Source organism: Xenopus laevis, chromosome 6L (assembly GCF_017654675.1).
Source record: "Xenopus laevis strain J_2021 chromosome 6L, Xenopus_laevis_v10.1, whole genome shotgun sequence".
NCBI lineage: Eukaryota > Metazoa > Chordata > Amphibia > Anura > Pipidae > Xenopus > Xenopus laevis.
In genome coordinates this window covers 76,504,280-76,576,368 of record NC_054381.1, presented here as the reverse complement: position 1 = coordinate 76,576,368, position 72,089 = coordinate 76,504,280, and the positions used below count along the sequence as shown (strand labels likewise).

At 40.6% G+C, this 72,089-nt stretch overlaps 1 protein-coding gene across 10 annotated transcripts; it reads right to left on the bottom strand.

The window, feature by feature from the left end:
• Positions 1 to 11,737: 11,737 nt before the first annotated feature.
• On the bottom strand, positions 11,738 to 59,859 carry LOC108719050. 10 transcript variants are annotated; one of them, XM_018267647.2, is made up of 8 exons: positions 59,697 to 59,856; positions 50,357 to 50,398; positions 43,226 to 43,255; positions 37,395 to 37,454; positions 24,498 to 24,605; positions 15,750 to 15,804; positions 14,142 to 14,330; positions 11,738 to 12,468 (listed from the first exon to the last, which is right to left on the bottom strand). In XM_018267647.2, exons 1-8 carry the CDS (start codon positions 59,829 to 59,831, stop codon positions 12,407 to 12,409), a joined length of 681 nt encoding a protein of 226 aa, XP_018123136.1. In that variant the 5' UTR covers positions 59,832 to 59,856; the 3' UTR covers positions 11,738 to 12,406. The 10 variants fall into 10 exon arrangements, with proteins under 10 accessions (XP_018123136.1, XP_018123137.1, XP_018123142.1 ...); XM_018267648.2 differs by having other exon boundaries at positions 14,142 to 14,327; positions 59,697 to 59,855; XM_018267653.2 differs by having other exon boundaries at positions 59,689 to 59,827.
• Positions 59,860 to 72,089: the final 12,230 nt, after the last annotated feature.

Below are 72,089 nucleotides of genomic sequence, written 5' to 3'. Positions count from 1 at the left end.
TGCGGCAGGTTTTAGGCCAGGGGTGGCCACGGCTTGCGTCATTCGTTCTATTAGGCTATGGCTCACTCAGCTGGAGCAGGATATGGAAGATGGAGTCTCTAGGGAAGATATGAAATCCTCTATGGAAATCATCAAGTTAGCAGCAGACTATTTGTGTGATGCTTCAGTGGAGAGCATTAGAATAGCTGCCAGATCTTCCGCTCTTGCAGTAGCAGGCAGACGTGCGGTGTGGCTCAAACATTGGGCTGCAGACTTGGCTTCGAAGAACAGGCTTTGTGCCATGCCCTTTGAGGGTCCTTTTCTCTTTGGTAAGGAATTGGAAGCTTTAGTCTCTAAATTAGGTGAAACAAAGAAGTTTTTACCTCAGGACAAACGTTTTTTTCCCCAGAGAAGATTTTTCCGTCCTCCAAATCAATCCAAGGGATCTAGAGAAACGAAGAAGCCTTTTTTTCGTTCTATCCGAGGTAAACCAGGTAGACCCCAGAAGGGAACAAATAAGTCAGACGATGCTCGCAAGACAGAACAGTTCTGACGCCAACTTGTTCAGACCGGTAGGGGGAAGACTTCGTTATTATTTTCACGAGTGGACAAGGATCACCAGCGATCCTTGGGTTCTAAGTATTATCAAGGAGGGGTACAGGCTCGAGTTGGTCTCTCACCCAAGGCCTCGTTTTCTTTGCACAAGAGTTTCCAGAGAGTTTGTGAAGAGAACATATCTTCTCAGGGGAATTCAAGAGTTTGTGCAGTCCCGTGTGCTGGTTCCAGTTCCTCGAGGCGAGGAAGGAAAGGGACTTTACTCTTCAGTTTTTTTAGTCCCCAAACGGTCAGGCAAGTTTCGTATGGTTATCAATCTGGTTTATCTAAATACTTTCATGAAGAAAATTCATTTCAGGATGGAGGGAGTGAGAACAGCAATTTCGATCTTACAGGAGGGAGATTTCATGGCAACTATCGATCTCCAGGACGCTTACCTTCATATCCCGATTTGGGAGGGACATCAACAGTTCCTCAGAATTGCTGTCAGAGATCGGCACAAGACAAGTCATTACCAGTTTGCAGCTCTGCCATTCGGGCTGTCATCATCCCCTCGCATCTTCACCAAGGTTTTGGTGGTAGTGGTGGCTTTTCTGAGAACCCAGAATGTTCCAATTGTTCCTTACCTGGACGACTGGCTACTGAAAGCGTCCTCCCACAGTCTGTTGCTCAGCCATCTTCAGAGAACAATTTCCTGTCTAGAGACTTTAGGTTGGAAGATCAACTATCAGAAGTCGGATCTCGTTCCATCACAGAGGAAGCAATTTCTGGGGGTCCTGCTGGACTCAGAACAAAGCCGTACTTACCTTCCTCAGCTGAGGAAGATGAACCTGTGCAGTTCCTTGACGAGTCTCTCTCAGCAGAGAGTAGTCTCGATCAGGCAGGCCATGTCAGCTCTGGGAGCAATGACAGCTACAATAGAGGCGGTTCCTTGGGCCAGACTGCACATGAGATTTCTACAGAGAGCAATTCTGAGAGTTTGGGATGGCACAGAGAGTTCTCTGGACAATCCCATGACGCTTCCTCCTCATGTGAGACACTCGTTAACTTGGTGGAAGGACCCGAACTTGTCCAAAGGAGTTCCTTGGGTCGTGAAATGGTGGAGCATTTTAACAACCGATGCCAGCAAAAAAGGATGGGGTGCAACTCTAGAACAAAAGGTCTGGCAGGGCATATGGTCTCCTCAGGAAGCGTCTCTCTCCTCCAACCACCGGGAGCTCCTGGCTGTTTGGAGGGCTCTCAAAGCAACGGCACATTTGACCAGAGGTCATGCGATAAAGATCAGAACAGACAACACAACAGTTGTGGCTTATCTGAACAGACAGGGAGGTACGCACAGTCAGATCCTGCTGGAGCTCTCAATCAAGATTCTGAGTTGGGCAGAGATACATCTACAGTCGCTGCAGGCTATATATATATAAAGGGTGTAGACAACACCAGGGCGGATTTTCTGAGTCGCAGACAAGTAGTTCCAGGGGAATGGTCTCTCAGTCTGTCGGTCTTTCGGATGCTAAGTTGTCGGTGGGGTTGTCCGACTATAGATCTCATGGCTACAAGGGAAAATGCCAAGTTGAACAGATTCTATTCCCTGTTCCCGCAGGACAGACCAGCAGCAATAGATGCCATGCTTCAGTGTTGGAGAGGCAGTCTGGGTTACATATTTCCTCTGCTTCCGATGATAACCAGAGTCTTGAAGAAGATCAGGCTCGACGGAGCCAGGGTTGTCATGATAGCTCCGTATTGGCCCAGGAGGGCTTGGTTTTCTCTTCTGCTGGAAATGGCGGAGGAGGATCCGCTTTTATTGGGTTCCAGCAGAACTCTGCTTCACCAGGGTCCAGTGTTCCATCCGGATCCCAGCACACTAGCTCTGTCAGCATGGATTCTGAATGGCAGTCGCTAACGCAGCATGGTTTGTCGTCTGAAGTCATTTCCGTTATGATTCACAGTAGGAAAGCAGGAACTAATAAAATCTATTCTAGGATTTGGAAGAGATTTTCCTTCTGGTGTGGGGATCACTCGATCGATCCACATATGGCTTCTGTCCCTCAGATTTTGCAATTTCTTCTGGATGGGTTTCACATGGGCTTGAAACCAGCTACTCTTCGAGTTCAAGTGGCGGCCTTAGGGGCAATGAAGTGCATTTCTTTAGGGGAGAACCTTCTTGTCAAGCAATTCATCAAAGCAACAAGTAGATTGAAGCCTACTGTTAGAGATATTTGTCCCCCGTGGGACTTGAATTTATTATTGTCGGCTCTTTCCGAAGATCCTTTTGAGCCAGTCTCTTCGATCGACATTAAGTTTCTTACGTTAAAGACTGTAATATTGGTAGCCCTCACTTCGGCTAGAAGAGTGGGTGAGATTCAAAGTCTTTCTATTGAGGATCCTTATCTTCAGTTTTTTCCAGATAGAGTGGTGATGAGACTTCCACCCACGTTTATTCCTAAGGTGGCTTCGACCTTCCATTCTTCTCAGGAGATTGTACTTCCTTCCTTTTACCCACACCCAGTGGGGGATAAGGAGCGCAAATTGCACAAGTTGGACGTCAGGCGTTGTTTGGTTTTCTACTTATCTAAGTCAGCACACTTTAGGAAGTCGAATAAGCTTTTCCTTAATTTTGCAGGCCCGTCTAAAGGGTTGGCCGCGTCAAAGCCTACAATTTCAAGATGGCTCAAACAAGTTATTGGGTTGGCTTATGAATCTAGGAATCTGTCTCCTCCAGCCAGGATTAAACCACATTCGACTAGAGCAGTGGCTACATCTTGGGCGCAGAGAGCAGAGGCATCGGCAGAACAAATTTGTAAAGCTGCGACATGGACTTCGATGCATACGTTTTCCAAGCACTACAAGCTGGACGTATATTCTTCAAGGGAGGCTGCTTTTGGTCAGAAAGTTTTGCAAGCGGCTTGTGCTCCCTCCCCTTGATCTTTTCAAAATCTCTTGTGTGTGCTGCCTGGGGACCTGAAGAAAGATAAGATTTCTTACCTGTAAATTGTCTTTTCTTCAGGTCCCCTCAGGCAGCACCATTTAACCCTCCCCTTGAATAAATTCTGTCTAAAGCAGCCTGTGTATGTCGGTTCTTGTTAACTAACACGGGGAAGCTAAGAGGGGGAGGGGGTTTTATTCTTGTTTCCTGTACCTAGGAGGAGGGGCCCTATCTCTCTTGTGTGTGCTGCCTGAGGGGACCTGAAGAAAAGACAATTTACAGGTAAGAAATCTTATCTTCTCCAGTGTGAGCATCCCCAATTTGGCCAGTCTTTCCTCATAGCTAAGATTTCCCATACCTTTCACCATTTGAAGCCCCTCCAATTTGCCTCAGAGGGGAACAAAAATTCCTTCCTGACTCCAAGATGGCAACCGGACCAGTCCCTGGATCGGTTTGTACTATAAGCTATCTTCCATAACCTTGTATTCCCCCACTTGCTAAAAAGTCATCAAACTCCTTTTTTTTTTTAATATTTGAAATTTTTATTGAATTATTTCAATACAGTGTAGAATGCGGAACAAAGTCCAACAAGAAAATATCAGCTTATGGTAAGACATGAAAAGTAGCAACGTAGCAGATCAAAAAAATATGGTGTCCACATATGAACTATCGTTATGAAAGCTTTAAAGTGACTGTATCAATAATTAAAATGGGAGGGAAGAAGAAAAGAAGGAAGAAGGGGGTAAGAAAAGAGAAGGATAGAAGAAAAGAGTCAGGAAAAGCAATGTGTTCAACCATTCACGTACATCAAAGTGATAGGATCGCGTTCCACACCACCTGTGTGTAGTACCTCACAATGCGATATTTGGCCCCATCTGAAGCAATTCCAAGTGTCGGGTCCAGGGATGCCACTCCAGCTCCTCCTCATAACTCCTGTCCAAAAGTTTGGCACGGATGGATTCCATCGCTCTAATCCAATTCACCTTAGTGATAAGTGTTTGCAGTCCCGGGATTTGTACCTTTTTCCAGTTAGCTGCTAGTAATGATCTTGCTGCTGTTAGAATATGCGTGGCTAGTTTGTGCGAGCTTTTTGAGTGTATTGTTGGGATTCTCATGCCTAGAAGAAAGGTGTGTGGGGAGGCTTGTATAGGGAGATGGAGGACCTCGAAGAGCAGAGTGGCTACTTTCTTCCAAAATTCTTGGGCTATTGTGCACGTCCACCAAGTGTGGAAAAATGATCCCCGTTCATCACAACCCCTGAAACATTTAGCATGGTCGGGATTGCCACTAAGTTTACTGATGCGTGACGGGGTGTAGTACCATCGAAATATAATCTTATATGCCCTCTCAGCAGAGACTGCACAGATGGATGTCTTTTGGCCGTATCCCATATGCACGACCAGGTTTTGTCCGAAATCTGAAAACCTAGGTCTTCTTCCCATTTCGCCATGTAGGGTTGGCGGGAAGTCGTTTGTGTCTGATGCGATATTGCTATATAGGCTAGTGATAAGGTGTGTCGGATACGATCGGTTGTGACAGATGGTCTCAAAATACGTTAGCGTACGGTTCGTAGTGGTCTTGAGTGTAGTTTCCACATAGTGTCTAATTTGTAAATATCTGAAAAATTGCGAATGAGGGATATCATATTTCTCTTTACAATGTTGAAACGAGAGCACCGTCTGATCTACAAGGAAGGCATTAAGGGAAGTCAAGTCTGCCGCTATCCAGGGAGTGAAGTCATGCGGGGTGCAGCCTGGTATGAAATCGGAGTTGTAAAAGATAGTCCTAAATCTGGAGTCAGGATAGCTCAGACCCGTTTTAATGTGAAGTGCATCCCATAAATCTAAAGCTTGTTGTGACGTTGGTAGAATAGCCAGGGGGGCACTTCTGGAAGCTTTAGGTATCCAGAAAACGTGAGCTAACTGAAGAGGAGAGATATAATGATTTTCAATTTCTTTCCAAGGTTCGTTGGTTGGGGCGTGTATGTGTATCATGGCCTCCAATCTGCTAGCTACATAATATCGGTATATGTTAGGGACCCCCAAACCTCCCATAGATTTAGGCTTGGTCATGATCTCTGCTTTGATTCTGGGTTTTTTACCCCCCCAGATAAAGTCCGACATTGCCTTTTGTAGGATACGAGCTGTCCGTTCTGGGAAGTGTATTGGCAGTGTTCTGAATAGATATAACAATCTCAGCAGTAATGTCATTATCAAACTCCTTTTTAAAGCTATCTAATTTATCAGCCTGTACGACTGATTCACGGAGAGAATTCCACATCTTCACAGCTCTCACTGTAAACCCCCCCCAGAACCTCCTTGCTATGGGTAATGGATGCCCTCTTGTCAGCTGGAAGGATCTACTGGTAGATAAAAACCATTAGAGAGATTATTATATAATCCCTTTATATATTTATACATACTTATATCACCCCTTAAACGCCTTTTCTCCAGTGTGAGCATCCCCAATTTGGCCAGTCTTTCCTCATAGCTAAGATTTCCCATACCTTTCACCATCTTAATTGTCCTTCTCTGGACCCTCTCTAATTCAATAAAGTTCTGTTTGAGCAAAGGAGAATAAAACTTTATGGCATATTCTAGATGGAGCCCTCCTCCTGTGAATCTATGATGTGCAGTATGTAATCCAGATTAATATTCAAGTCTAGTGTTAGAAGATATGACCTGGCATTGCAATAACTCCACCCTGGGGCGGCATTAGATAAACATGTACACACTCCTTCCCAGTACTTTTGGAGTTTTACACAGCTCCCCATGGTGTGTTCCAGGGTAGCCACCTCTGCATTACTTCTTGGGCATATTGGGAATCTCTGAACTGTGTAGTATGCCTGTGTATAAAGTACAACTGTAGCAGACTGTGCCTTAAGGACATAGAGACTATTAGTGGAGTGGCCAACACCCATTCCCACTGATCATCCATGATAACCCCTAGATCCCCTTCCCAAGCTTCCCTCGAGGGAACACCAGAGTCCCTGTACAGTGGTTTGTTTATACATATTGGACATCTTACTTTTTTGGGTAGGTTCCAGCAAGATGTCTACAATTGGTCAGTTGGATGTTTTACAATTTTTACTCTGCTGGATTGTCTTGTTAGGGCAGATCCCAACCTGTGGTGCATTAGCCATTGGGATTGTGGGAGGTGCCTTGTATTGTGGAGCGCCTGCAGGGGTCTTACCCGGTCATGCTCCCACACATCTATTAAGGTAGTGAGGTTCAACCTGTGCCAAATTCCTGGAGGGTTTAGGGAGACCAGGTGCGGGAATTCACCATTAACCCATATGGGTGTCTGCGGCAAAAAGTGACTGAAATGCACTGCTTTGTGTGCCAGTTGTAGGATTTTTGCCTGCAGTGTGATTAATGGCAAGGTTTTACTGCTGGGCTTTTTGACAAGGAGGGCTTGCCACAGGGATTCTGTATATCCCGATACTGATGACCATAGGCTGTAGAGGGGTGGGGAAATGTCTTGGTGTATCATAGGGGAGATATGGGTAAGCTGGGCTGCCATGTAATATAGGTACATGTCTGGAAAAGCCATTCCTCCCCCGTCTCTTGGTTGAATTAGGGTTGTAAGGCGCAGCCTGGCTCTTGATTTCCCCCATATAAATTTGTTAAATTGCTTATTGATGCTCGAGAGTACTGCTTTAGGTATGTATATTGGGGAGTGCCAAAGGGTATATAGCAATTTGGGTAAGTATAAACATTTTGATCAAATGGCCCGTGGGACCCACTGGCAGTTGGTGCGAAGCTTTGCATTTGTCTTGTACCCATTGCAGCAGTGGGTAAACATTCAGTGCCTTGTACTGCGAGAGGGGGAGAGATACTTTTTTACCCAAGTAAATTTGTTGGAGATTTGAAGGGGACATGCAGTTAGGGTTTGGTTCTGACCTTGCTCATCTACTAAAAAGAGCGTTGATTTGACAGTGCTGGTTATGAGCCCTGACCTTGCTCCAAAGCTGTGGGGCCTCTAAGTTAAGGTATAGGCGCCTGGTGTTCAGGGCGGGGTTTTTTTCTGGAATGAACCACACCTGGTCTGGGTTAACTATTTGGGATATGACTTTACCCAGCCTCACGGCTAAAATCTTGGCGTAAACCTTTACATCTGCAGTCAGCAGCAAGATGGTCCTAAAAGATTCACATAATTGGGGGTCTTTGCCAGGCTTTGGCAGAAGGACAATGGCTGCCTCATACAGAGACTGTGGAAAGTGCCCTATTTTGTAGTGCTTCCTGGAATAGCTGTAGTAGCAATTGGGATACCATCCGAACCAGCGGCTTGCCTTGGGGAAGGAATCAATCACCTCCTGTATTTCTATATCTGTGATATCTGCTTCCATGTAATCTCTAAATTCTTGTGTTAGCTTTGTAAGCACCAGTGGGGTTAGAAATGCATTTAGTTCGCTCTGTGTTGCCTGTAGTTTAGATGCAACACATGGGCTAGTAAGCGACCTGGCTTTTCGACATGTTCATAAATATTGAAGAAGTAATGCTTGCTCATCGCTTTTTGGGTCAGGTGCTGCGTGTAGGCTTCTTGTGCCTCTCGCAGCCGCTTAATGGCTACTGGTGTTGGATTAGTGGCCATGTGAGAGTCTAGCTGGGAAATCTGCTCTTCTAGTGCCTGCTCCCCTAAGTTGATCTGCTTCTTATGTGCTTTTTATTTAGCCATGATGGAGTTTTCTGGGTAAGTTTTTAGGGAGTACCACAATAGGAGAATAGATTCAGAGTTCTGATTTAGGGCCTTAAAGTCTTTGATATAGCCTTCTACCTTCTCATGGTTGTCCAGTATGTTTAATCAGACTGGATTTATAGAGGATCTAGGGCGTGCAGTTTTGAAGGGGAACTTCAACTGCAATTGCAGGGGGGAGTGATCTGATATACCACCGGGGAGATCCGTGGCTTTGCTTGTAAAGGGTACCATGCCCACGTTGATGAACGCCATGTCTATTCTAGATAGAGCTAAATCAGATGCCGTGAAGCAGGAATATTGTCTAGTATTAGGGTTGGCTTGTCTCCACAGGTCTGTAAGGGCTAAAGAGGTCTAAGCCTGTTCAGCTGGGTGGTACTTGGTAGGGGCTTGCCTGGGCACCTCTCGACCCTATCTATGAGTGGGGACAACACTTCATTAAAGTCTCCTGCAATTATAACCAGTGCGTGCGGATATTGTGTTAGATGATCCGCTAGTATGTACAGTACCTCTGTCTCGAATGATGGGGGTATGTATATGTTGACCAGCAGTACCTAGTAACAGTGCAGGTACACAAATCTTCTCTTAGGGTCAGTTGAGGTTACTAAACTGAAAGGGGACAGATTTACCTAGTAAAATAGAGACTCCTGAGGACTGCGTGGAATATGTAGCATGGTATGCACAGTCTCCTCAGTGTCAATGTTTTGGACCCTGTGAGATGGGTCTCTTGCAAAAACGCTATGGCTGTAGAATGGTTCTTTAAAAAGTCAAAAAAATAAAAAGCCTGCATTTTATCGGGCAATTAAAACCCCTCACATTCGAGCTGGTTAAATACAATGCCATTGCCCCATTGAGTTATTAGCATACCGTATAAACACCAATATCATGCATTCAACATCATCGGTAGAGGGTCATGCCACTATAGTGAGCCCTTGTGTTTGGGGACTACTTGTGGGCTAAACCTGTGTTTGCGAACATTGGGCCCACCAGTGTCCCCTGTGGCTTACATGAACTTGCAGCATTGGGTGCCAAGGGTGTCATCCCTTGCCGGGCTTTTGTAGAGTAAGCTAAGCATTCTGTGGTGGCCGGAGCTTGTTTAAGTAGTCAGATGCGTTGGGCAGCCCTTGCTCAGCAAAATGGTGCTGGGAATTTGCTGCTAGTTTAGTAATGGGTTAGCTGGAGGTAGAATGTGGGTAGTACCTCGCAGCAAGCTACTTGCAGCCAGGGTTTAGGTATAGCTGGTAACATCGTTGGTCTAGACCGAATGTACCTCAGCATGGCCTGAAGTGCAAGGGACTGGGAGGTAGTTATGACCAGGGAGGCCCATACTCAGAGAGACTTAGTAGTGGCTATTAGGCTCATCAGGCGGGAACTTCTCTTGTATCAAGCCAGGCGTTCAGCTCCTGGGGTGATGTGAAAAAGTGAGAACTTCCTCCCGCCTGCACTTGGAGGCGTGCAGGGTAAAGCATGTCATATGTTAGCCCAGCTGCACGCAGCCTATTTTTGCCGCTTTGGAAGACTGCTCTTTGCTGTTGCACTTCCATCGAGTAGTCTGCAAATATGAAGATGTTAGCAGCATGGTGACGTAGAGGGCCTTGTGTTCTTGCTAACGATAGCACTTTGTCCTTAGCATTCAGCAGGCGGGCGATCAGCGGCCTAAGTGGGGTCCCTGGGGGAGACTGCCTCGTGGGGACTCTATGCGCTCTTTCAATGATGAACGTGTTTGAGAGGCGGGCGCACCAAAGGTATCTCTAAGCCAGGTTTCTAGGAAGGCATCCGGTGCATTGCCCTCTGCCAGCTCCCACAAACCTTAAATTGTTTAGTCTTAGATGGTTTTGTTGACAGTCCGTGACCAGTTTGCGCACCATGCGGTACTGTTCTCGGACGTCTCTGCAATTGTCTTCTAGGATGCTCATCCATGCTTCAACCTCCATTGTCCTCTCCCGCAGTTTTTGTAGGCCCCCTTTGATGATCGAGAGGTCAATCTTTCTTCAGTTTTGGAGTGTATCACGCGGTATTAGCAGCCCTTATCTCTGCCATTACATCACTTAGCTTTGGTTTCTCTTGGTCAGGAGGGACTTCGGAATCAAGGGCTGCACTTGTAGCAGGGGTTTCTCCCGGCAGTTCTGAGGGGGAGCAGGGGCGGCTTGCAGTCTTTTCTGCCTCGTCGCCATCTTGGGAGGCCTCCTGGGAAAACTTCTCTAACCGAGAAGTGGCCTCCGACGCCCGTTTCTGCGCTCTGCTGTATCTCATTATTTGCCTCTGAGGTAAGGGTCGTCTGGTAGGGTCTGTCGGCTCCGTAGTGTAGGTTTTAATGCTGCTTTAACAGGATATTTGCGGGGTCTCTGGCAGAGCTGCTGTAAAAACGTGCGCTCACATCAGCGGTCAGACCACGCACCCATCCATGCCCCTTTTAATATTGCTACAGCCAAGTTTATCTTCTTCGATGACTCCAAGGTCCTTTACCATTATGGAATTGCCTAGTGCAGTCCCATTTAGAGTATAAGTGGCTTGCATATTTTTACATCCCAGGAGCATGACTTTACATTTATCAACATTGAATCTCATCTCCCACTTAGCTGCCAGATTGCCAGTTTGTCAAGACCCCGCTGCAAGGATGCCACATCCTGGATGGAATTAATTGGGCTGGATAGTTTTGTGTCATCTGCAAACACTGATACATTACTTACAATACCCTCCCCTAAGTCATTAATGAACAAGTTAAATAAAAGTGGACCCAATACAGAGCCCTGAGGGACCCCACTAAGAAATAGAGAATTTGGACCCCTCTACTTGGACCCCACACCAAATAGAGAATGTACCATTAACAACCACCCTCATTAAGCCTAAAAGCCCTTAATTTAGAAAGTAATTTGTGGGGCACTGTATCAAGCGCTTTGGCAAAATACAAATAAATCACGGATTAAAAACATACCATATCAAAATTAAGTAAAATATTTGTTTGGGTGAAAACTGTTGATTGTCTTTACAGTTTGTCAGTTTATATGCAAGTTGATATTGGTTGCTGTGTTTATGAGTACCTTTTTCAGTTGAAAAAACATGTAAATAACAAATAATTCCACCTTATTCTAACACAGTCAGTTTCTAACCAGGAGTAGGCCCACCGCCTGTCTCCCCAAAAACAGAGAACATTTAGAAAACAAACAAAATCCCAAACCTTGTGGTGATTTCAATCCTCAGGCAGCTTTCGTGTGACATTCCCTAGACTGGAGCTCCCCATTCTGGCTTGAGCTGCCTTTTAATTATCCCGTAGCTCTCTGAGCTAGAAAAGCCGAATTTCTGAGTTTAAAAACGCTTAAAGTTACCAGGAGCAGCTTTTTTGCTGCCCTGGTAACTTCTGGGAAACTGCTACCTGAGGCAAGGTGCTCACCTTGCCTCATAGCAGAAATGCCCCTGGGGCTGCATAGAGTTGCCCAAACAGTAGACGCATGGTTGTCAAATCTGCAGTTTAGGGGGCTGTCCTGTGACAATAGCTAGACAATAGCTACAATATCAACATCACTTTTGAGTCTAAATAATTTATGCAATGATGAAAACAATAGGTTTGAGAAAATTACACAGTAATCAGGTTTAACACATTTATTAGTTAATTGAGAACATTTGTAACAATCAGGAAAGTTTTTATTAACAGGTGAAAAACTGTACTGTTGTGAATCCTGTTGCAATCAACCCCACAATGTTTTGTAGAAAATTGTAACAGAAGGCTAATTTATCAAGTGAAATGCACAAATTACAAAAATTTATACAAATGACCATGTTTTACACCTACAAAACAAGATTTGTTTTGTGATTTTTTTGTAACTATGAATTGTGCAACTTATGAATGTAAACTCTAATTACCTTCTCCTTTGGTTTTAAACATGCTTTGCATGCAGTTTACCAGTTTGTTTTAGTGTGTATGCCAACATGTTTGCCATTAATGTGTGATTTATTTTATGCAAGTCAGTGTTGTGTTGGTGTGGGTAAGGGTGCAAGGAAGCAAGATGTTGCACCTATTATAGAGTTCTGCATTAACATTCGCCAAATCTTCATATGTAACACAATATAGTAAGAATATCAGCTATTGACTTCTGAGATGCACTTGTATTGCTGTTGTGTTTAACATGGATCTATTACCATTAATTAAAAAAAAAAACCAGAGATAAATGCAAATGTAGATTACTCCTTAGTGGACATCAATCCAATTTAATAACTAAACAAGTATAACATTTTCAACATCATTCCCCAAGGCTATCATGAGTTTTTCAGTTTTCCGGTTTCTTGTAAGTATTTCATCAAGCTAGGTATATCAATACCTATGGAAAGAAAAGACAATAAGATTCACTATTTATGCATGACAATCTACTACTTTGCAATACTTCTTAATCAGATGTGAAACTACCATACAGCAGACCCTTTGGTTAAACAGGCTTTAACTTGGCCACATGCTGAAAACAAGCAGGCAGGTAACAGTGACTGTAAGAAGTTTTTTTTAGCACTGCTTCAACTGGAATAGCTACTCTTGTGGATACACAGCAAGCTATTAAAACAAACTATAGCTGTGTTTTCTGAGGTAAACACAACACCTTTATCAGGACAGGGCAACTATTATATTTTAATTAATTTTAAAAATGCTAGTTTTTTAGTGTTACTTTTCTTTAAACATTGTGGCAGAAAATGTAAAGTTTGTTGATACCTTTTATTGGCTAACTGAATAAGTAACAATTGCAAGCTTTCGGAGCACCCAGGCCCCTTCTTCAGGCAAACTACAAATGAAAGGCACATCATGTGTGCTCCGAAAACTTGCAATTGTTACTTATTCAGTTAGCCAATAAAAGGTATCACCAAACTTTACATGTAAACTACTTAAACAATGTGGCAACAGCCTAGAAAGTTCATTTTTCAAATTCCACTCACTACCAGACTAGAATATGAATAGTAGAGTTCTGCATAGAAAGAGGAGTATTGAAAAGTTGCAATAATAATACATTTGTAGCCTTACAGAGCATTTCTATTTTTGATGTGGTCAGTGACCTCCATTTGAAAGCTGTAACGAGTCAGAAGAAGGCAAAATAATTACATAACTATAAGAAATAAACAATGAAGACCAACTGAAAGTTGCTTAGAATTGGCCATTCTATTCTTACTAAAAGTTAACTTAAAGATGAACCTCCCCTTTAATGCAACAATTAACATTCTGATTTAAATTGTAGCATTAAAAACAATAATGAAGTTTGTGTCCAGAAATAATAGTGACATCTACATAGATAGTGCATTATTAAATATCTTGCATAATTATTTTTAAATGTCATATCTTCATTCCATTTTAAACTCTTGTACTGAACAAACTTTCGTATAAGCGAATAGATAATTGTACATAAAGTTCCTCTGTAGATGTGTACATTTTGTTTATACATCATAGGTCACCCATGTTTTTCATCAGATAGTCAATACAATGCAAATGCAAAAATATGATAGAAGTTATCTAACCTGTCTGATCGACTTAATAAGCAATCGCCAATTGTATGAAAATTGTGGGGACCATTATTCAGAGCCCACACACACAGTCCAAAAATTGTACCAAACTTTGTTTTGTATAATTATATTGGCTCTTGTATGGTCATATTAAGGATTAAATAAATGATTTCTGAACTGTATAGTGTCCAACCTCTGATCTACATTTTAGAATCCAGTCTGGTTCCTGAAAGTCTGGTTTGTGCACTGCCCCCAAAGCTGCCCATACTCACACGCACTTTCGTATGATAATATGTGCATTTATGACCGCAGATGCTGACCAATACATATTGGGGACTTCATGATAAAGTCACTGGTGGGTTGTTTCCCAGTTTCCCCAGTTTTCTCTGGGGACCAAGGTCCTCAAATGGGATCTGCCCCCTTAAACAGGGACCAATGGGAACCATAGCTCAATGGCAGCATGTTGCAACTGGCAATAGCAAATAGCGCTTCTTGCTCCTATAAATATTATTACCTTTGAAAGCAGGATTTGTAGCAGCAATTTTCTGGAACACACCAACCACCTCAGATGCTTCCATATTCTTGATACTGTTAAAAAATACCTCAGTGGCATCATTTGTAGGGGGAACTGATTGTGGATTTGAAGATGTTTCTCTAAATACACTGGAAGACGAGGTTAAGGGGGAAGATACGGTCTTGTCTGCTTTTAGGTGAAAAGAAATAAGCGATTAAGCTCAGTATTAGAAACTAGAGCAAAGACTAAGGTGCTTGCAAGGGACATGATTATTCCATACAACTACATTATAGACAGCAACATTATAGCAGGGAACTTTTTTACCAGATCAAAAAAAACAGAGCTCACATCTTTTGGTTGAGAACCTGAACTTTCATTTGAAGTGGTGAGGGCAGTGAGGTTGTAAAACCTTCATTTGATGTGATGGCAGTATGCCTAGGTGTAGGGTGTATATTTTGTTTGGGTAAGATAACAGTAGCCATACAGAGGCTGATTTAAAAGCTACACCTAATAGACTAGTAGGCTGAAGTGGTAACTACTGCATAGTTTTTGCCATTCACATGAATGATTTAAACCCTTGTGTATTCTGACGTGTGTATGTTTGCTTCAATTGGTATAATAATTAATACTCAAAAATCCCTTTAGGGCGATGGTACACAAGGAGATTAGTCGCCCGCAATAAATGTCCTATTCTGGGGGCGAATAATCTCCTCCACATGCTTCCCCACTGGAAGGGGGGTAGGAAGGAAGGTGAAAAAGGAAGGTGGAAAATACACCACATTTTAACATTGGAAGGCATATTTATCGAAATTTGAATATCTGAATTTCGAGTTTTTTTTTAAATTTGAATAAACACATTTTACCAAACTGGCATGCTTGATTACTTATTAAAAAAAATTGAATTTTAAAAACTTGATCGAATAAGACATGAAAAAAAGCTCAAATTCATTCATTTTCAATGGATCTACCAACTCTAAAAAAAATTTAATAAATTTTGCCTAGGACTTCTAAATTAACTTTAAATGTCAAAGCTTTACATTTTGAGTTCTTTAGGTTTTTTTTTTTTATAAAAATTTTTTTTATTATTGACTGGTGAAGTTATTTTGTGAAAAAAAAAGTCAAAAACAAAAAAAAAATTATATTGTTCCATATATAGTCAATGCGACTGAAAATCATGTTTTAATAAACGGGGGGGGGCTTGGCTAAGACAGTTCTATGAAAACTTGGCAGCTTTTACTACTTTGCATCAATACACGGTTTATTTGTATTTTGTTTGATAAATCAGAATTTCAGAGTTTTTTCTCTAATCAGGTTAAAATATCCTCAAATCTGCCCCTAAGTGTAACAGATTTTAATCAACTACAATGCAGAATGTGAAGCCTACTATTTCACTGATATGTGGAAGATCCTTGTTAAACCACATCAGTTTGTTTAGCTTAGCTCCCTGAATATTTTTCTAAACCATGTTACCTTCAGTTTTCTTGTTTTTATGATGCTATTCACCTCGCTTTGTTCTTTTTATATAGCAGATGAATTGCTTCATATTGATAAGTAAATGCTTTAAAATTTGTATGAGAACCTACAAAAACTCAATTATTTGTATTTTACCTGAGGGTTTCTTGGAGTGTTCTTGATTACTTTTGTCTGAAGATGGTTGGGAAGCCTATATTAAAACAAAATATAACTTTATTAAATGAAGCTACACTGTAAGGACAAATACAAGACACTAAGAGGCATGTTCAGTAACGTTTTAGATAAATATAACGTGATATTTTTCATACCAACCAATATCACGAGTGATACATATCGCTAGTATTAGTAAACACACCCCTAATTTGCATAACTAAAGCATTCCAAGTACATGTTATACTCTAATTTATACTATAATATAATTTATACTATAATAATTTAGTTCTAAATGACAAGCATATTTTAACTAGCAGGGTTTATGTAGACCAAAACGTTGATCTCGATTGGTGTCTTTTTTTCAACCTAAATTATTATATTACTATTCCTTAAGTAATCTCAGTTATATATTATTTTTAAATAAGATAACTCACAAATCATTAATTATTTTTAAATTTCATGTATGCTTAAGAAAAAAATAGAGAATTTTACTTACCTACTTGACGTAAATTCCTTTTCTTCTAGTCCCGACATGTCAGTACACATGGGCATTGCCCCTCCCAGACCTGGAGGTAGGACCTATAACATAGCCAATCAAAATGAATCATGACCTATAAGACCACATGACTTCCTCCTCACCACAGTTATACTTTTGCCATAGCAGTACAGTAACCAAAATAAATAATTGGGATGGGAAACCCTGTACTGACATGTCAGGACTAGAAGAAAAGGAATTTACGTCAAGTAGGTAAGTAAAATTCTCTATTTCTTCTACGTCCCTCCATGTCAGTACACATGGGATCTACCAAGCCATGCCCGAAAACAAGCGGTGGGAATAACCAACATAAGGCAAAAACCAAACTGATGCTAAGGAGGCCCTGAGAAAAGGCCAGCATCACATCCATCCAACAGTGGAGCTGATAAAATGTATATCTCCTGAAAAAGGTAGATAAAAGGCACAAGAACATGAACAACATGTCCTAGGACATGGTAAACGATTGACAACAAGAGCTACAAAACCAACCACTAAATTACAGAGACTGGCACTTGAGGATCAAGCATTGCAGATTAAGAATAACCATATTCTGCTTAAAAAGGTTCCCTCAGTGACTAGAGGGATACCTGCAATATGGTTATCTGACAAAACCCCACCTAGGGAAGAACAAAAATCCAGCAACTGTTAAAAGAAAAGGTGTCGTAGGACACAACCAGAATGATGGCAATAGCCATCTCAGAACTAAAACACCCTAGAAACCACCAGGAAATCAATCAAATCAGTAACTAAACACAACTTGGATGCATCTATCACCAGTGCTAGAGAAAAACACGATCCTCAGCAATAGCAAGTGGCCCTAAAAAGACTTGGACCACATTAGCCTAGTCCTGCATTTTAATGGAAGCAGCTCAAACCAGTGCTGACCAGAGTCAACTCCACACCAGAGATCAGCCCAAGATCCACCAACTCCATGCTAATAATACCTAATGAAGACTGAACTAAATGAACACCAACTCTGGGTTATCCTAAATCAGCATATCATTGTAACCATTGTAGAGCCATGCTGGTACAGCCCAGTAGCTCCACCAACAACCAAATCTAAACTGGGCATACAACAGCACAAGGATAAAGCTGCTGAACCAACCAATGTGACTTAAGGCCATCTACCAGTAAGATTTGCTGTTGCCCCAACCAACTGCTACACAAGCAAGCAATGGGACCCAAGCCAATAACAGTTCTAGAAAAACACCCACAAAAGCTGAGGCCACTACATCTCAAGCTGCACAATGCTACAGTTTATGCAAAAACTGAACCAAACCTGTGACCAAACACAGAAGCTACTGAATCCAATAGGCTACTGAACCAGCCAACAGCTGGGGTCACAAACCAAAATCTGGCATGCCAGAAGTTTATAGCCTACAAACACTGGTACCAACGAGCAATGATGCACAATCCACTGGCAGAGAGCCAGCCACCATACATGCAAACCAGTGGTGGACCAGCCAGCTATTATGTATTCCAACATAGATGTGCAAGGCCATAGTCACACTAGCAGGCCAAGATGCCCGTCAGCTAAGTGTATGCAAAACACCAGAGTGGAATTCTAACACACAAGCAATAGTACATAAGCCAGCTATTGTGAATGCCACCCTTGGGGACAAGGTCACCAACTGCACTGGCACCTAACACAAAAGTCAATTTCCATACATGCAACAACGGAGCACAAGCCAGTTGTTGAACTTGCAAAACCCTGGTCCACAAGCCAGCCCTGGTCCACAAGCCAGCCAATTGATAATAAGCAGTGGCATACAAGACCAAAAACAATGCATGAAAGGCAGAAGCAAAGGTTAGCTGTAAGCAAACAACATATGACCAACCTCAGCTGCTGAATACCAATCAGCAACAAAATTAGCTATGGGCTGTGAAACTCAGAGCAAACACCAGCTGATGGGACAACGCATGTTAGATCCAACCAAATAGTCAATTATGCCTACTGCTGGTGTAACCAGAACCATGCCTGCAAGGATTGTAGACAAGACAAAACCAATGGCTGTTGTCCTGCCAAGGATTGCCGCAAGGCAAACAGACATGCCCACCAAGGGCTACAGCAAGAATAGTAACCATGCCTATCAGTGGCCACAGCCTGGCTGGTGGCCTATGCACCATAGGTCACAGCAAAGACTGGTAGCCACAAGCCCCCAAGGACTATAATAAAAACTAGCGGGCACCTTAGCCAAGGGCCACAGAAAAGGCCAACAGCCCAAGAACCCTGGTAAAAGGCAAGCAAGTACCTAAATTAAGGGCCATGAAAACAGGTCCGCAGCCATAATAACCCTGGTAAAAGGACAACCAAACAATGTGCCAAGGGTAAAAGACCACATGAGCCAAATGCTCATTCAACAGGCCAGCAGAACAAGGGCCCTTGTAAAAGGCCAGCAGACCCAGGAGCCGAGGGCCAAGGTAAAAAGCCATGGACCAAAACAAGGGCTCTAACCCAAGCTAAGGGCCACAATGAAAGCCAGAGGCCACACAAACACAGGCGAGATGCCCGAGGCCACACAAAGGGCCATAGACTACAAGCTGGCTTCAAGCATGTTAAGGTGCCAATAGACATAACAGTAAGTGCCCTTCAATCTACCAACAATTAAAGAAGGGAAACCTACAGTCACAAAGAAGGGAAACCTACAGTCACAAGAAGGGAAACCTACAGTCACAAAAACTCAGTAGATGTAGTATAACTACAACTGAGCACCCAACAAAACCACCAGACGGGAATCCTATATACTAACCGAAGGCCTATCTATGTCCCGAGTGGAGGGGAGGCAGATGCGCACGCAACTTCGGTTAGGATCTATGAGATGCGCGCGCAACTTCAGCCGAAAGACATAGATGCGGCCTTCGATTAGCAGATGTGCTGGAAGGTTAGGATCAGAACAGGTTAGGATCGGGGAGGCAGATGCGCTGGAAGGTTAGGATCTAGGGAGGCAGATGCGCTCACCGTCTCCTTCTGCCTCCCGCCGCCTCTTCTTTCCTGCTCACTCAGGCGGCGACCGCTGGAAGGTTAGGATCTAGGGAGGCAGATGCGCTCACCGTCACACTAGGGGAACCGGTTGCGTACCTGCACGAAAGTCTGTATAAGCGTCGGCCATCTTGCTACTCCTCTGCGACTTTGTCATCCGCCCACTGCCAAATCCGCCCACTAAAGTCTGTATAAGCGTCGGCCATCTTGCTACTCCTCTCCGCGTTTGTCATCCGCCCACTAAAGTCTGTATAAGCATCGGCCATCTTGCTACTCCTTTGCAAGTTTGTCTAATGGCGGCGCTAGCGTCACTCTAGGAGGGGAACCGGTTGCGTACCTGCACGAAAGTCTGTATAAGCGTCGGCCATCTTGCTACTCCTCTGCGACTTTGTCATCCGCCCACTGCCAAATCCGCCCACTAAAGTCTGTATAAGCGTCGGCCATCTTGCTACTCCTCTGCGAGTTTGTCATCCGCCCACTAAAGTCTGTATAAGCGTCGGCCATCTTGCTACTCCTTTGCAAGTTTGTCTAATGGCGGCGCTAGCGTCACTCTAGGAGGGGAACCGGTTGCGTACCTGCGTGGGTGGCCATTTTTAGCAAAACGGGCTATATTATCTCCAAAAAATATTGATGTTGACATGATAAACAACCAAGTGATTGCATTACTTCCTGGACAAAGCTGTGTCTTTCTGAGTACTGACTGTATTGATTCTGAAGACGAAAGTGAGAAACTTAACTTCCCATTAGAATATTTAAACACTATCAACAATGCTGGATTACCACAACACAATCTTATACTCAAAGTAGGAACAATAGTCATGCTGTTAAGAAACCTTAAGGGTAGGGGCACACGGCGCGATTTCGCCGCGATTCTGCGCTAAGCGAGTTGTCGCTGCGTTTTTTAAGCCGAAATAGCTTTGCTAACTTTGGCGCTGGCGTCAATGCAAATCGCGGCAAAATCGCTGCGCTAATTCACACGCGGCGATTCGTTTTCTATTGTCGTCCGAAGTTGCCTCGCTGAGCGTTTCCGGGCGACAGTAGAAAAAGAATCGCCGCGTGTGAATTAGCGCAGCGATTTCGCCGCGATTTGCATTGACGCCAGCGCCAAAGTTAGCAAAGCTATTTCGGCTTAAAAAACGCAGCGACAACTCGCCCAGCGCAGAATCGCGGCGAAATCGCGCCGTGTGCCCCTACCCTAACACTAAGCAAGGTTTATGTAACGGTACACGGTTGGTTGTGAAGAGCATGAGACAAAATGTTATCAAGGCAGAAGTGCTTACAGGATCCCATAGCGGTGATACTGTTTTGATTCCCAGAATTGACCTTACCAGTTCTGACCAGGAATTACCTTTTAAACTTAAACGACGACAATTCCCCATTAAGGCTGCATTTGCCATGACAATCAACAAATCACAAGGACAAACATTGGATAAAGTCGGCATTTACCTATCTGAGCCTGTGTTTGGTCATGGTCAACTTTATGTTGCATTTTCAAGAGTGCAGCGTTCATCTGATGTTAAAGTCAAGATTTTAAGTACAGCTCACCAGGGAGAACTCATTCAAGGACAGGAGAACATTTTCACAAAAAATGTTGTTTATAAAGAAATTTTTCAGTAACACTTTACTACCAATAAACTCAAAATTTAAGAATTCTAATAGCAGATAGGTAATAACAAGCAATAGGCACAGATTCACTCTACATCCCCACAAATTAGCGTCGCCAGTTGCTGCCTGGGGATGCCGAGTGAATCAGCACCCATCGCATTTTGCTGCCTCACTGTTGTTACCATTCTTTCATTAACGATTCTTTAGAGAATCGGGGGTTTACTGGTAGAATGTCTAAGAGAAGGCCTACATCAAACAAAAAGACGCCATATAAATTGGAGCACTGCCTGTTAAGTGTGGAAACATCATAGGAAAAAATGGGGCACAATGCTGCTACAGCGGAACAAACCCCTAGCCGGTCCTGGAAATACCAGGTGTAATAAGAGCACACTTGCCTACTGTGTCTGCACAGAGAACTCAGGTTCACAAACCTAAGACCTCAGATGACATCAATACAAGAAGTCAGAGGAACACAGGCACCTAACCAGATAATATGCGGTAGACAGTAGGAAAAATCCAGTCAGATCCTTGGTGGCAGACTGCTTCTTAGGAGCAGACTCAGGGGCGTAACTACAGAGGAAGCTGCGGCTGCAGGTTGGCCCAAAAGGTATAGGGACCCGTGAGGCCCAAATAAAGAGCAATTTCAATATGTATTGGTAAAAAAGCACAACCTCTGGATATGTTAGGGGCCCTAAAATGAATTTGCTGTGGGGCCCAATGACTCAGGTTACAGCACTGAGCAGACTCAATGTAAGGAAGGAAGGGGCTACCATACTGCTTCAGCAGTGCAAGCCTCCAGCCAACCCTGCAAGCACCCAGTGTAATAAAAGGCAAATATAACCTCTGTGTCTGCACAGAGGACAATAGAAACAACAGTAGCAAACTGAGGAGTATCTGCACCTTACCTGATAGCAATGAAAATTCCGCAGGATGGAAACTTCAGCTAGAACCCTAATAGCTTTCAGGTGAGGGACATAATTAGCTTATTAAAATGCAGACTTCCCAGTGTAATGAATGTTTCAAACACACCGTGGATACTGATACTTACCAGATTCAGGTACCACCCTGCTTCAGCAGAGATTCACCAGCCAGTACTGAAAGTACCTTGTGTAACTGCATTTTGCACAGAGGACTCCAGCTCAACTCACAACATACGACTTCATATAATATAAGAAGTCAAAGGAACACAGGCAGCTTACCAGATAGCTCAGACTTGTCAGCAGGAATATCCAGTCCAGTGGAACACTGCTTGTTAAGAGCAGACTCATAAGAAAGGAAGGAGGTGCCATACTGCTTGAGCAGTATGGCACTCCTGGAAGTGCCTTAGGCACATGAGCCAATATAACCTCTGTGTCTGCCAAGAGAATGCAGGTTTACCCATACAAAACTTAAAATATTAAACAGCAATAGCAAAGGGGCCAAAAGTAACACCTGCACCTTACCAGTTCGTGACTAGTTAGCTGGATTGAACTCCAGCCAAAGCCCTGATAGCTTTCAGCTGAGGGACATATTAAGCTTATTAACGTGCAGACTTCCCATTGAAATTAATGTTTCAAACACACAATGGATACTGAGAAATCAAACTTACCGGATTCAGGTACCACACTGCTTAGGCAGATGGATTCACCAGCCAGTACTTAAGTACCCTGTGTAACAAGAGCCACTACTGTAGCCAATACTGCATTTTGCACAGAGGACGCCAAATCACAACAAAAGACTTCAGATAATACAAGAAGTCAGAGGAACACAGGCACCTTACCAGATAGCTCAGGCTTGTCAGCAGGAATATCCAGACAGGTGGAACACTGCTTGTTAAGAGCAGACTCATAAAAAGGAAGGAGGTGCCATACTGCTTGAGCAGTACAACCTCTAGCCCAGAGATCCCCAACCTTTAGGACCCGTGAGCAACATTCAGAAGTAAAAGGAGCTGGGGAGCAACACAAGCATGAAAAAATTTACTAGGTGCCAAAATAAGGGCTGTGATAGCCCCTATGTGGATTGTCAACCTACATTGAGGCTCTGTTTGGCACTGCACTTGGTTTTTATACAACCAAAACTTGCCTCCAAACCTGGAATTTAAAAGTAAGCACCTGCTTGGAGGCCACTAGGAGCAACATCGAAGGGGTTGGAGAGCAACATGTTGCTCGTGAGCTACTGGTTGGGGGATCACTGCTCTAGCCCTTCCTGGAGGTGCCTTAGTAACATGAGCCAATATAACTTCTGTGTCTGCACAGAGGATGCAGGTTCACCCCTACAAGGCTTAAAATATTAAACAGCAATAGCAACGGGGCTGAAGGCACACCTGCACCTTATCAGATAGTGACTAATTAGCTGGATGGAAACTCCAGCCAAAGCCCCAATAGTTCTCAGCTGAGGGACATAATTAGCATGCAGACTTCCCAGTGCACTGAGCATTTTTTAAAAAACACATAGTGAAGAATCATACTCACCTGCTTCAGGCTATTATAACTAGCCCATATGCATACCCATGGCCCTTTTGCAGAAGTTCTGTAGAGTTCTGTAAATCCTCACATAACTCAAAAGAAAAGGGGAGTCCAAAAAGCTCACAGGTAACAATGTGGAAAGCCCACACCTGTATGTATCTGTTCCCAAAAAAGCACTAGATTGAATCTTGTGTCTCGCTGGGCATATAGCAGGGGAGCTATTTTAGCACAGGGCTAGGACCATGGGTATGCCCACACCTGCACTTCTTCCCAATAAGCAATAATTTACAGATTATGCGTCTTGAGGCATCAGGTAAATTCTTCTCCATTACCTGGGAATCATCCCTCTGTGTCCACACAGAGGAAAAATAAACAAAAAATACAAAAGAACAAAAACTGTGTTTCATTTCTCTCAAAATTCACCAAAAAATAAAAAGTGAGGAGGGAGATCCTACCTCCCTGTCCAGTAGGACAAAAAATAACTGTGGTGAGGAGGAAGTCATGTGGTCTTATAGGTCATGATTCATTTTGGCTATGTTATAGGTCCTACCTCCAGGTCTGGGAGGGGCAATGCCCATGTGTACTGAAAATGGAGGGACGTAGAAGAATATATAATTTTATCATTTTCTCTGGAAATAAATGTTCAACAAAACACCCCACTGAAAGGGACAGGAATATCTTCTCTGCTCTTGCTGGTGTTTAAGCAATACTATTTTTTTTCAGATGCTGGACTAAAAGCAACAGATGCAGGGGTATGATTCCGATGCATGAAAGCAATACTTTGGAAATTTTGGGTATTGTGAAAGAAAATCCACTATTGCTTTTTACAGACCTAACACCAGAAATTCTGAATATGAACAGTGCAAGATGTTGCTACTGGTAAACAGGATAAACACATTTATATTTCATAAATTTTAAATATAAATAAGAACAATTGTAAAACATAAAAAATAGGAATCGACCAAAGAAAGCCTTTGTTGTGATGTACCATTTGAAAACAAACTAGTTTTGTAAATGTGAAGACACTCATTTATATTATTTATGTATTTTATCTTTTTGGTAGTACCCTACTTAATAGTAATTTCATGTATAAAGTTTGCCTCAGTTTGCTTTTGGCAATTATACAGTATATAGGGCATTATCAATCTACAGATATATCACTATACCTTCATTTTTTTCTCTTGCTCTTGATAACTCACAAGTGCTGTGGTAAAGTTCTTTGCGATTTTGCAAATAAAGGAGGCATCTTCATCATTATGTATTTCAAACATTTTCTAAATGAAAGAAGAAAAGAGAATGATAATTATATGATAATATAATGATAATTATCTAAGAATGAGAGTGGCAGTTTACATAAAACAACTGGGTCACACCAACATAGCATGCTAGGATAATGTCCCTCTTTTATGAGTAAAATAAAAAAAATATATCTAATTACAGATATATATAGTTTATGTCTACTTTTTATTGTACAAATGTTGTAAAACCATAACCAGGTATCAGTTATTCTTACAGCCTTATTGTTTATAAATGATGTGTCCAACTTGTCGTGAATCTGACAGTGTAGCAAAAGCTGGCACATATCGAAACTCTGAACTGGTTGGTGTGTATTAGTGATGTGCGGGCCGACCCGAGGCCCGTGGGTCGGGTGGGTTTGGACCGACCCCTGGACAAAATGCACGGGTCGCAGGCGGGTCGAGCTCTTCTCCTGCTCTCCCCGCCCGCCACCTAGCACTGCCGGCTTCCGGCGCCAGAATTGATAGACATCCTGCCCCCCTTTTGTAACGTCTATAAAAAAAGGGGAGCAGCGGGCCTGGGTCGGATGAAGGTAGGGAGCAGGGGGGTTAGGGTTTGGTGCGGGTCCAGAAATTCTCGACCCGCACATCACTAGCGTGTATGGAGTAGACTGACTCTCAGAGCACCCTGGGAGGCAGTGGCTTTAATACGAGTGGTGGGGGGAGTGCAAGGAAGGAAAGGTTTTAGTTATAGGGAATCCAATTATTAGAAAGGTGGATAGGGTAATCTGCCGTAAGGACCCTTCATGCCTAACAGTCTGCTGCTTGCCTAGGGTTCTAGAGTTCGGCATGTGGTGGAAAGAGTGTCAGATTATTGGGAGGGGCTGGGGAAGACCCGTGGTCTTGGTACACATAGGTATCAATGACAAAGTTAGAGGAGGTGGTGAAGTTCTTAAGAACGATTAAAAAAACTAGGCATGAAGTTAGAAGGCAAGGACTTCCAAGGTAATTTTCTTAGAGATATTACCTGTGCCACGAGCAATGCTAATAAAACAGCGGGAGATTAATACGTGGCTGAGAGATTGGTGTAGGGAGGAGAGTTTTGAGAGAACTGGCTACAGGCTCTTTGCTAGGGATGGGCGGCGCCTCAATGATGACAATGCAGCTGTTTTGGGGGAGAGGATGACTAGAAGGTTGGAGGAGATTTTAAACTAGGTGTGGGAGGGTCGGAGACAGGTTAGATGAGATAGTGGGCAAAGGAAGGGAAAATGGGGGGGGAAGAGATTTGGTTGGGGGTACTGTTAAGGATAGGGAGGACCACATGTTATTTGTTCAATATGGTACCAGAATTAAATGTATGTTTACAAGGAGTCTGACTGGTAAAATGGGAGCGCTGGAGATGCTGGTGCTGGAAGGAAATTGTGATGTGAATGTGTGACCGAAACATGGCTGAATGAGTCGCATGACTGAGCATTTAATATCAGCAGCTATACTTTGTTTCTTAGGGACAGAGGCAATAGAAAAGAAGGAGGGGGCATGACTTTGTTAGACAGGACTTAAAAGCTTATATAAAAGAGGAAGTTATGTTAGAAAATAAGGCGGCAGACGTTTTATGGGTGGAATTCTTCACCAATTGTCCAGCAAAGTAATTATAGAGGTATGTTACAGACCACAGATTTACCCCGTTTCACAGCGCAGATAGATCAAAGGAATCACAAGAGACGGTATTGTTCACTTTTCTTGCGGCTTTATTTGGCACATCTTAGTGAGTTTCTAGCAGTGGGTTGGTGGGGAAAACCTACGCGTTTCGTGCCCTCTTTCCAGGCACTTCGTCAGGGTCAAACGCGTAGGTTTTCCTCACCAACCCACTGCTAGAAACTCACTAAGATGTGCCAAGCCGCAAGAAAAGTGAACAATACCGTCTCTTGTGATTCCTTCGATCTGCGCCGTGAAACGGGGTAAATCTGTGCACTGAAGTTACCTCCTCAACGAAGTGAGGAGGATCCCGCGAAAGCTGCGACCGAAGAGAGAGACGCTTCATTGAGAAGGGTGAGCTCCGATTTAATATCTAGACCTGTTTCTGATGCTTATTCGTATGTTACAGACCCCCTAATGTAAGTGAGGAGGAGGCTAAGCTCGTGATGCAAACAGAAAAGGCTGTTAGTTTGGGTAAAGTAATGATAATGGGGGATTTCAATTACCCAGATATTGACTGGAGCAACAATGCTGCCAGATCAGTTAATGGGAACAAGTTTATAAACTTGTTGCATGACAATTTTATGGCACAGGCTGTTGAGAAGCCAACCCGGAAAAATGCTATTCTGGATCTACTGATCTCAAATGACCAAGAATTTATAATAACAAATGTGCAAGTCATTGAATCACTGGCTAATAGTGACCATAATGTTATATCATTCAATGTCTGGTGCAAAAAAACAAATATACACTGGGTATACAAAAAACATGAATTTCAGAAAAGAAAATTTTAGTGCCTTGGGGCTGCCCTTCCGAGCATTGATTGGGGCATTATGTTTTCAGCTAAAAACACAGAACAGAAATGGTTGTCATTTAAAATAATATTAAATCATTACTGTTCTCAATTTATTCCCTTGAGGAGTAAATGTAGAAGCACTAAGAATCACCCTATGTGGCTTAATATAGAAGTAAAGAAGTTAATAGGAAAGAAGAGAAAGGCATTTAAAAACTACAAGTCTGTTGGGACAGAACTGCATTTAATGAATATAAACACTATAAGAAATGTTGTAAACCAGCAATCCAGAAGGCAAAGTAAGGAAATGAAGAGTGCATTGCGGCTAAGACTAACCCCCAAACATTTTAAAAGTATATTAATAGTAAAAAGATGCGGGTTGAGAGTGTTGCTCCCTTAAATAATGGTACCAGTATGTTTGCAACAGATACAGAAAAGGCAGATGTGCTAAATCAGTTCTTTTCTGCAGTGTATACAATAGAGGAGTCTGAGTTCCCAGACTCGCTTCATAGCTGCACTGATTGCTCAACTCAATATAGTCAGTGGCCGACTCAGGAAATGATTCATAAAGCTTTAAAAAAAAAAATACTGTAAACAAGGCTCCAGTGCCTGATGACATACACACCTGGGTTCTGAGATAGCTTAGTTCAGTTTTAGACCAGCCCCTATTTCTGATTCTCTCAGATTCGTTTTCATCTGGTATGGTACTTATGGATTTGAGAAATCCCATTAAAAAAGGGATTACGATCTTAGCCATTCTGAGCTTGAGGTGGCATTGGTTCATCCAGGAAGAGATAGCTACTAGGCAGTCTGCTATCTGGGTTTGAACATCAGGTGTTAGTTAGGGAGTGCTAAATATATTTGAATGTCATCGGCATAGAGGTGATATTTAAGACCAAATGATGATATAAGGTCTCCTAAAGAGAGCGTGTACAAGTAGAACAACAGAGGACCAAGTACAGAACCCTGAGGCACCCCCACATTAAGATGAACAGGAGGAGAGTATTTGTTTGCATAAGTAACAGAGAAGGAGCGGTCAGAAAGGTAGGAGGAGAACCAGGATGCAGCCTGATCACGGATACCAATTGAATGGAGAACTTGCATTAGAAGAGAATGGTTAACAGTATCAAAAGCAGAAGATAAGTCCAGGAGAATGAGAATAGAGTAATGCCCTCTGGCCTTAGCAGTCTGGAGATCATTTGCAATCCTACATAAGGCAGTCTCAGTGGAGTGTGTAGGTCGAAAACCAGACTGCATAGGGTCAAGCAGATTATTGGTGCTTAGTAATACGGGAGAAGACGAGACGTTCCAGCAGTTTAGAGGCTAGCGGTAAGAGAGAGACAGGACGGTAGTTAGACAAACAGGATGGGTCCAGTGTAGCCTTTTTCAGAATGGGCTTGACACAGTTTGAATAATGAGGGGAAGGTACCAGAACTTAGTGAGGAATTGAATATATGAGTAAGTCCTTAAGTGAGGACAGGACCACACGATTTTAATAGAGGTGATGGCATACGATCAAGTGAGCAAGTTGTTGATGGAGAGGATAGGAGAAGTTTTGAGACGTCCAGCTCAGATATACAATCAAAAAGAGTTGAAAATAGAAATAGAAGCTTTAGAGGGAATGAGAAAAAAAGTTAAGGTTGAACTTGATGGACATGTGTCTTTTTTCAACCTAACTTACTATGTTACTATGTTGCATTAGATTAATAACTACTGTAGACAGGGCTGCTATCAAAAATCATGGGTCTTGTACGACAAAATTTTCCGCCCCACCACAACCTCCATTCACAAATCCACCCACCCCACAGTAAAAAAAACAAAAAAACAATTGTGGCCAGGGCCCTCCCTCATGTTAATAATAATTAAAAAAAAAAAGACACTAGACAGGACCCCCCCTAAAAATATTAAAAAATAAAATAAAAAAATATTGGTGGCCAGAGCCCTACCACATGTTCACATATAAAAATAATTGTGGCCACCCCCACCAAAAGTTAAAAAAAAAATGGTGGCCAGGTCATACAATACCAGGGACCACGCTTTCATTTATGGAGGGCCATGCTGCTCTTATTGGCAGGGCCCCCCTGCTGTCAGTGAGCTGCCGACTTTGGAAGGGCGGGAGCACAGGTGGCTGCATCTTCTGCCCAGTAACACCATTCTCTTGCCTATTCCCTTATTAGTCACTGATGTTTAATTCCTGGTAATGCTGCATGAGGATTGGATGAGCTGGAGGAGCAATGCCTGAGCAGCGCAACTGGGATTTGCATTCTCTTCCTTTAATGGTCACATAAGTTTGTTACTGTCTATAAGATGCAGTCACCTGTGCTCCTGCCCTCCCGTCTGAAGTCAGCAGCTCATTGAAAGCAGGGGGACTTGGCTAATCAAGTAAGTGCAGCACGGCCGGGCTAACATTCTCCCCTGTTCCCCCCTGATGGCGGCCCTGACTGTAGAGTCCAAAAGTTCTGCGTGAACCACAAACTGTGCTTATTGCATTCTTTAAAAAAAAAAAAAAAGGCTACAACATTTTGAATAACAGTGAATATAAGCCTGCACTCTTCACAGGCTTGTTAATCAGATTTTAATATTGCCAAGTTCAGTGGGAATGGTTTCTTTGTAAGAGGTCTTGCCAAATGAAGAGGAAAGGAGGTATGGCCTTTCTCCCCCAAAGATAATATTCTCTTTTTTCACTTAGTTAGGGCTGACGCATGGGCATTGCCTTGACTTTGTACAAACTTTGTAACTAAAAGTGTCTCTTTTTACAAAATGTTACATTTAAGTTTTGCAAATTAAGTTTTCCATGGCCACTATATATTGAAGTGCTGGGGTTAAGTGTATAGTAAGTATTACAAGCCACACCTACATGCACCCAATAAAAAGGGATGAGCTGTATTCTAGTGTGCTTCTGTATTATGGGGAGGTGGCTCTCTCCTCAATGCCTGCTCTCCCAACCCAAGTCTAATGGTTTCTTTGGAAGAGATCATGCCAAATAAAGAGATGGTCTTTCTCCCCCAAAATATAATATTCTGTTTTTTCACTTAGTTAGGACTGACGTATGGACACTGCCTTGACGGGGAGCTTATGCATACGTTGTATAAACTTTGTAACTAAAAGTGTCTCTTTTTACTCTCTTCAGTACCTCTTGGAGCACATGGCAAACATGGCATCAGTTCTATCACTTCTAATCCAGATGGTCTCATCAGAATTTTGTAAAAGCATCTCCTGTACCACATCAATGCCCTGATCCGTAGGGGTGACCATATATAAAGTGGAAACACCCATTGTAGCCAAGATGGTATTTGGAAGTAGAGGAGTGGCTTGTTTAATTTTACGTAGTAAATCACCCGTATTCCTAACATGGGTAACAACTTTCCAAACAATTGGCTAAAGATAAAAATCCACATAAATGGCCAAAGATTGAAGAACAGAGGTCCATGCGCTGACAATCGGTTGACCGGGTCTTGTGAATTTTAGAGAGTGTGTACAAGATAGGGCACACCAGTTGTCTTTGCGTAAGAAATGTACATGTAGATTCAGAAATAAACTTTTGTGTGAGAGCAAATTGTAAAACAGAATCTACCTTTTGTTTAAAGCCAACAGTAGGATCTTTATCACATTTATGATACACCTCATTATCACTGAGTTGGCTTAAAATATGATTCCTGTATTGCACATAATCAAGGACAACCACCTGTCTGGGAATAAGAAGACCAGGGATCACTTAAGCTGAAAAGATAATCAACGTTTATTTATAATTAACATGAGCTCTGTGGATTCTGTACTCAGAATGACAAGACAAAATTTATATACCCTCTGATGTACCAACTCTGTGTAAATGGTATGTAAAGGAGTATTTGGGAGTGATAGGGAGTACAATCTATGTGAAATTACCTGTTATGAGAAAAATAGGAGTGGCTGGAGGAGCACTCAGAAATAGCACTCCTAGGTACAAGAGAATATTAAACAGTACATATTATCGGAAAAGAACGCACTTCAGATGTTACACAGTTGATGGGCAACTTTAAACAGTTTCTAAAAGTGCCTGAGGGGCACTTTGAAACCGTCCTGTCCACTAAGGGGGGCACAAATCTGCGGGCAAAGTTTGTCTGGTATAACTTTCCCTCCACACGCCGCACCACCCTTATCGGCTGGACATATAACCCGTTGACGGTTCTTAGCAAATTAATTTATTGCAGCCCTCTCTGTTTATGTAAGACTAGACATTAAGCCCGTTAAATTAACGGGCGCTAGAACTCGCCAGAGACGGTCCGTGGGGCACATGCGCAGTAGTGCAATCCCACGGACACAGGGACTGGATGCAGAGACACTTCAACTTTATAGGATAGGATTATATAGGATCCCTAGCTATATGCCAGGACCCAAAGATTGCCAGTCTGGGCCTGGATTAAATTTAATATATAGCAACTGCCCAATATACATTCTTTACAAACAATGGATTTAAATCTATGTATAAACAGAGTTGACTGAGTTGCTATTAAAGGCCGTTTTTGCCTGTATTCAGTCTCTACACTACTTTCTAGAAACAATGTAACAGAGGTCAGCTGACTGGCACAACTGTAAGAGAACTGACTGAAGTCTACGGAAGCAGCATAAAGGTTTTTGGCTAGAGGGGAGGAGAGAGAGAGGAGCGTTTGTTGGGCAGGGCCTCTATTGAGTCAAAAGTTGCTTGTGACTGGATTGAGCTCTCGCGCCGCTACTGCTGGACTGAACCACGGGCACAGCCTTCCCCAATCCTGCGCCTGGTCAGGTATTCCTCCTCCCTACCCCCAGTGTTTGTGTAGTCCAGGCCCAGTGCGGTGTGCAGGCCCAAACGGGAAGGCGGTGCCTTTGCTTCCTCCTCCTACTTCCAGTGTGCGGGAGCTGAGAAGTTACTGTCCCATCTTGCGACGCAAAGTAAGAGTTCGCTGTGCAAACGTCATGCTCCCTTGGTTTATTGTCGGTTTCCTTTACAGAAAATGGCACGGGAGCCATGCTTTAGCGCTAAGCCCACTGCAGGGGCCACGGACCATTAAAAGAAGGCCCCGTCCTTAGTTAGACTGCGGCCGCCTTTGGTGAAAGATGGAATCGGCGGTGATACGGTCGAGCGCGGATATCCTCCGCAAGAACCCGCAGCAGGACTTCGAGCTCGTCCAACGGGTTGGCAGCGGCACCTATGGGGATGTGTATCCTACAGATCCTGTCTCTGCGTCCAGTCCCTGTGTCGGTCCGTGGGGCACATGCGCAGTAGCGGGACTGGACGCAGAGACACTTGAAGATTATTATATAGGATATATATAGTATATTTTTCAATTAAAAAAATGGCTTGAATGACTTGTTAATTAAGATACAGTAGGAGAAGCATCCCTATAAGCAGGTTTAGAAAGTGCAACACATCAGATGTGGATATGTTATGTATAATGAGTTATCACCATGACATGTTTAATCATACAAAGCCTTTAGTAAGTAAATATATGTATGATACACTGCTCCACCAACAACGCGTTTTGTGACATGTATGATGGGATGATGAATCAGCAACAGCAGGGGCTGCCATACAGCAGAGCTTCTCTGCGACACCCTTTAATGGATCAGCCCCATGACTGCCCCGAGTGATCACTCTTTCTAATAATAACAGTGACCAGATCTGCCCTTACCTGCCAGAGCCAGCCCCGGCCCGGAAGTCAGGAGGGTGAAAGTAACATTCAGGTCGGGCCACTGCCTGGAATTCGTATTCCCCCAAGCACGGGAATGGTTTGTTCCCCTACTGCTCTTTGGAGTTCGGCGGTCCCAGGAAGATTAGTCGCTGAGCCTGTGAATGCAGATTACCCGAGCACGTGACTCTGCGGCTCCGCCAATGGGAAGAGAAGAGGAGGCAAAATCAGCTTTACTCTGGATACAGAACAGGGAGGGACGATTTGTTGTGTCTGTACAAACTGGGCAGCGCGTGTATATAGAAAGTTACACAGCACATGATGCCTTTGTGAGGTTCAGCAGATATGGCAACCGTATGTCTCTACAGGATGTTCCTGCCTCTCCTTATTCCTCAATATTCCTTGTCCACAATTGAAGTTTTTGTTTTAGCGGAATGACACCGAGCTGTGCTCTGATAGGCTGCTGCCCAGAGTGGCGGTGACACGCTGTGATAGGCTGGAATACTTGCCCTTGCCAATCTCACACATGCGCAGTAGCGCAATCCCACAGACACAGGGACTGGACGCAGAGACACTTGGACTTTATTATATAGGATTGTTCCTATATACAGTATATACGGGTTTAAAGGAGAACTAAAGTCAAAATACAAATACAGCTCAAAGTACTGGGCAGTATGTTAAGATCTGCTTACCAGAAGCGTATCTCCAACTTAGTTTCCTTGTAAAATTAATCTGAAATTGAATTCCAAATTATTGCCAAGTAGATTGAAAGTATATCACGCCAGTCTCTTAATAAAAATCCCCATCTCAGGGCATGCACATGCGCACAACCATGCCTCCGTGCCCTGGGCATGCGCAGATAAATTTCCCTGTGCAAGAAGCTATACGAGTCACATGACACCCAAACGACATTACTATCTATGCTTGGTCCGTTCTAACAGCCTATTTAAACGTTGTGCTTGTAACATCGTTGGTTAAACACACAAATAAATGAAATACTGATTACAGACCTCAGTCAGACAAAACACGCAGCCTTTCCTCCCCCTTCCTCCCCTGTTCGCAACACTTGTACGCTGAGCGAGAGAGCTTCTGTAACCATAGAGACGCAATCTCTCTAAACTCCCGCTCCGCTTACAAGATAGTTTTGCGAACAGGGGAGGAAGGGGGAGGAAAGGCTGCGTGTTTTGTCTGACTGAGGTCTGTAATCAGTATTTCATTTATTTGTGTGTTTAACCAACGATGTTACAAGCACAGGGAAGGCAGTGAGGATATAATTGTAATGGGGAAGTGACGTATAGGGTTAAGAACATGGCGCCCTCAAAGTTATTGAAATGTTGATAAGTTTGGAATGTGAGCAGAGCTTTTAAAAGGCACACAGACATAATCTAACCCAGCGTTTCAGGACAGGGGGTAATTGGCAACATTTTGGGATAGTTTGCTAATTTTACCTTTCCTTCTCCTTTAAGGGACTCTCAGTAATAAGCGTGTGAACACTGCAATAGACTTAGGTGTCTTAGGTGTGTGCTCCTAATTACTTTGTGCATGGAACGGAGTGGTAGCTACATTGGTATCAACTCTGAAATACTCGAAGTTTCATTGTTCTTTTAAAGAGGTGAATATCAATCATCAAATTAAGTGAATTAGTACATGTAGTGAGTACAAATAAGCTTTTAGCCAAAACTTTTAATTCAGGAGAGCCAAGATCACAAGAGCTCAAATTAATTACTACTTCCTTCGGAGGCACCCAATGTTTGCAGAACAGTCTGTAACCCCCCCAGTCTCCCACATATTTATATATGTGCCAAAATGAGCATAAAATATATTTCGTTTACAAGAGCAGGGGCTACATTGGACCCCATACTGGTCCCAATTATTGGAATATAGTAAGAAAGCTCAAATGTAGTTGAGGGTAGTTTTAAGTGGATGTCCACCTTTACAAGACATGCTATTAAATAACCATTTTCTTCATAAAAACATATTTTTGTAATTTACTATCAATGAAAAAATGCATTGTTTGAAAGTTAGTGTATCACAGCCTTACACATTTTGGAACATTGCTGCATGATTAAACAGTGTACAAGCGTTTCCTTTCATGGTCATTTGATACAAGTGATCTGGCTGAATTGCCTCTAATGGTAGCAGCCAATCGGATCAAATGCATGTAAATGAACATGAAGAGGAAGAATTGGGCTGCAGACTCTACAAGATCATGACTAAGCCAGGGTGTTGGCGATCCCATGCTGAGTGGGGGAGTGGGCATCTGTGGGTTTGCAGAAATGCTGTGTAACAAGGTATCTAATGTAAAAACTATGCATATTTTTTTAATGACAATAAATTGCAAATATGCAAATATGTATGTTTTATATGAAGAAAGGCTAACATCCCATTTAACATCAAAAAGTTCAAGGAGAAATAAATTCTGTATTGGGCTGTGTATGTTTAGGGTACAGCTTAAAAATTTTTTGTTTTGTTTCAACTCCAAGGTCAGTTGAAATGAAGGTACATAGTGAAGATACATCATGTTGGGGGGTAGACAGTAGTTTACATTTATGACTAAAGGTTGTAGAATAGAGAATCTAAAACTTGCTTTATGTAGGGTGTTCAGAATGGTTCAAACAAGTGGTTTTGTGTGAGAAAGGTTAATGTTTATTCAGAAATAACAAAGGTCTACAGGTATGGGACCTGTTATCCAGAATGCTTGGGACCTGTGATTTTCCAGATAAGGGATCAAGTTTTCAAAGTGATTTTTCAGTCAATGCAGAAGTCAATGGCAGAGGTCCCATGAACCGTTTGAAGAAGTTAATAGCCTTCATTATGTTTGAGGTTCTTTTGGTGGGTTTCTCTCGAGAAAAAGGTGTTTTCGGGTTGTTACGTTTTTTCTTAAATAAGAAACCATTCGAGTTGAGAGTTCATTTGAGGTTTTAAAAAGTTTACATAACTCTAAAATTTGATAAATAAACCCCAAATGTTTAGAACTTGAATTGTTGAGCGCACTGCTGGTTATTAATATTTTGAGCTTTAACTTGCACGAAGACATTGATTTTTGTGGAAACTGGGAGTCCACCTCTATGCTTGTTTTTACATGCTGGAGTAGGGTTCAACATCTTAAAAGGTTGAAATTACCTCAGAAATCACCTGCAGTACTAAACATTCAGTCAAGAACAACATAGTTCTAAATGTGAAAATAACACCCAAGCAGGAAAAATAGGAGGGAAATCCATCATATATGCCTGGAAGATAAGAGCTGAATAGCTAAGGTAGTAGTGAAAGAACTGTGTTGGCTGTTTCCGCATGCATAGAAATATGTATATTGAACTGAGATGGCTGTCAAGATAATTAAAATACATAAATATAAAAAACAAAAACATTACAATAAAAAGATACATTCATTGGTTTTAAAATAAAACTTTAAATGGAAGAACAATTTTTTTGCAAAGCACACTGTAAATATGATTACACCAAAATCATGACCATATTCCTTTAAAGGGATACTGTCATGGGAAAAAATTTTTTTTCAAAATGAATCAGTTAATAGTGATGCTCCAGCAGAATTCCGCACTGAAATCCATTTCTCAAAAGAGCAAACAGATTTTTTTATATTCAATTTTGAAATCTGACATGGGGCTGGACATTTTGTCAATTTCCCAGCTGCCCCTGGTCTTATTTCAGTCCTTCTGAAGTGGTGTCAGTGGGAGCTTATCTTGATACCTGCCTATTGTTCAATTGACAGGCTCAGCAGACAAGGCTCTATTTACATTACAGCAGCTTGTAGGAGGGAGGGGTAATGACATCACTCCAACTTGCAGTGCAGCAGTAAAGTGTGACTGAAGTTTATCAGAGCACAAGTCACATGACCTGAGGACAGCTGGGAAATGTCAAAATGTCTAGCCCCACAGCAAATTTTAAAATTAGATATAAAAAAATCCATTTCTTGTTTTGAAAAACGGATTTCAATGCAGGATTCTGCTGTAGTAGCACTATTAACTGATACATTTTGTAAAAAAACATGTTTTTCCATGACAGTATCCCTTTAATGATTCAAGTAAATATGCAAGTGCATGTAATTTTGAAACAGGGTTTTTTTGTTACAAAGTTATGATCATAATATTGATAAGCCACCATACCACGTCAAGGTAAAACCCCACATGGTGGTCCTTAACTTATTTACCTCTAATCATAGTAAAAAAGGAATTTTACCTCTCTGTTTAGTAACAATTCTTTGTGTAAACATCTCCTGTGCCTTGGTTTCAGACTGTGTGCCAAGCAGTTGGCAGGGGAGGATTTAGTACACAGTTTGAAACCAAGGCACAGGAGATGTTTACATAAAGAATTGTTACATATATTTTCCAACAAGGGGTACTTTATTTATTATAATACACAAGTTTTAGCGAGTCATGTGACCAAAATGACATCACTACTCACCGTTCATAACTGATGACATCACTAGTCACCGTTTATAAGGATATCATTTACAAAATATTCATGGCTTTTGTGTATTATGAATATATATTGTTTTACAATACGAAAATTGTGATGTTGTATGATTATACAAAAAAAGCAGGATAGAATTATCCTTTAGGGGTGGTGGCAGACATGGCTACTGGGGGAGATTAATTGTCCGAAGAAGAAGCGATTTGTTGCTCCCCCAGTAGCCAGGTCTGCCACCACCCTAAAACTGAGAAAACATTACCTTACCAAATAATCAAGAAAATCTGCATTGTTTTGAAATTCTTGTGCAATCAAGTCATCTTTTTTCTGTGTAAATAAAAAAATAAAAGAAACTGGTAAAATTACTTAATCTTCAACAGATAAATCCTACTCACAGTGATTTAGTGATTTTCTGCTATAACTGTGTTTTCTGCATACACATTGTGAATATTCCATTGTCATTTTCTCATAGGTCTACCAACAGGAATTAGATCACTGGGCTGCCCAAACTATTTTCTATCCATCTCAAGTCATTTGTACAATTAGCATTTAGATTATAATTTTATTTGCATGAAACCATGCATGTCTTTTAGACAATTCAGGTTTTTTTTTTTTACTCCACTTCAAGATAGTTAAATATTTCTCTTTTGACAAAACACAGACAAGTCATCACCTGGCTTCTATACGAAGGGTTAATAACAGGATGCCAATCTGCTCAGTGTTAGTAAAACCCTAGAGCAGTGCAGCCCAACTTCTGTGGTACATAAGGCCGGAATTTTTCTGATAATGGAAGCCAGTGTTGAACACTGCCTCTCTTTAAAGGAACAGTTCAGTGTGAAAATAAAAACGGTGTAAATAGATAGGCTGTGTAAAATAAAAAATGTTTCTAATATAGTTAGTTAGCCAGAACTGTAAACTATAACGGCTGGAGTGAAAAAAATGTCTAATTAAACAGCCAGAATCCAACTTCCTGCTTTTCAGCTCTATAACTCTGAGCTAGTCAGCAACTTGAAGGGGGGCCACATGGTACATTTCTGTTCAGTGAGTTTGCAATTGATTCTCAGCATTCAGCTCAGATTCAAAAGCAACAGAAATGACCCATGTGGCCCTCCCCTCAAGTCTCTGATTGGTTACTGCCTGGTAACCACGGTAACCATTCAGTGTAAACCAAGAGAGCCGAAAAGCAGGAAGTAGTGATCTGACTGGCATAAATACGCCAATGAAACCACACGCGCATGATAATATGCGTTTTTCAGCCTGAAGTTTTCTTTTCCCAACATGCATTTCTGTTTTTTCTCATTCCCCACAATTCCACTCAGAAGAATTTTAGTAAACTTTTATTTGACCGATTGTCAATACGCAATATAATTACATCACCAGCATACAATGCCTTAAATATATATTTCAGCAAAGTGTATTTCCAAACCCTTGGTTTCCTTGGCGTATCTGCTAAAAAACGCAAATACTGGCGTCTTGTGGCGGCTATAGGCTAGCAAGCGACCCGTGGGAATTGCTATAATGTGTATTCCATTATTTTCAATAGGGCTTAATTTTTTTGCTTATTTACACTCGGCTGTATGTTTTTAAAAACTCACATAAAAATGCCACGTGTGACCTTGCGCTAACCAAACCTATGTTATTACAAGTTAAGACCATACCCACATTAAAGGAATAGTTCAGTGTGAAAATAAAAACTGTGTAAATAGATAGGCTGTGCAAAATAAAAAATGTTTCTAATATAGTTAGACAAAAATGTAATATACAGTATAAAGGCTGGAGTGAACAGATGTCTAATAAAACAGCCAGAATCCAACTTCCTGCTTTTCAGCTCTATAACTCTGAGCTAGTCAGCAACTTGAAGGGGGGCCACATGGTACATTTCTGTTCAGTGAGTTTGCAATTGATCCTCAGCATTCAGCTCAGATTCAAAAGCAACAGATATGACTCATGTGCCCCCCCTCAAGTCTCTGATTGGTTACTGCCTGGTAACCAGGGTAACCAGTCAGTGTAAACCAAGAGAGCTGAAAAGTAGTGTTCTGACTGACATGTTATACATCAAATCACTCCAGCCTTTATACATTACATTTTTGGTTAACTAACTATATTAGAAACATTTTTTTATTTTGCACAGCCTATCTATTTACCCAGTTTTTATTTTTACACTGAACAATTCCTTTAATGGTTGTAGCACACAAAAAACAAATGGTTGGTGTTCACTGTAGGGATGTCACTCATCACTCACACATATGTGCAGATGAAGCTCCTGACAATGTGGAAAAAACAAAGGGCATATTAGGCAGAGTGGCACTTTTACACTGGTGGAGAAAAAGACATGTGGCATTTGCCACTCTGGAAGGAATCAGCTACCTGAAATGAGTAACTATCTCTTTTCTGCTACACTGTTCAGCTTCATGTTTATGGCAAACTTAACTGTAGAAGAACTGTCCCACATTTTAGCCAATATTGAAATGCCCAAATCTACCCATGCCAACTTCTTCTGACAGTAACGGAAACAGCCTGCACTATAAATACAGGTGGTTATTGATCAATATGCCCTAATGTTTTCAAGCTAAAAACCTCAGGGCGTTTTTTGTTTCACATGAAATACAACGATAGAGAAAAAAAAACGTATACCGCTAGCCTCAGTCAGCTGGTGCAGTATACAGCTGTAAATAATGGAAAAGTGACTCCCAACAATGTCAGAGAGACCCTCCAACCAGAGGGACAGTGAGACCCATTAACTAAAAACATTTGCCCTTTTAAGGAACAGTTCAGTGTAAAAAAAAAAAAAAAAAAAAAAATGCAGGAAGTACTGTTCTGGCTATTATGTCATATTATGATATCCAGTCACTCCAGCCTTTATAGATTATATTTTTGGCTAACACTATATCAGAAACATTTTTTTTCTTTCGCACAACCTTTTTACCCAGTTTTTATTTTTATTCTGAACAATTCCTGACAACAACTGACATAGTGACTGCCACTAACTAATGGCAGTCATTCACAGCAGCTAACGTCACAATGATCCATGTCTCTAATGGAGCTGGTTTGGTACGAACTATCAGTACAATACATGTAGGGGCAGATTTATCAAAGGTCGAGGTGAATATTCGAATGAAATAAATTTGAATTTCAAGATATTTTTTGTGAACTTCGACTAGGGAATAGTCCGAATTCGATTCGAAAAAAAAAATAGAAAATTCGATTATTGAAATTTATCATGTAATGTCTCTAACAATTCAACTTCGACCATTTGCGATCTAAAACCTGCCGAATTGCTGTTTTAGCCTATGGGGGACCTCCTAGAACCTATTTGGAGTCAATTGGTGGACTTTGAAAAATCAAAGTTTTTTTTGGTAAAAACTTTGAATCGAATATGCTATTCCTTCGATTTGTACGATTCGAATTCGGCCAAATACAACCTATTCGATTGAAAAACTGACCTATTCGACCAAAAGAAAACCAACTTAATTTTGGTTGGTCTTTTTGAATTCAAATTTTCAACGTTTTTTTCAATTCGAAATGCAACCCTTGATAAATATGCCACTTAATGTCTCACAATGGTCCCAGTAATCTATGGTTCAGCCCCCCCCCACACTAGCACAGTGGGACAATTAGTGTTTGACACAGCAACCCCATTTAAATACTTTACTACTGTATATAGCATACATGCTTTGCCCCAAGAAAATTAGAACACTGCAATCACTAAACCCTTTTATTTCGCAGGCACTTTCACATTTACGGTTCTTGCACCCAAATAGTTTTATCAGCGTACACAGGTAATCCTAAAACCCTTTTCAAATGCTTACATCTAATGCAAAATTACCAATTTCTCGTTGCCACCTATGGGATTGACCAGACCAGCACCGTAGTTCACATCATAGCAATTTGAATGAAAAAGATGGGACATGGCTTCCTACAAGCATATGAATGGTTTTGTGCCTGCTGTTTCTGCAAGCACAGGATCGTACAATATAAGTTTAAATGGCTACTTGCATATTATAACTAAACATGGTCTCTGTGTTCTTGCTGTTTGCAGACCCACTGGTTCATGGAAGGAACTGTTTGGGAAGGGAATATGGATGTCTGTCCAGACTGCCAATATACTATAAGGTGTTCCTCCTTTTTTCAGCAACCTCCATTTGCTCTGCAGAAACATATTAGGTTCAGATGGTGTGCTTCTATTTTAAGTGCACATGCTGTGTGAGGTAGCAATATACTGGGTTCTGCTCTGCAGAAATATGTTGGGTTCAGGCCATGCACTTTTCTATTCTAAGTATGGTGGAAACAGAACAAAGTTGCACCAAACTGAAAGGCCCTTATTTTTTGATGTGTTGAGTGGGACCTTGCCTCTGTAGCCACCCTGTCTTGAGTGGGCCTATAGATAGTTGAAGCATTTAATGCAGAGTCGATTCCCACAACTCCCCAGTCATTTCTTCAAGAATTGTAGGCCCGAGGACATGACCCACCAGACAGACCCAGTGCTGGCTTGTCAGCATTTAGAGTGTAAAAGTTGGGTGCCCAGTAAAATGAAACATGTAGGTAAGTGATATCATAGGAGGCTGGTAGGTTGGGTCTGGGTGCATATACTTGCAATAGAACGGTGTGGGGAAAATGCAGCAATTGATTCAAGGACCAATCTGCTTCTGATAAACATTACACTTTATTTGATATGGTCCAGCTTCTACAATATAATCAATAATAGAATGTGTTTACTACAAAACTGCATCTGGGGTCATTTTTGAGACTGGACGTTTCAATAACATTATCACATATTCAGTGATCCATTACAATGCTTTCTTAACAAATTATCAGGAACAGCTTTAGTGTGACTATTCATTGATTTTTGACTGATACTGTTCTTACAGTATGAATCATTAGCAACTATATCTTAATATAATACTAATGTTATCAACGAATGGGTACCAAAATAACATTTCCATATATATGGATGTGTGCCACAATCATCCGTTGAAAAAAAGTATCCTCTACACATTACAGTGAACCCTATATTGTACAGTGACTCCCAGAAAAAAAGCAAAAAATTGTAGAGTGATCACAAGCATATACATGTATATTAAACACCAAGAAAAATAGTACAGTTACCGAAAGGCCCAACATAGTACAGTGATCACCATAGTATAAAACAAAACAGCATGCTAATAATGAATCTGAGTGAAGAAAACAGCATACCATCACCAAAGATGCATAATTGCATTTAAAGCATACAATTATGCTGTAAATGTTTACGAACTAAGTATGGCTCAATTTATACTCATCACATTTTTATGCATGTACAGTAGGTACTGTATACAGTTAAATGCTAAATTTGGGCACCCATTGACATATTACATATTTAGTTTAAGTGAAAAGTAGGAAACAACTACTGCTGTAATCAGTGTGCTTTATAAAAACATATTACAAATGTTAACTCACAGTTACATTTTAAAGTAATAGTTGCATTTGGAAAAGTTAGGATAACCTTCTACTTGATCAACACTGTTTTTGCAAAATCCTTGAGCCTAATTACCACATGCAGAAATGTCTGAGTAAAACATACACACTTGCACAATCATGACCTGCATGGAAGAGTCATCAGAAGGGAAGGTTCACCTGTGACTTTAGACAACATTCTGAGGTACGCAAAACAGCACTAAGACAAACAAGAGGCCTTTTGGAAATAAGTGATGAAGTAAAAAGTTAACTCTGGCCACAATCAAAAAGGTTAGTTTGGAGAAAAAGAGGAGCAATATGTTAAACGTAGGGTGGATTCATTTTGCTTTGGGGATGTATGGCAGCCAGTGGCACAAGAAACAATCTACATAAAGAGAAAATAACGGATTCCACTAAATTATGAATGCCATTGTGAAACAGTATTTGCTCCTATTTTTTAACATTTGTGAAATAAAATGTATCTGTACATTAAAATATTGTTGATGTCTGCAGTAGTTATTTGCTACTTTTCACATACAAATTTAACTAAACATGTAATTTGGCAAGGGGTACCCAAAATGATTGCTTTCAACTCATATTTGATTTCCCTGATGTGTAAGTGTTATTGCTTACCTTTATGTCCATATAACTTATATTTCAATTACCTTTTCATTTTTCTTTTCACCTTTATTATTCTACAATAAAAAGAAAAGAGTGGATAAATAAGCATCAGTTTTAGAGCAATATCAAAATACCCTTGAACTGAAATTTCTTTTTTTAGCTTGAAGAGAGAATTCTGGAAATTACGCATTTCTAAAAAAGCTAATAGAATCCAGATTGGAACTTATTTATTATTTAAAAAAGCATAATTTAAATCAGATTGGGGACAAACATGAAAGCAATTGAGCAAAAATCAGAATCATATGGTTTTTTCAGCCTCTCTCTCTGAAAATCGCGAATTTTTCTGATTTTTGCCCGAAAAGTTCGAAAGTCGGCTTTTTGGGCTAATTCCAGCGCAGACCACAGAAAATTCCAAATAGGATAGGGACCTCTCCCATTGACTTACAGTAAGGTCCATAAATCTTTGGACAGAGACAATTTTTTTCTAATTTTGGTTCTGTACATTACCACAATGCATTTTAAATCAAACAACTCAGATGCAGTTGAACTGCAGACTTTCAGCTTTAATTCAGTAGGTTTGCAAAAAGATTGCAAAAAAAATGTGAGGAACTAAAGCCTTTTTTTTTTTAACACAATCACTTCATTTCAGGGGCTCAAAAGCAATTGGACAAATTAAAAAACTGAATACACAATGTTCATTTCTAATACTCGGTTGAAAACCCTTTGCTGACAATGACAGCCTGAAGTCTTGAACTCATGGAAATCACCAGATACTTGGGGGGGGGGGGTTTCCTCCTTTTTAATGCTCTGCCAGGGCTTTACTACAGTGGCTTTCAGATGCTGTTTGTTTGTGGGTCTATCTGTCCGAAGTTCAGTCTTCAACAAGTACCCGCACTCCAGCAGTGTCAATTTTGAAGTATGAATAAATATTGACACTTTCACGAAGACTGGAGTGTGGGTCCTTGTAAAGCGGAACAGACCGAAACGTTGACCTAATATCCCCCCACCACCAATGCCTCAATAAAGATTTTTCATCGGTTCCTAAATAACTTTGTCTGCAAGTCACTATATATGGAAATGGAAGGGTAATTTAACCCACGCTGAAAAGGAGGCAATTAAAAGTCTCAGAGATAACAATGACATTATCATAAAGAATGCGGACAAAGGAGGTGATAATGGACTATTCTTATTATAGGATGGAGATTATGTCACAGCTCTCCAATACTGACAATTATGGTAAATTAACATTTGATCCAACTGACAAATTTAAGGGTGAATTAAAAGCCCTTATAGATATGGGAATATCCCAAGGCTGGCTTTCTAAGGAATTGGGAGGGGTTACTTAATACACAAATACCCAGTGTTGCCCGTAATTTACCTAAAATTCATAAACACCCTGAAAGACCACCAGGGCGCCCCATAATTTCTTCCACAGATTCATTGAATGAAAAAATTGCACAATATTTAGACATTCTGTTGCAACCCTGTATTAGTTCTACAAGCAGTTATCTAAAAGATACGACTGATTTTTTAAATGTGGTAGAGAGTATTGATCTGCCTATAGAGAATTTAATAATGGTCACTATGGATGTCCAAAGCTTGTACACATGCATTCCACACACAATGGGGATCGAAGCAGTGCAGAAATTGGTAACACAAAATCCCACATACAAGGGTCCATGCATAGAATATACACTTGAGCTACTTGAATTTGTGCTCCAAAAGAATTATTTCAAGTTCGAAACCAATTTTTACATTCAGCGGACGGGCACCGCAATGGACTCGAAAGTAGCTCCTGTGTATGCTAACGCGTTTATGTGTGCTTATGAGGATCAATATATATATGGACATGAGCTTTTCAAGAAATATGGCAGTTTCTATAGACGCTTTATAGATGACCTGTTTTTCATATGGTCGGCCCCAACAGACTGGAAGGATATATCAATAGCCTCAATGCTCTAAATACACCAGTCAGGTTAACATTAAACTACAGTCTGCAACAGATCAATTTTTTGGATGTTGAAATATACAAGTACAAAGGGAGACTACAAACTTGCATATATACCAAAGCCACAGATAGAAACACGTTGTTGCATTATAGCAGCCATCAACCCAGGCACCTCCTTAATTCTTTACCAAAGTCCCAAATGATAAGGGTGGTCAGAAGACAGTGATCCAGAACAATGCATAGAGGACCTAAAAAAGATGGGGGATAAATTCCTGGAAAGGGGGTACCCTAAACAATTAATTATGGATACAATTAATACGGTCCAAGCACTTGAACACAAGCATTTGTTGCAGAATAAACCACAAGAGACAAGGAGGGATAACAACAATGATCTTTATCACATAAGTAAATACAATCCCCAGAGTAAAGACACTAAGGAAATCATACTTAAATATTGGGAAGTTGTAACCAGGGACGACAGTCTGAGCTCTAAAATCCCCAAAAGGCCTAGATTCAGTTATGCCAGGAACACAAATCTTAAGGAGCATCTGAGTCCATCTGATCCTGTAAAGAAATACATGCTCCCTAATGCACAACATTTTTTAACTCTCTGTCCAGGTGTATACAGGTGTACGGGTTGCGTAACACATTAATTCTGGGGAAAGAATTTAGGCACCCAAGAACGGCAAAAGATATGTCATAAAACAGAGATTAACATGCACCTCAACAGGAGTTATTTACATCATAAAGTGCCCATGTGGGTTAGTCTACTGTGGAAAAACCACTAGACAGTTAAAATACAGTTATATCCTTATAATACACAAAAGCTATGAATATCTTGTAAATTATATCCTTATAAACGGTGAGTTTTGATGTCATCAGTTATAAACGGTGAGTTCTGATGTCATTTGTGTCACATGACTCACTGAAACTTGTGTATTATAATAAATAAAGTACCCCCAGTTGCAAAATATGAGGATATTAGAAGTCACCTCGGAGTTCCATGACCTGTATAAAATGTCGTGACCTGTAAAAAATGTTCCATGACCTGTATATATGGTCGTGAAACTCCTCGGTAACTTATAATATCCTTATATTTTACAAGAGTGGGTACTTTATTCACTATGTATTTCACAGGAGAATATATACATAATAGCAATACAATACTTGATGTGAATGACTCCTGCAATCTGTGAGTAACATGTTTCAAATGTTTCAAGGTAATAATTTTGTTACTAATTAACTGTTTTTAGCAAAAAGACTACTATGTAACAAGTGTCTGGAATATGTTATTATGATTTCACTGGGGAATGTAACACTGACACCTTGTGAACCAAAAAGGTTATGACACATTGGAACACAGAGAAAAAAAAGGACTTTTTGGAAGCAGCATTTTGTATATGGACACATGACGTCATAAGGGCGGGTGGGTATTTAAGCGTTCACATGTATTTACACACCATCCTTGAAAAAGGTCCCCAGGTGGGACCGAAAGGTCGGATCTAATGTTGTGTATTCAATAAAACAACACTTCATTCACTAAGCTAATGGGTGAGTGCTGATCCTTCACACCACTATCTACAATATTGATCGTGCACCCCTAATAAGAAAAGAGTGCGGACACCAGCAACCATTTTGTGTCTGTCTGTCTGTCTCTATGTCTCTATATCTCTATATCTCTATATCTCTATACACACACACACACATACATACATACATACATACAGATAGATAGATAGATAGATAAATACACACACACACACACCCACACACACGTATATATAGTTTCCCCCTCTGAGGCAAATTGGAGAGGCTTCAGATGGGTTTTTTTTGTCTTCCTCTGGATCAATTAGCAGTTAGGCAGATTAAAAAAACAAAAAAAAACTAAAAGGTTGAACTTGATGGACGTGTGTCTTTTTTCAACCTTACTTACTATCTTACTATGTGAGGGATGTTTCACACGATTTTAGTAATTGTCCTACAGTGATTTACATTGCTAGCAAAGGTGTAGAATTTTAGTCATTTTTTTGTCAGGACCTTAATAATTGCAGCAAAATTATCTGTTTATAGATAAACCCCCTCTATAATGTGGTTTGCCTTGTTTATTTCAGGAAATTTAAAAAAAAAATATCTTGTAGGCAATATAAGCAAAATCGAAAGCAGGTCGCTGCCACCTGTGGCAAGTTTCTCAAGTAGGCAAAATATTAAGCACAAGCCCTATTTATCAAACTTGTGTTGAACAAGGGGATCTACTGCTTCTTTAATGCCATTTGGGAAGAAGGAGAAATAATGCCTCTTTAAAGGCATTAGGGAATCTGTTTTAACAAAATCGAATGTTAGAACCTTCCACAATAACGAATTTTGGGTGCCAGGGTCAGTGACCCTAAATTGAAAGCTGTAAGGTGACAAAAGAACAAGAAATAATTCAAAACTATTTAAAATAAAGAACTGAAACTTGATAATATACTAAAATCTTACATAAAGTTGAACTATGCCATTAAAAGCTAAAAATGTATTTCATGAAATGTATTTCAAGCATTAATAGTAATATTTTCTTAGCAGGTAAACTGTCCTGCTTCCTTGGTCTTCTTCCATGCCCCCAATCTATTCCCAGATACATATAGGCACATGCTTCCCCATACTACTATAAATCCATTGCCCCTGCATCTCCAGTTAGGACACTCTACTACATTGGACTTCATTATATTGAGATAAAGTCCATCATGGCTACATAAAGTATATCTCAATGGAAAATTTGCTCTAGGGATCTAAAAACTTGTTTAGAAAGAGGGAGTAATAAACAGTAGCAACCCCCATTTGAAAGCTGGAAAGAGAAAGAAGAAAATGGCAAATAACAACAGAGAGAGAAGATCAGTATAGCAATGGTACAGTGTTATTTTTTTTGGGACAACAAATTGTTGGATACCCCTCCCCATTTGCAATCACAAAAGTGCACTGTAGGAGGCATCATGCTCCACGATGAAGCAGATTTTAACAGTAACAAATGGAAGTTCACTTTTAATAATTAAATACGATTTTGTATGTTGTAGATGGACCTACTCAAGAGTATCTTTTTTTTTTCAACTTTATTAGTTTTCCAGCATTGTAAGTGACAATGCCTCCTCAAAAGTACAGATTAAGGGGTTATTTACTAAAACCAGAATTTTTCTGGTTGGGCGTACTGGGGCAAATTTTTTTTTTTTTTGTGAAATAAAACAACTCAGATGCAGTTAAACTGCAGACTTTCAACTTTAATTCAGTGGGCTGAACAAAAAGTTGCATAAAAATGTAATTTCATTGGACAAATTAAAAAGCTAAAAAATAAAATGTTCTTTTCTAATACTTGGTTGAAAACCCTTTGCTGGCAATGACAGCCTGAAGTCTTGAACGTCACCAGATTCTGGGTTTCCTCCTTTTTAATGCTCTGCCAGGCCTTTACTGCAGCGGCTTTCAGTTGCTGTTTATTTTTGGGCCTTTCTGTCTGAAGTTTAGTCTTCAACAAGTGAAATGCATGCTCAATTGGGTTTAGATCAGGTGACCGACTTGGCCATTCAAGAATATTCCACTTCTTTGCTTTAATAAACTCCTGGGTTGCTTTGGCTGTATGTTTTGTGTCATTATGAAACGTCTTCCAATCAATTTGACAGCATTTAACTGGATTTGAGCAGATAGCATGTCTCTGAACACCTCAGAATTCATTCGGCTGCATCTGTCCTGTGTCACATCATCGATAAACAGTGTCCCAGTGCCACTGGCAGCCATGCTGACCCAAGCCATCACACTGCTTCCGCCATGTTTTATAGAGGATCTAGTATGCTTTGGATCATGAGCTGTCCAATCTAGCCTTTTTATTCTTGATGCTTAGGAGTGCTTAGGAGTGGCTTGCACCTTGCAGTGCACCCTCTGTATTTACTTTCATGTAGTCTTCTCTTTATGGTAGACTTGGATATCGATATGCCTACCTCCTGGAGAGTGTTGTTCACTTGTTTGTCTGTTAAGGGGTTTCTCTTCACAATGGAAATGATTCTGCGATTATCCACCACTGTTGTCTTCTGTGGACGTCCAGGTCTTTTTCAGTTGCTGAGTTCACCAGTGCTTTCTTTCTTTCTCAGGTTGTACTAAACGGTAGATTTTGCCACTACTAATAATGTAGCAATTTCTCGGATGGTTTTTTTTCTGTTTTTGCAGCTTAAGGATGGCTTGTTTCACCTGCATGGAGAGCTCCTTTGACCGCATGTTGTCTGTTCACAGCAAAATCGCCACATACAAGCACCCCCCCCCTCAAATCAACTCCAGGGCCTAATTGATAATGACATAATGAAGGAATTGCCTAAACCTGCCCGTGAAATAGCCTTTGAGTCAATTGTCCAATTACTTTTGAGTCCCTGAAATAAGTGATTGTGCTAAAAAAAAAAAAAAAAAAAAAGGCTTTAGTTCCTCACATTTTTCTGCAATCTTTTTGATCAACCCACTGAATTAAAGCTGAATGTCTGCAGTTCAACTGCATCATTGTGGTAATGTACAGAACCAAAATTAGAAAAAAAGGTGTCTCTGTCCAAAGATTTATGGACCCTAACTGTCCATGTTCTCCATGGTCTGCTTTGGTTTTCCACAAGTTCTCTAATATCACAAAAACCATAAGGATATTTAAGGGCAAAGTCATTAAGGGTAGAAGTCAAATTGGATTAGGGAATTATCCAAACTCAATTCGAAATTTTTAAAAAAATTTGAATTCTATTTTCAAGATTTATCAAAGTCTGGCCCTTTAAGAATTCAAATTCGACTATTGCCACCAAAACCTGCTGAATTCATGTATAAGTTAATGGCAGATGTCCAGTGACCAATTTGAAGATGTCTCAGCCTTCCTGACATTCGAGTTTTTTTTGGAGAAAAAACTCGATTTGAGTTTGGTTGAATTCAAATCGAATTCGAGTTTTCGGGGCAGTAAAATTCATCCGAGATTTACATATTCGATTTTTGAAATAATCTAATTTCGAGTAAACTCAAATTCATGTGAGTTAAAAAAAACAAAACAAAAAAAACATGAATTCAAAATTCGAACCTTGATAAATGTGCCTCCCAGTGTTTTTAATTATAAGCTCCACTGGGGCAGGGGCTGATGTGAATAATGTGTATAATCTCTGTAATTTACTGACGGATGCACTATATGAAAATAGGATGATAACAGATTTATTGTAATTGCTTGTCTTTTAATTTAGTCTCTTACCTGTTCATCCTCCATTCTGACTTCCAATTTGTTTCTTGTTTGCTGGTAACAAAATGCAGAAAATAAAAATAAAGACCAATTGCAGATACTCTTAGAATACCATTGTCTGCATAATATTTAGGGGATTATTTATTAAACTGCGAAAGTTATCTGGTCTGGCTTTTTGGGACAAAACTCAAACCATGTTTTTTTTTTTTAAAACTGAAATTCTTTGAAATGTATTAAAGCCCAATGCTGCAAAAAGCCCAAATCCGAAACTCCACAATCTCAGACCTGCTGAGGTTGTGTATAAGTCAATGACAGAGGTTCCTATCCTAATTGGAAGTTATCTTGGTCTGCGCTGGGTTTTGAAAAACTCAAAAAAAAAATCATACGATTCGGGAAAGAAGCCATAAAAAACATACAAACGATTTTTTGTATGATTTTTTCAGGGTAAATTGGGTATGGGAGTTTGGTTGTTGTTTTTTTATTTAAATAATGAGATAAATTTGGATTTTAGTAAATAACCCCCTAAAAAGTTAATTTGCTGCCCCTTAAACAACAATGCTGTCATAAATTACAGTATATCTTATTTACATATTCTCGGGACATGGTAGACTATCTACTCCCTTCCAGAAAGGGAATCAAGAGTTGACCCCAGAAAGACATACAGTACTTCTGCATTAATTAAAGGGTTGCCTTATCTTAACATTAATTTCCAATAGCTTTATATAACCTAAAAACACACACATTTTTACATCATTTAAACCATATACACACTGTGGCCCCCAAGCATTTCATGACAGACCTAGTGGTAACCTCTCAATCATTCTGCGCTGTAAGACACAGTCCCTCCTCTTCAGACAGTCATGCTTTATATAGTATGGGACCCCACTGCAAATGAGTTTCCAAGGATGCACTACTTTCCTCTATTTACATACCCCTTTTGCACACCTTTTCCAGTTAGTACCGCAGATTTTTATAGTGCTGCTATTTAAGGTATTTAGCTACAATAAGGCTCATTTAAAAACACTTCCAGAATAGCTGCTTGCAAAAATGGACACAAAGTTCTGTGTGTATCAATGCCATTCGTAAATGCTACTTGCGCCTAAATACTCTCCTTGTACTTCCCTGTACTAAGCCTATGACTAAGTGTTTGTAACACGAAAAACGTGGCTGTGAACACAATAAATCTTTTTTACTCTGCTTGAACAACCTGGTGGAAGATTGCCTTTATTCTGAGTGCCTGCTCCACTGATATTTTCGGTTCTTCTCTGTACGTATGCTGAGAGCCAATGTGCCCATCCAGCCTTTTTTGATGAATAGCACACAAGTGTGTCTACGGACGCTAGGAATCCTAAAATTACCCTTGACTTGTGGGAATGCCAGAGTTCCCATAGCAATTGCTGCAACTTACTTGCTCCAAGCAAACCACATGCGAATGCAACTATTAACAATGGTTGCAACACCATTGCCACAGTCAAAATGCTCAAGTTGCACCCCTTTCATTGCAATGTGCAGGTTATAACTAGAATGCATCTGGATTGATTTGAATGCATTAGGAGCAATTGCAATGTGCTCAACTCAGCTTGTGGCTGCAATACCAATGACTTGCTGCATTTTGGGGAAAATACATAGTGAAATGCATCCATGAATGTAACTTTGCATACTATGCTTTATTCGTAAATGAAAAATATAATTTTTATCTATTCATGCTACTTATTTAACTCTTTTTCACCATTCTCGATGTACTGTTTGTACCAGTGATGAGGCAGCAGCCATTTTCTCAGATTGTCTATGAAGATTATCATTCATCCAGGTCATAATATACAGTATCTTGTAGAAATAAGTCTAAAGTAATTTTTGCTTCACCACTCGGGCGAGTGTAGGAAATTCTCCGGTCTGTGATTGTACCACCCTTAAGAGTTTAAATGCAGGGAAAGTCCTGCCTGGATTTTCTGTTTTTTAAGTTATTTGTACATGTTATGCTATTGAAAGCAGGGTTTGCCTGACCCTTATTATTCTCTGCCCTGATGGCTAAGACTTGATACAATGTAAGATAAAACCAGCTTAACAGACCTGTCTTTGCTGTGGAACCAAGACTTTTCACAAGTGAAAAGGCAAGTAACAAAATGCCTTTCGGTTAAGGAAAAACATAGTTGTATAATGATCACATGAATAAATGTAAATCGCAGGGTTCAATAAGGGAAGTTTGAAAGGTACTGCTGGCAATTGGTGTCAAGTTTCTATACTCCATAAAACCCCAAATATAAAGAGTGAACATAAAACCCCAAATATAAAGAGCGAACAGGAAATTGAAACAACTCTTAAAAGTGATCACAGATTGCCTTCTCCTAAATAAAAATTGTGACTTTTGTTTAACTTGTTCATTAATGACTTAGGGGAAGGTATTGCAAGTAATGTATCAGTGTTTTCAGATGATACTAAACTATGCAGCCCAATTAATTACATCCAGGATGCAGCATCCTTGCAACAGGATCTTGACAAACTGGCAATCTGGGCAGCTGAGTGGCTAATGAGATTCAATGTTGATAAATGTAAGTCATGCACCTGGGATGTAAAAATATACATAATCCGTAATGGAAAAGGACCTTGGAGTCCTTGTAGATAATAAACTTGGCTGTAGCAAGCAATGCCAGTCAGCAGTATCAAGGACAAATAAGGTCTTGAGCTGTATTAAAAGGGGCGTTAATTCAAGGCAGGAAGGGGTCATTCTTCCACCATATAGAGCACTGGTAAGGCCCCATCTAGAATAAGCTGTACCGTTTTGGTCCCCAGTGCTCAACCAGGACATTAGTGAGCTAAAGAGGGTACAGAGAAGGGCAACTAAGCTGGTAAAAGGTATGGAAAATCTTAGCTATGACGAAAGACTGGCCAAATTGGGGTTGATCACGCTGGAGAAGAGGTGCTTAAGGGGTGATATGATAACTATGTATAAATACACAAGGGGATCATATAATAATCTCTCTAATGCAGGGGTGTCCAAAACTTTTTGCAAAGAGGGCCAGATTTGGTGAGCTGAAAATGTGTGGGGGCCGACCATTCAGCCTAACATTCTTTGAACCATTAACATAATTTAACTCATTTAAACAAGGAATCGCCTAGCCGTAGCAGTAATATTTGGGCACATTAGTGAAATGATCTGCTGCCTATGTGCTGAAGGTGTTCGCAATAGACTAGGCAAGGGAATTCCTGATTGCACTGTGCTGGCGGGCCGCACTATTGTTAATTTCATGATGGAGGCTGAGGGTCGGTGTAAATTTGAAGACAGGCCACATTTGGCCCCCGGGCCGCACTTTGGACATGCTCGAAAGCTTTGTTTACTAGTAGGTCTTTCCAGCTGACGCAAGGTCACCCATTCCAATTAGAAAAAAGGAGGTTCCATCTAAATATTCGGAAGGGGTTTTCTCCATTGTCGGCTTGGGGGACACAGGATACAGTGGGGTATAGCTGGTATCATTAGGAGGCAGGAACTAGCTCCTCTTCCACTGGCTATACCCCTGCAGGGGAGGAGCCCTATTCAGTTTTAGTTGTGTCCTCAGGAAGTGAGAACGTATTTTTTCTGCATCTTTTTTAAAGTATACTACTGGGGATAGCAGCACACCTACACTGAGTAGGCTGTTGTTCTGACTTCTTTCAACGAAGGATCTGACTTGGGGTCACAGGGTGCCTGTAGCACAGACCATCCAGCCACTTCACTCTCTCCTTCTCTTCACAGAAGGAGAGTGGGCTGGAAAGCCAGTTCCGGCCCGAAAGAGAGAGAGAGCGAGAAGCCACATGAGTGGGATACACCCGAGAGACAGTTTCAAGCAAACTGCAGGCTCCTTAAACGGTATCCTTTCCAAACAGAGGTTACTGAAAAATCAGCAGTGGACGCTCCAGTCTCAAGACTTTCCAGGAACACAGCCCTGCCAGTCCCTGATGCATCCTCCTTCAAGGACCACATGGACAAAAAGATGGAGGGTCTGCTCCGCTCTCTGGTCTCGGCATAGAGCACATCCCTTCGCCCAGTCTTAGCCACAGCCTGGGTAAGCAGAGCTATCCAGCCATGGTCAGGCTCATCACTCCAAGCAATTCTCTCTGGAGCCCCACGCAATGAGCTTTCCCAATGGCCAGCTCAAATTAAAGAGGCAAACAATTACATTTGCGAAGCTTCTCTGGATGCTGCCCAAGTAATCATCAGAACTTCAGCACTGTCGGCAGCGGCCCGTAGGGTACTCTGAATGAAATTGTGGTCAGCAGACCATTAACTTCCATTCCATTCAAGGGTAAGCTACTCTTTGGTCCTGAACTCGACAAAATTATTTGTTAATTGCTACCACAACCAAAGGAACGCACTTCCTTTCGAAGGGGAAAGATTTTTTGTCCCTCCCAGAGCAAAAGTTCAAGACTTTCTCCAACTCAGCAGACTTTCTCAGGCAGAGGGAGCTTTGGAGGTAGACCCAGATCCACCTGGCAAAACCGCAAACCATCCTCCAGACCAGCAGATAAATCCACCTCGGCATGACGGGGTCCCTGGTAACACGGGGATACCACATAGAATTTTCTTCCCTTCCTCCTCGAAGATTTTTCATGTCAAGGCTTCATGTCAGCAAAACGCAAAAGCTTTTCAGGAGGGCATTGCCTCTCTCATCCAGGCACGTGTAGTTACCCCTGTCCCTCCCGGCGAACAATTTAAAGGGATATTAATCAAACCTCTTTGTGGTTCCGGAGGACGGTTCAGTACGCCCAGTCCTAGACCTGAAAGGGCTCAACAAATCCATCCGCCCAGGAAGATTCAAGACTGAATCACTGAAATCCACCATTGCCGCAACGAGCCCAGGTCAATTTCTTGCCTCACTCGACATCAAAGACCCCTACCTACATGTTCCAATTTTCCGCCCGCACCAGAGATTCTTCTGTTTTGCCTTTCAAAACCAACACTACCAATTCACATTGCTTCCCTTCGGTCTGATGTCTGCCCCAAGGGTCTTCACCAAGATCATGGAGACTGTTACGGCAGTAATCAGAAACGCAGGTGTGTCCATAACTCCATACCTGGACAACCTACTAACCAAGGCCCCTAGAGGAAGCCAAACACTCACTCCACACTTACATGACCAAGTTACGAGAACTGGGGTGGTGCATCAATTTGGAAAAGTCTTTTAAGTCTCAGGTGTCGGCTCTCTCAGTTCTATTCCAGAAAAGACTGGCTCTCTTACACGACGTCAAGACATTCCTGCAAGGGGTAGTCCACCTGGCACCCCCAATCCGACCTCCAATGGCTACATGGGACCTCACATTTGGAAGAAGGTAGTTTTGACCTTCCACCTCAATCAGGATATTGCTATTCCAACGTTTTGTCTGTCTTCGGCTAACCCCAAGGAAGTAGCTCTACATTCCTTGGATCTTGTAAGGGCCCTCAAATACTACCTACACAGAGTTCAAAAAATCTGCAAGCTGGACTGATTCATTTTGCCTTCATATAGGTTCAGCAGTCACAAAGTCTTCGATTTCAAGATAGATTAAGCAGACTATTCAGAAAGCTTACTCAGCTCAGGGGCAGACACCACCTGACAGAATCAGGGCTCACTCCACCAGGGGAATGAGTATCTCCTGGGCATTCAGAAATCAGGCTTCAGCGGAACAGCTGTGATAGGCAGCCACGTGGACTTCTATCCACTCTTTCACAAAATTCTACCACTTTGATTCTTTTGCACCTGATACTCACTTTGGCAGGAAGGTATTACAGGCAGCAGTGGTTTCTTCCACTTAGAGCCTCTTCCAGCCCTACTTCGGGGACAGCTTTGGTACATCCCCACTGTATCCTGTGTCCCCCAAGCTGACAATGGAGAAAATGAGATTTTGTGGACTCACCGTTAAATCTCTTTCTCTTCAGTCGATTTGTGGGACACAGGACTTCCCTCCGATTGGAGGCTCATACTTATCCAGTCAGACATGGGTTGGTTATGGCCAGCAATTGTTTCTGTTATAGTGTTTTTAGTTATGAGTTTTTGGGTCCAAGTTTTTTCGGACTTCTTTGGAACAAACTGGAACAAAGCTGTGAAGATTTGGAATTCTCTCCATGAATCAGTAGTACAGGCTGATATATTAGATAGCTTTAAGAAGGGGTTGGATGGCTTTTTAGCAAGAGAGGGAATACAGGGTTATGAAAGATAGCTCATATTACATGTTGATCCAGGGTCTTCTCCCCCCTGAGGCAAATTGGAGAGGTTTTAATGTTTCCCCCCCCCTTCCTCTGGATCATCAGTTAGGCAGGTTAAAGTAGAGTTAAAAGGTTGAACTTGATGGACTTGTCATTTTTCAACCTAACTACTATATTACAATGTGTCAGGATCAGCCCGGGACTTGTGCTCCCTGTGTGCTGCATCTACTCCATGAGCCACTGGAGGCTCTAACGGCTGTTCCTGTTCCCTATGCTATAGGTTTGGGTGTTTTCCCGGTCTATAGTTGTCTCCTCCCTATTCTCCAGCCACCTCGTTTCCCTCATGTGTTTCCTCATCACCATCCCTTTATAAACCCAGCCCTGAGCCTTGGTCAGGGCCGAGTCATTGTGTTTGTTCTTGTACTCCCTGCATGACCTGCCGACCTTTTCCTGAGTTCCTTGTTCCCGAGTGATTATCTTGTTCCAGTGCTCCCCACTGTAAGAGTTACACTATGTAATTTTACCCATGTCTTAAATGAGACATTTGTTTGTCCTTAAAACTCAGGCCATACCAGACATAGCCGTCACATAAAACACTGCGATCCACTAGAATAATTAAAAATAAATAAAAAAAGATTACTTTTTGGTGAACTTTTTTTTGCTGTGGAACTGACAAAGAACCTGTACACACCGAAGTTAGGATCAGAGTCAATTTCTCCCAGTCTTCTTCTAAATTAGACCATGTTCTGTCCCTGAATTATGAAAAATCTGCTAATTGTTTGCATAAAAATACTAGGACTCCCTGATGTCACTGTGAAAAAAAAATTGGCATTGCCCCTAAATTGTGAAAAATTTTGCCCTAGTTTCTAAAAACCACTGGCTCTCTAGAAAATAAATGTAAAAACATTACTTAAAGGGATTTTGCCATGATTTTATGCTGTAGTTTTTATTTCTATCTTAAACAGTTTTAACGGTTTTTGTTGTAATATTGGTGTGTAGGCAGCCATGTAGGCAGCTATCTCAGATACTTTTACCTGGTCATGTTTTAGATGGAACTGCTTTCAGATAAGCTATTGTTTTTCCTACTCACAGTGGTAGTTAGATTATTACAATACACCTAAACAGCTTATAGCCGATGAATAAGTACCAGAGTGTATGAAACGCTTAAGGCGGAATAGCAGTTGGCCTGTATGCCTATTCTTTTAACTTAATGTTAAAGGAAAACTATACCCCAAAATGAATACTTAAGCAACAGATTAATTTATATCAAATTGAACGACATATTAAAGAATCTTACCAAACTGGAATATATATTTACATAAATATTGCCCTTTTACGTCTCTTGCCTTGAACCACCATTTTGTGACTATCTGTGCTGCCTCAGAGATCACCTGACCAGAAATACTACAACACTAACTGCAACAGGAAGAAGTGAGGAAACAAAAGGTAGAACTCTGTCTGTTAATTGGCTCATGTGACCTTACATGTGGTTTGTATGTGTGCACAGTGAATCTTACGATCTCAGGGGGCGGCCCTTATTTTTTAAAATGGCAATTTTCTATTTATGATTACCCAATGGCACATACTACTAAAAAAGTATATTATTATTATAATGGTTCATTTACATGAAGCAGGGTTTTACACATGAGCTGTTTTACTCAGTATCTTTTAATAGAGACCTACATTGTTTGGGGGGTATAGTTTTCCTTTAAATAAAAACTAGCTTTTTAACTTTATTACAGAGTTTTTGGGATATTTTTCTGTTTTTGACATTTTAAACAATGCCGTATTTTAGCCTTATATACTGATTTTTTTTTTTTTTTTTTAAACAAAACATTCTCAGTTTTGTAGTTTCTCAGATTTTATCTGCTCATGCCATTGGAACTGCATGCAACTGAACAAGATTTGTAGGATCCCACGAAATCTGATCCCCCTATAGCAGGGGTCAGCAACCTTTACTATAAAAAGAGCCATTTTGCCCCCTCTTGCCCTGAAGAACAATAGTCTCGAGCCGCAAAACATAACACAGCTTATAAACTTTTAAAAGTTTTACCCTTTTTTTAATTGTAACTGTTACAACAGAATACAACAAACAGAAGTGTCGTTTGTATATGTAGGCCTACTTTGAAATAAATGTAGCAATGAATAGCCCTATTAAATGCTAGTGTTCTCATCTGTTTAATGTAACTTTTGTTTCTGAAGCTCCATGCTGATCTTCCCTCTCTTGTCTTGAGTGTGTGACCGCGGTAAGGACCATGATAAATCATCTTGCTGCGGCTCGGTCTTGCCTGTCACTCCTGGGACGTCTATACAGCCCTCGCACCTGCTTGCGGCTTCCTGAGTGTGCGACCGCGGTTAGCTAACTGTGGTCACACACTCAAGAAGCCTCCATCAGGGGCTGAATAGACAACATGACAGGCAAATCCACAAGACTGAGCCGCAGCAAGTAGGATGAAGAGCCGCATGAGGCTTCAGAGCCGCGGGTTGCCTACCCCTGCCCTATAGAATGTGAAGTTGGATCAGATAAAGTTTGATGGCGTTGTTTGTCCACGCATCTACATCCAACAGCCATTTCATCAGATTTTTTATAAGCCCCATTATATACTGACCCGTGTAACTACATTCAACTTGTAGGATGCAATCTGTTGATCCGACACCATCCTACAAAATCTCCCATGGAGTTTAGTCCCAATAGTTACAAAATGACAGCCAGGGACTACCCCACAATCTATAATGCAACAGTGGTAGGACTCTGAAAATCAAAATTCTGTCCTACATCTGTTATGTTTCTTTCCTAATAAATACACAGACATCAATTATTATATTTACTAGATGAGCCATTGAATCAATTTCCATGTATAAAGTATATATGGTGGAAACTCAGTTTGAATTATGTAGACAGTACACTTAACCTGTAGCCATCCAAATGTTGCTGCACTAAAACTCATGTCACCGGGTTGGTTGGACATCACTATTTTAGAGTGTATGTTACTGTTGAACTTGCACCCAGCAAACGCCAGTTGCCTCGGAGAACAACAGGTAATACCTGTGGAATCATACACAAAAACTGCGAGAGCAAGTACAAAGAAGAGCAGAGAAAAGTGGTTGGGGGATGAGGTAGTGCAGTGCCCCTGAGAGGATAGGGGGAGGGTGTTTAGTGGGTATAAACAAATCTATAAATAATTACCAACATACCGCCCAACAGTTCCTCTTTTCGCTGGACAGCCCCGATTTTCTTAACAAAAACCGCAGTCCCTGATCGTTGCTTAAACGTCCCACAAAACAATTAATTTCCAGCTCCTTTGTAAATCCCGATGTCGGAAGTCTCATCACGCGAGACAGGGCGTGACGCTTGTGTATTTAAGAGCAGTGACGCTACACGTAGCCGCCTTGGGCGAATGATGAGCGAAAGCAAGCGGCTAGTAATAAACTGTAATAGTCTGCAGTGGGCAGGGTGTACTGCGAATGTGTGTTCACATTTTTGTTATGCTCGCAGCTCCTACTTTTATGTGAAAAAAAATAAATATATAAATATTGACTGCAAGTGACTAACACATTGTTTTCTCTTTTCGTTAGCACTTGTGAGACGAGAGCACTTAGTTTTTTCCCTGTTTTTTGGCGATAGCTCCTAATATCATGCCACTGGTGTCTTTGCTCCTAATAGCTAGTCAGATGTTATTTTAATTTTTCTGCTTAAAGCTCTTTTCCTGCTTGAGCCAGGGAAGAAAGACGCAAAAACCCCTATTTTCCTTATGGTTGGCAGCAATGCGACACCAGTGCCTCTCTGGTCATAATATTTAATTGAAAGTATAATTATTTTTTTGTTTCTGCATAGAGCTGGCATAAGCCAAAAAAAAATCTTTTTTTCTTATTTGCCAATGATACCTGACACCATCAGAGCCTCTTTTCCTAGTTTCACCAGAAACTAAGGTATTTGTGAAAACTAGGGCCAGGTGAAATTAAAGGGATTCTATCATGGGAAACTTTTTTTTTCAAACTGCATCAGTTAATAATGCTGCTTCAGCAGACCTCTATACTGAAATCCATTTTTCAAAAGAGCACACAGATTTTCTTATATTTGATTTTGAGATTGGAAATGGGTATAAACATGTTGTCAGTTTCCCAGGTGCCCTTGGCCAAGTTACCTGTGCTCTGATCAACTTCAGTGACTCTTTGCTGCACTGCAAGAGTGATATAACCCCTCCCTTTCTCCCCAGCAGACAAGATACTAGCTCCCTGGTAGATATAGGAATAGCACTGAATAGTGAAAATCCAAGTCCAACTGACTCCTTACATTGAGTATGAGAAACAATAGCCTGTCTGAAAGCAGTTCCATCATGAAGTGCTGGCTGTTTCTGAAACATGACCAGGCTGTCTACACACCAATATTACAACAAAAAATACACTTGTTGGTTCAGGAATAACATTTTTATGTGGTAGATTGAATTATTTGCAGTGTAGTTTAGAAATAGAACCTACACCATAAAATCATGACAGAATCAAGTAATATGACTATAAAGATTTTCATTCATCCAGGTAATGGTATATCTAATATAAGTAATTAAAAAAAAAAGCCTAAAAAAAACGAGCAAAAAAAAAAAAAACCAATGTGGTATACACAGTCCAGTGTAGCAAAGAGTGCCCTGATCGATACATTGTGGATACAAAACAACTGCTCACCAAGCGAATGGCTCAGCATAGGAGGTTGAACTCTACAGGGCAAGACACGGTTGTCTTTCTACACCTAAAAGACAAGGGACACTCCTTTGAAGATAGCAATGTCCAAATCTTGGATAAAGAAGACCGCTGGTTTGAAAGAGGCATGAAAGAGGTGATTCATGTCAAGCTGGAGAAACCATCCCTGAACAGAGGCAGGGCCTTCGACACCACCTGTCTGCTACATACAATTCTGTTCTAACATCTGTACCTCAGTGGTTTCAGAACACTTCACACATTCATTCATGCAACTCTCACAAGTAACATCTATTTCTATGAGTTGCATGACACACTGGTAATCATATCACAGTAATTACATAGAATCAATATAGAATCAACACCTGTGAATTTCAGATGTCACCTCTCTGAAGAGTTACAATGTGCCGTTGTGATTGGATTAGTGGAAGAGTCTATATGAGTAGTGAAACATCTTCTATAATAACCCAGCAAGTCCAGTTGTTTTTTGAATCTCTAAAAGTAATGATTTTACATTTTTTTTCTACTCTTGAGAGCCAGTGGTTTTGGAAACTAGCGCCAGATTTTTCACAATTTAGGAACAATGGCTATTTTTTTTAACAGTGACATCAGGTAGTCCCAGTATTTTAAGGCAAACAATGGGCAGAATGTTTATAATTTAGGGACAGAACAAGGGCTAATTTAGGAGAAGACTGGGTGAAATTGACTCTGATCCTAACTCCTAATGTGTGCAGGTTCTCTCTCTGCAAGTTATTAGGCTCTTTTTGTGCTACCGTTTTTTTCTGTGAAACCCAGACTTTTTGCAATTTAGGGATAGAAATGGCTAATTTAGGGGAAGACAATGAGCGAAATAGATCAAAAGAAATGTTGAGGTTTTTTTCATGATGGTTCTAGCCAACCATTTCAAAATGGGATTATTTAGGAGAAGACAATTTGTGATCAAGAGTTGTTTAAATTTCCCATTCACTCTTCATATTTGAGGTGTTACTGAGTATCGGTGAACCAGAGAATTATGGAAACTTTCCTTATTGGGTCCTGGGATGTACATTTATTTATGTGATCATGATACAACTATACATTTTTCCTTAAACAAATGGCAGTTTGTTACTTGCTTTTTCACTTGTGCAAGTTACTTGTGTAAAGTCTTAGTTCCCCAGCAAAGACAGGTCTGTTTAGCTGGTTATATAAACAGTGCTGTAAGAGGGCCTAGGAGACCTCTGTGTGCCGGAGTGAGGTGTGTGTGTGAGTAGCTGGGAATGAATCTGTGTGTTTCCCCACTGAGTTGAAGTGTTGGAGAGAGTTCCAAGTGACTGGAGAAAGAAAGCAAAAGAGCCTCCAAATAGACTATGTTAAGTGAGAGTCTAACAGAGGACTCTTGGATTTGAGATGTCCAAGGCTGTAAGTGCTGGATATATTATGTTTCTGTGTACACCAATGTGGGTGTTAAAGCAGGAATACTAATCCTGTGTTAAAGATGTTGATTTTGTTCAAAATAAAAGACAGCCAAGATGCATTGAGCTTTTTAAGGTGGTGTCAGATTCAATTTATGGGGTATATAAGAGTGAAGTTAATAGTGAAGTTCCGCCACTAGAGTGAAATTCCGCCACTCTCCATTCATTTCTATGGGATTTTTATAGGCGTATTTATCAAAAGGTGAACTTTCACTTTCACCCATTGATAAATACACCTTTCAAAATCCCATAGAAATGAATTGAGAGCTGCGGAATTTCACTCTAGTGGCGGAACTTCACTCTTTGATAAATTTACCCCATAATGTTTCAACTGTGTCATGACTATGGTCTTGGCTAACCTGAATGTCACAATATACAAATAACTTAAAAAGCATAGAAAATGTGTAATGTATGTATATTGAAAAATTGCTTAGAATTATGTTTTCTTTTATTAGGCAAACAATTATTTTTTTGGGTTGATATTCCCTTTAAACCTTATCACTAACACAGGAAATACAGTATGTATTTTATTTCAATGAGAACTAAAGGTGGTCATACACGGGCCGATAAAAGCTGCCGACAGACTGTGTCGGCAGCTTATTGGCCCGTGTATGGGGCCCCCGACGGGCTTCACCGATCGAGATCTGGCCGAAAGTCGGCCCGATCTCGATCGGATGGGACAAAAAATCCCATCTGATCACGGCCACATCTATTCGTTGATGCGGTCTCGCGATCCGACCGACCCGTTAGTCATCGTTAGGATCCGATCGTTGGGCCCTAGGGCCCACGATCGGATCAGCCCGATATTGCCCACCTCAAGGTGGGCATATCGGAGGGAGATCCGCTCGTTTGGCGACATCGCCAAACGAGCGGATCTCTCCATGTATGGCCACCTTAACTCCGCTGTGATATATTTTGTATACTTAAAGCTTGAGTTGCTTTAACATTTTTTAACCATTTTTTCTGGTCCCTTAACTGTAATGTTTTGGAAGAAACAATCTTGATATATTGTATCTAGCAGAAATGAGTTTTCTTAAAAACATTTCACAACTCATCCAAGTGGCTTCTTCATTTCAGTGGTAGGGAATTCCCGGGGTAGGACAATGACAGACCGGAGAATTCCCTACACTCGTGGTCCATTTGCTTTAGACTATTTCTTCAAGATACTGTATATTATGACCTGGATAAATGAAGATCTTCATAGATAATCTTGATAAATAATACAGCTTACTTGCCCACTGAAAAAATGCCTCCTGCCCCATCACTGGTTACAAACAGTATATAAAGATTGGTGAAAAAGAGTTAAATAAGTAGCATGAAGCGATCTTTCCCAACAAGTTATTGGCATTGCAGCCACAAGCTGAGTTGATCACAGTGCAATTGCTCTTAATGCATTCTAATTGATCCAAAATGATCGATCCATTCTAGTTATAACTTGCACATTGCAATGAAAGGGGTGGAACTTGTGCATAACATTTTGAGAGTGGCAATTGTGTTGCATCCATTGTTAATAAATGCATTAGTATCTGACTTCCTTGGAGCAAGTTAATAGCAGCAATTGCTATGGAAACTCTGGCATTACCACAAGTCAAGGGTAATTCCAGGATTCCTAGGGTCAATAGACACACTTGTGTGCTATTCTTAAAAAAAAAGGCTGGGCAGGCACATTGGCACTCAGCATAAGTACAGGGAAGTGCAAGTAGAGTAATTAGGTGCAAGTAATATTTATGAATGCCATTGATACACAAAGAACTTTGTGTCAGTTTTGCAAGCAGCAATTGTGGTAGTGTTTGTAAATGAGCATTATTGTGGCTTAGAACCTTAAAGAGCAGCACTATAAAAATCTGCGGTACCAATTGGAAAAGTTATGCAAAAGGGGCATGTACATAGAGGAAAGTGCTGCATCCTTTTCAAGTGTGAGAGCCATTGGTCTGGGGGCCACAAGTCTTATGCTATTCATATAAGTGTTTGCAGTGGGGGCCTATACTATAAAACATGCCTGTCTGAAGAGAAGGGGACAGTAACTTACAGTGCAGAATGATTGAAAGGTCACCACTATGTCTGAAATGCTTCGGGGCCACAGTGTGTCTCTTGTTTCAATCATGTAAAAAGGTGTGTTTTTGAAAACTGGGTATGGTATGGCTACAAAATAACAAAATAGAGTACTCCAGCACACGTAATCTGCTCAAGGGTTATTACCCGTGTTTAATGTCAAGCCAAACAGGTTACAACGTTTTGGGGGCGTACCCCTTCGTCAGGTGACGAAGGGGTACGCCCCCGAAACGTTGTAACCTGTTTAAATGTTGGACCAGGTGGGCATCTGCACTTCGTTGACTGAATTATGGCTACAAAATAGGCATGGCTACAATTTTCACTGCTGCGCTATGTACAGTTGTTATATTTATTGATGAATGAAAATGTTTGCCGTGAAAATGACACCCATAGACTCCAATTGGTGTCACGCCGCCTTGTACGTCAAAAATTTGTTGCCCATAGACTAAATTTTGCAGATTTTTTGCAAAGTTTATTAAACTTCAAGATTTCTTAAAGCCCAATGCAGCAAAAAGCCAGAATCCGAAAATCTGCCATCTCAGACCTGCCGAGATTGTGTATAAGTCAATGGCAGAGGTCCCTATTCTATTTTTAAGTTTCTGTGGTCTGCGCTGGAATTAGCCCGAAAATCTGTCAATTTTGGGCTTTTCAGACAAAAATCTGAAAAAATTGTTTTTACCTGAACTGATTAAATCAAGCTTTTTAAATAATACATAAGGTCATATCAGGTATGGGATTTTGGTTGTGGTTTTTTTTATTTAAAAAATTAGATAAATTTGGATTTCAGTAAATAACCCTCTAAAAGTACATTTTACAGCCAATCCATATACTATAGCACAACCTACAGGGGCAACTCTGACTTTTGATACTTTGGGTCTTAGCAGCAAAAGTAAGTTTGTGCCTCCCACAACTTACCTTGCTGTGGAAACTTATATTAAACAATGCCTGGGATCTAATGGTCGTACGGCATCTGCTAATTTCATCACTGCTGAATTTGCTGCAGTTAATAATCTGAAATCTAGAACAGACATCACGATAAAAGGACATGTAAATCTCTCGCACAAAAATCGAATCAGTGAACAGCCTCTTTGAAATTGTTAGATAACTGCCACTCTGGTTGTTAAATGATGAACATCAAAGCTGCAGCATCCCCTTAATCACTTAGAAATCCTTCTCCTTTTCTAACCCACTCAGGCCCCTCCCTCAGGAATTTGCTTTGGCTGTTGACTTGTGAGCATGCTCAGTTCTTTTCAGCTCAGTTTACTAAACACACCCTCCAGTCTAAAAGCCAATGAAGTCATAGCATTACTGGTTCCCATAGAAACTCTGCTCTAGCTGTCTTATCATAACCACCTCTCCTGAGGTCAGCTTAACCATGTGCTCAACCTCAGCAGAACTTTTTATTAAAGTATGTGTGCCTGTGTAAACCTGCATTCTGCATTGCATAAACTTTACAGCATACATGTCATGTTTGCAGATGTCAGAGGGAAAATGGCCGCTGGGTGAAAGTTGCTATTTGTTTTAGGAAAATGTGGGGTATATGCAGTACAAATGATGTGGCGTGGGTGGGGAAGATATGCCCAAATTATACACATGTGAGGAAAATGTAGGCTTTCCATGTCCTTTAAATGGGTTGTTCACCTTCATCCAACTAGTTGTTTTTACACAGATCACCAGAAATAAGTACTTTTTCCAATTACTTTCTATTTTCTATGTGTCACCGTTTTTCTAATATTGAAGGGTAAAGTGTAATTTTTTTCTAAAGCAGCTCTGGGAGGGGGATCGCGAGCCTGTTAACTGTTCTAAATTGATACATTTGGTTGATACATTTCTTATCTTTGTCCCTGCTGAGCAGAATCCCTGAGTTTCATTAAAGGCAGCTGTAAGAATTGATACAATAGTTGCTAATATGAATGGTATGAACCAAATGTTGCAAAATTGTAACAGTTTAGAATCTGCATCTGAACCACTGAGCTGCCAGACTTAAACACCAGAGTCAGGGACATTAAACTTTAAACTTGAATTTTGGAATGGCCTCCATGTTTGATAGGATCCTTGTGCCATTGGTATGGCAAGGTAAATTGTATATATAGGATAGTAACTATGTGGATGGGTCAGAGGAACTGGTGTTGAGTACCTTTGATATATCCTCCCTCTATACATCCATACCACATATGATGCTATTGAAGCTGTGCTATGCTTTGCTATGCTTTTAAGGGGAAGTAAATGATACAGTGAAAATGAGATTACTTTTTTTTCTGGGACTATTAGAAATTATTTGTGAGAACAATTTTAGATTCAAGGATAAGTATTATTTACAGTTGAGGGGAACCATGATTGGTTCTAATGTCGCCCCTTCATACATAAATTCCTTTATTCTAAGGCAAGAGAAAGAACACATTTTTCATCGGGTGTCGTTCACTAAGCACTGTATAGTGTGGTGGTAATTCATTGATGATGTGTTTGTGATATGGAGGGGAGACATATTCACTTATGCGGTTACATCAAGAGATAAATGAGATGCGCCAAAATATTTTATATACTAATTCCTGACATTCGAGTTTATTTTTCGGAGAAAAACTCAATTCGTATGAATCGAATACGAATCAAATACGATTTGAATTTTCAGGTCGGAACCATTCAATCAAATATTAGAAATTCTAATTTTTTCTTAAATAACTTCCCAGTCAAATTTTGAGTACATTTGAATTAAAAAAAATTCACATGAATTCAAAATTCGAACTTTGATAAATGGGCCTCCCCTCTAGACACAAAGAAAGAGATCCAAGTATACCCTTTGTTACCCAATATAGTAATTGGAGTGACTTTGTGGCCACAGTCCTTTGTAAACATTGGGGAATACTTAAATCTTCTTATCCTGATATCCAGAAATTTAGTCAACCCCCACTAATGTCACACAGTAATGGAAGGACATTGGGTACTCAGTTGGTCCACTCTGATACTGAAGAAACTAGATTACAAATTCACTCTACAATATAAAATTTAATTTCTGAACCAGGAAGTGTATTTTTTTTAATTTATAATATTGGTGTGTAGGCAAACATGTCAGGTCTTTTTGCATGGTCATGTCCTTTCAGAAAGAGCCAGTACTTTAGGATGGAACTGCTTTTTGGCAGGCTGTTGTTTCTCCTACTCAATGTAACTGAATGTGTCGCAGTGGGACCTGGATTTTTACTATTAAGCGCTGTTGTTAGATCTACCAGGGAACTGTTATCTTGTGTTAGGGAGCTATCTGGTTACCTTCCCATTGTTAGGCTGCTGGGGGGGATATCACTCCAATTTGCAGTAAAGAGTGACTGTTGTTTATCAGAGCACAAGCCACATGACTGGGGGCAACTAGGAAACTGACATATGTCTAGCACCATGTCAGATTTCAAAATTAAATATAAAAAAATCTGTTTGCTCTTTTGAAATATGGATTTCAGTGCAGAACAGCACTATTAACTGATGGGTTTTGAAAAAAACATGTTTTCCCATGACAGTATCCCATTAATGTCTATTATTGCTACTTGTGCCCTTGGCTTGAGGAAGGGGTCAGGGTACTCTGAAATGTAGCTGTGGTATGATTTCTTTAAAACACTACCATTTTTGCATTTATAACTTTGAGTGATGTGTTTTTTTGTATACAAAATATATATATTACAACCAACCTTGTGAATTAGGCCCGATAAATGTGTCTGTTTATGTAGTACTTGATTGCTGAACTTGGCCATATTAAAATCTGATTAACAAGCCTGTGATGAGTACATGCTTATACTGATAGTTATTTAAAATTTTCTGAACTGATATTGTATTTTAGGCTTTTTAAGAAAAGAATGCAACAGTTAGTGGTTGACTCAGAACTTTTGAACTCTACAGTCAGGTCAGCCATCAGGGGGGGACAGGGTGGAGGTGGCTGGCCACAGTTTTTTTACATGAGCCTGTGAGGGGTGCCCTGGCCATTTACCATGTTGTGGCCCTGACCCCCAATATTACTTTTATTCGGGGCCCTGACCACCAATGTTTTTTTATTAACGTGTGAGGGGTTGTGACCACCAATGTTTTTTTTATTAATATGTGGGAGGGCCCTGGCCACCAAAGGGACACAGTTATCTAGCATGCTGTGTTGATGTGACCCATTTATTTCATGTAAATTGAAACTCTCATTCTAAGATTATTATATCATTCTCTTTTCTTTTTTCATTAAGAATTTTTTTGAAATACACAATAATGCAAAATCACAAAGAACTTTACCACAGCACTTGTGAGTTATCAGGAGAAAGAGACAAAAATTAAGGTATAGTGATATCTGTGTAGATTGATAATGCCCTACATATTGTATAATTGCCAAAAGCAAACTGAGGCAAACTTTATACATGAAATTGCTATAAAGTATGGAAGTAGGTACTGACAAAATTTAAGATAAAACACATAAAAGGGTGTGTTGATCTTTACAAAACGTAGTTTGTTTTCAAATGGTACATCACAACAAAGGCTTTCTTTGGTTGCTTTGTTTCCAAATGGTACATCACAATAAAGACTTTCCTTAGTTTCTTCCTATTTTTTATGTTTTGCAGTTTTTCATATTTATTTCTATTAAATATTTATTGAAACATAAATTAGTTTCTCCTATTTTCCAGTAGCAACATATTGCACTAGCATTTCAGTTCATATTCAGAACTTCTGGATATGGGTTTGTAAAAAGCAATAGTGGATTTTCTTTCACAATACCCAAAATTATCTGGGACACATTTTCCAAAGGATTGCTTTCATGGTTCAGAATCATACCAGTGAATCTGTTGCTTTTAGTCAGACATCTCATTTAAAAAAAAGTAGAAGTGCTAAGACACCAGCTAGAACACAGCAGATATTCCTTTCCCTTTCAGTGGCATGTTTTGTTGAACATTTATTACCGAGAAAATAGTTTTAAGGGTTTTCTTCACTCAAACCTTTTCTTTAACGGAAAACTTTACCCGCAAAATGAATATTTAAGCAACAAATAGTTTATATCATATTAAGTGGTATATTCAAGAATCTTACCCAACTGGAATATATATTTAAGTAAATATTGTTGTTTTACATCTCTTACCTTGAACCACCATTTTGTCCTGGTCTCTATACTGCCTCAGAGATCACCTGACCAGAAATAACTCTCTAACTGTAACAGGAAGAAGTGTGGAAGCAAAAGACATAACTATATCTTTTAATTGGCTCATTTGATTTAACATGTATGGTTTGTTTGTTTGCACTGTGAATCCTAGGATCCCAGGGGATGGCCCTTATTTTTTAAAATATTTACTAATATTTTTCTACTAATAAAAATATTTATATTATATGAAAATGGTTTATTTACATGAAGCAGAGTTTTACATACGAGCTGTTTTATGCAATATCTTTTTATAGAGACCTAAATTGTTCAGAGGGTATAGGTTTCCTTTAAAATAAACTTTTTTAGTATTAACCCTTTAACCGCCAAGCACGTACGGCATACATGCTGGCGGTTCAGGGCTCAGGCTGCCAAGAACGTACCTCGTACGTTCTCCTGCAGCTGAGCCCTTCTCTCTGCATCGCCTCTGCCGCCTCTGCAAAGAGTCAGGAGGGTTGACAGCCCCCTGGGCAACGAGGCTGGGGGACTGTCAAGTTGTATCTGTGACACGATTGTCGCAGATCCGACTTCAAAGTGACAAACGTTGCTGCAAAAGCGCTGCTGCTCTCTCTTACCTGCTCTCTGTCGCACATCCGCCCACACACTTCCTGCACTGCAGTGACTCAGCAAAAACGATGTCCTGGCTGCCTCCTTTGTTTCCAGTGATCCTCCTGCTACAAAAACGGTAAGTGCACGTTTTTTTACACACTTACCTACACTTACACATACTTACAGTACATTTATACACTTAGACACACATTTTAGTAAAGATTGGTATTTTTTATTTTTTTATTTTAGCACACTTGGTCCCTTTTGTACACTTATATACACTTATTTAAATGTATATGCACACTCAGACAACTTTTATTAGTGCACAAATATGTATACACAAAAACTCACCAACAGGTGGTTTTTTTTTGTTTTTTTTTACTTATTCATTGTACCGTTTGTTTTGCCTAAAAACATGTTATTTTAACAGCGTGACTATTGGATAATCGATTTCGGCCACTAATTACGCTGTCGGATCAATTATTTTGTTATTTCATTGATTTACACTATTTTTGTTGTTTTATTGCAATTTTATCCCTGCATTATTGTTCCTTATGTATCTTTAGTATAGTTTTGCTATTTGGTGCTTTGGTATAGAAAGATTTATTTTACTTAGTTTGATTCGCCAGAATATATGCTTTCCAAAAATATATAGTTTTCTGGGGGTCTTTTTACAGTTTGGGGGTCTTACGGCACATAACGCACAGTTAGGGTTCTCTTTTCTGCAGCTTAGTTGGCTAGCGTGAAAATTCATATGCATGTTTTTCATTTGGGGTCCGTACACACCACATACTTTGGTAAATCTATGCATATTGGGCATCAAACTATTCAGTGGACCTCTGACGTCCATATTTAGGGTGATTTTTCTTTATACGTAAAACATTGTGTGCGATAAATGCGGCAAACTGCAACAATTATAGGCGATTTTCAGAAATGTTGTAAAAACCTCTACGTTTAGAACAGCTTTCCAGTTTGGTAGTTTGGTGTATAAAGACGTCTTTATCTTTGTTGGATTTGTCAGAATGTGTTCTTTCCAAAAATATATGGTTTTGGTGGGTCTTTGCTGTTAAGAGGGTCTTGAGGCACATAATATGAAGTCAAGGGTCTATGTTCACAGAAGGCTAATCAGCAGCGTAGAAAAATCATATGCGCTATTTTCATTTGAGGTCCGCACATGCCAGCTGCCTTGGTATATCAATGCATATTGGGCATCAAACTGTTCAGTAGACCCTTGGCATCAGTATTTATGGTGTTTTACAATTGTATGTAAGAAATTAGGTGAGATAAATGCGGACAATTGCAATATTTTTAGGCCATTTTTAGAAATGTAAAAACTGTTGCTTTTATCGCCAAATTTAGGAAAGGCTTGTGACTTGGTGCTTTGGAATAGAAAGACATGCATACCCAATTTGGATTTGCGGGAATGTGTACTTTCCGAAAATATATGGTTTTCTGGGGTGAACTTAATTTTTTCTACCTTTGCCCCCCCCCCAAAACTATGTATATGTGTTTATTTTGCAGTACCTGAAATGACAGACCATATGGGTGTCTTCCTTTTAGGGCACCTATATGCCACGTGCTTGGGTACACCTATACATATTGGGCATTAAACTGTTCAGAGGACCCTAGACTTTCATATTTGGGGTGATTTCTCTTGATACCTAAAAGTATGTGGGTAATACGATGCTGCAGGGTAGA

What these genes read in the sequence shown, in the direction of transcription:
- LOC108719050 (XM_018267647.2), bottom strand. Translation starts at nt 59,831, where the DNA reads ATGAGACTTCCGACATCGGGATTTACAAAGGAGCTGGAAATTAATTGT. An exon ending in AAAAGAGGAACTGTTGGGCG is followed by an intron (nt 50,399 to 59,696) that starts GTATGTTGGTAA and finishes TTTTGTTACCAG; the next exon opens with CAAACAAGAAACAAATTGGA. An exon ending in TACAAATCCTGCTTTCAAAG is followed by an intron (nt 12,469 to 14,141) that starts GTAATAATATTT and finishes TTCTTTCCATAG; the next exon opens with GTATTGATATACCTAGCTTG.